Raw genomic sequence first — 71,789 nt, forward strand, 5'->3', positions numbered from 1 at the left:
AACCCCTTTCCTCTTCGGGAATCAGAGTGGGCAGGTTCTCCTTATACCGTGGATCGAGCAGTGTGTACACCCAGTAATCCGTCGTGGCCAGAATGCGTGCAACGCGAGGGTCACGAGAAAGGCATCCTAACATGAAGTCAGCCATGTGTGCCAGGGTACCTGTACGCAACACATGGCTGTCTTCACTAGGAAGATCACTTTCAGGATCCTCCTCCTCCTCCTCCTCAGGCCATACACGCTGAAAGGATGACAGGCAATCAGCCGGTGTACCGTCAGCAGCGGCCCAAGCTGTCTCTTCCCCCTCCTCCTCATCCTCCTCATGCTCCTCCTCCTCCTCCTGTACGCGCTGAGAAATAGACAGGAGGGTGCCCTGACTATCCAGCGGCATACTGTCTTCCCCCGCCCCCGTTTCCGAGCGCAAAGCAGCTGCCTTTATGGTTTGCAGGGAATTTCTCAAGATGCATAGCAGAGGAATGGTGACGCTAATGATTGTAGCATCGCCGCTCACCACCTGGGTAGACTCCTCAAAATTACCAAGGACATGGCAGATGTCTGCCAACCAGGCCCACTCTTCTGAAAGGAATTGATGAGGCTGACTCCCACTGCGCCGCCCATGTTGGAGTTGGTATTCGACTATAGCTCTACGTTGTTCATAGAGCCTGGCCAACATGTGGAGCGTAGAGTTCCACCGTGTGGGCACGTCGCACAGCAGTCGGTGCACTGGCAGCTTAAAGTGATGTTGCAGGGTGCGCAGGGTGGCAGCGTCCGTGTGGGACTTGCGAAAATGTGCGCAGAGCCGGCGCGCCTTTACGAGCAGGTCTGACAAGCGTGGGTAGCTTTTCAGAAAGCGCTGAACCACCAAATTAAAGACGTGGGCCAGGCATGGCACGTGCGTGAGGCTGCCGAGCTGCAGAGCCGCCACCAGGTTACGGCCGTTGTCACACACGACCATGCCCGGTTGGAGGCTCAGCGGCGCAAGCCAGCGGTCGGTCTGCTGTGTCAGACCCTGCAGCAGTTCGTGGGCCGTGTGCCTCTTATCGCCTAAGCTGAGTAGTTTCAGCACGGCCTGCTGACGCTTGCCCACCACTGTGCTGCCACACCGCGCGACACCGACTGCTGGCGACATGCTGCTGCTAACACATCTTGATTGCGAGACAGAGGAGGAGGAGGAGGAGGAGGGTGCTTTAGTGGAGGAAGCATACACCTCCGCAGATACCACCACCGAGCTGGGGCCCGCAATTCTGGGGGTGGGTAGGACATGAGCGGTCCCAGGCTCTGACTCTGTCCCAGCCTCCACTAAATTCACCCAATGTGCCGTCAGGGAGATGTAGTGGCCCTGCCCGCCTGTGCTTGTCCACGTGTCCGTAGTTAAGTGGACCGTGGCAGTAACCGCGTTGGTGAGGGCGCGTACAATGTTGCGGGAGACGTGGTCGTGCAGGGCTGGGACGGCACATCGGGAAAAGTAGTGGCGACTGGGAACTGAGTAGCGCGGGGCCGCCGCCTCCATGATACTTTTGAAGGACTCCGTTTCCACAACCCTATACGGCAGCATCTCAAGGCTGATGAATTTTGCTATGCGGACGGTTAACGTTTGAGCGTGCGGGTGCGTGGCGGCGTACTTGCGCTTGCGCTCCAACAGTTGCGCAAGCGACGGCTGGACGGTGCGCTGAACTACACTGCTGGATGGGGCCGAGGACAGCGGAGGTGAGGGTGTGGGTGCAGGCCAGGAGACGGTAGTGCCTGTGTCCTGAGAGGGGGGTTGCATCTCAGTGGCAGGTTGGGGCACAGGGGGAGAGGCAGGGGTGCAAACCGGAGGCGCTGAACGGCCTTCGTCCCACCTTGCGGGGTGCTTGGCCATCATATGTCTGCGCATGGTGGTGGTGGTGAGGCTGTTGGTGTTGGCTCCCCGGCTGAGCTTTGCGCGACAAAGGTTGCACACCACTGTTCGTCGGTCGTCAGGCGTCTCTGTGAAAAACTGCCAGACCTTAGAGCACCTCGGCCTCTGCAGGGTGGCATGGCGCGAGGGGGCGCTTTGGGAAACACTTGGTGGATTATTCGGTCTGGCCCTGCCTCTACCCCTGGCCACCGCACTGCCTCTTGCAACCTGCCCTGCTGATGCCCTTGACTCCCCCTCTGAAGACCTGTCCTCCTGAGTAAGCGTTGCACACCAGGTGGGGTCAGTCACCTCATCGTCCTGCTGCTCTTCCTCCGAATCCTCTGTGCGCTGCTCCCTCGGACTTACTGCCCTTACTACTACCTCACTGCAAGACAACTGTGTCTGATCATCATCGTCCTCCTCACCCACAGAAAGTTGTTGAGACAGTTGGCGGAAGTTCCCAGCCTCTTCCCCCGGACCCCGGGAACTTTCGAATGGTTGGGCATCAGTGACGATAAACTCCTCTGGTGGGAGAGGAACCGCTGCTGCCCAATCTAAGCAGGGGCCCGAGAACAGTTCCTGGGAGTGTTCCCGCTCCTGAGCAGGTGTTATTGTAGTGGAGTGAGGAGGCTGGGAGGAAGGAGGAGCAGCAGACAGAGGATTCGGATTGGCAGCAGTGGACGGCGCAGAACTGCGGGTAGACGATAGGTTGCTCGAAGCACTTTCTGCCATCCAGGACAGGACCTGCTCACACTGCTCATTTTCTAATAACCGTCTCCCGCGTGGACCCATTAATTGGGCGATGAATGTAGGGACACCAGAAACGTGCCTCTCTCCTAATCGCGCAGCAGTCGGCTGCGACACACCTGGATCAGGAGCTTGGCCTGTGCCCACACCCTGACTTGGCCCTCCGCGTCCTCGGCCGCATCCACGTCCTCTAGGCCTACCCCTACCCCTCAGCATGCTGTATTACCAGTGATTTGATTTCACAGGCAGCTAATAAATTGGCGCAAGACTGCAGGCCAAATATAATTTTTTCCCTTTTTTGAAAACGAAAGGCCCCACTGCCTCTAGTGAATGAATAATTTAAGTTTAATAACTGTGCTGTTTTCCTGCTAATGTGTCACAGAACGTGAGGGTAGCAGAGTTATTAACTGTGGCAGAGCAGGTATTTTTTTTCCCAATTAAGGAAAGCAAATGGCGAAGCCAGGAGTAAAACGTAGCTGGGTGCGTCTGATTTTTACAGGTTGCACACGCAGCCGACACGTGTCCACCGCCCTTAGGACGGACAGAGGCAGGACAAATACAATTATTTTCCGTTTTTTTGCACCCAAAGGCAGCACTGCGTATATTCTATGAACATGAGAAGTTTAATAACTGTGCTGTTTTCCTGCTAATGTGTCACAGAACGTGAGGGTAGCAGAGTTATTAACTGTGGCAGAGCAGGTATTTTTTTTCCCAATTAAGGAAAGCAAATGGCGAAGCCAGGAGTAAAACGTAGCTGGGTGCGTCTGATTTTTACAGGTTGCACACGCAGCCGACACGTGTCCACCGCCCTTAGGACGGACAGAGGCAGGACAAATAGAATTATTTTCCGTTTTTTTGCACCAAAAGGCAGCACTGCGTATATTCTATGAACATGAGAAGTTTAATAACTGTGCTGTTTTCCTGCTAATGTGTCACAGAACGTGAGGGTAGCAGAGTTATTAACTGTGGCAGAGCAGGTATTTTTTTTCCCAATTAAGGAAAGCAAATGGCGAAGCCAGGAGTAAAACGTAGCTGGGTGCGTCTGATTTTTACAGGTTGCACACGCAGCCGACACGTGTCCACCGCCCTTAGGACGGACAGAGGCAGGACAAATAGAATTATTTTCACTTGTTTTACAAGCAAAAGCCAGCACTGCGTATATTCTATGAATAATAACTGTGTTGTGGCCCTGCCTATACAATTCTTTCCCTGCAGTATCAATGGAGGGTGCAATGGTCTGCAGAGGCGATTTTGAGAAGCAAAAAAAAATGCAGCACAGCTAACAGCAGCCTGGACAGTACTGCACACGGATAAATATGGCCCTAGAAAGGACCGTTGAGGTTCTTGAAGGCTACACTCACTCCTAACACTCTCCCTGCCTATGCAGCACTTCTGTCCCTAATGCCAGGTGCAACGCTCTGCAGAGCCGATTTTGAGAAAAAAAAAATTGCCACTGCTAACAGCAGCCAACACACAGCTATCAGTGGCCCTAATAAGGACCTTTGGGGGGTCTTGAAGCCTACACTAACTACCAATTCTTTCCCTACAGCAGCTCCGGTACAAACAGCACTGTCCCTCATCTAACTCACACGGCATCTGAGGCGAACCGCGGGAGGGGCCGACTTTTATGTTCGGGTGACACCTGATCTTCCCAGCCACTCACAGCAGGGGGGTGGTATAGGGCTTGAATGTCACAGGGGGAAGTTGTAATGCCTTCCCTGTCTTTCAATTGGCCAGAAAAGCGCGCTAACGTCTCAGGGAAGGAAGTGAAAGTAACCAGAACACCGCATGGTGTTCGTTACGAATAACGAACATCCCGAACACCCTAATATTCGCACGAATATCAAGCTCGGAAGAACACGTTCGCTCATCTCTAGTAATAACATTGTATGTCTCATGTCACTCACCTGTTCCTCCTTGTGAACCAGCATCTTGATCTTCTACAAAATGCAGAAGGAGAAAAATAAGGACAGTAAGAAGTGATGATCCCTCAATAATGACGAGTATCAGCAGCCGATCTATGTGGACATTGTACTTACCCGTTCTTAGTATCTTTCTTGTCCTCACTGTCCAACACAAGATAGAAAGTATCCCATGATTAGAGAAAAGAGCTCAAGTTCTGATTGATGGCAGCATAAACTTAAAACCCAACTGATAATGGAGGTGCAGGTGTGAGAGGGCCCCAGTGTCAGTGACCCAAGACAGAAGATCAAGTTGACCATAAAGATGGGACAGGCAGCACACGGTACAGTTTGGTATAAAGTTTATCTTGGTTGCAGTGGCATCACAAGATAGGTAACATTTCAGGCTCTTGGCCCTTTATCAAACTAGATGTCTAGAGCAGTAATTCCAAACTTCAAACCTCAACAGCCTCAAACAGGCCATGCTTTCAGGATTTCCTTAGTATTCCACCTGTGATGTTAGTGCCTCAAAGGCCCTTTTACTCGTCCCTGTGTATCCTCGCTCCCGTGCTGTTACACAGGAGCGAGTATTGCTGGATCGCCGACAGCGTCCGGTAGGGAAGCAAGGCAGCTGGAGGAGAGTTCTTACGCCGCTCTTCCCCGCATCTCACCATAATTAGCGGCCGTCCCCTGTAAAAAGGTCCTTAGTCAGGATGAGTCTCAGTCTTGGAATGCAAACAAGAATGTTCCATTCTGTAAAATAAAGCAGTGGTAGACAGACGGCAACACCTGGATGATATAGAACCAGCTCATTGTATGGTGTATATACTCTGTATACTCTGGCTAGCAGTGAATATGGGGTGTAGAGCGCCTCCTTATGGGTGGGTCTTGTATACTCACTTATTTGGTGGCACAAGAGCATCAGAACAAGGACCGGAATCAAAAAAACAAAGAGAGGCGTCTCCTGGTGGCACGGCTGTTATCCCACTATTCTCAATTGGCCATCTCTGTACCCCACAGTTGCCCCAAGTTCGGCTGTGTCCCCAATGCCAAGAGCCACAATAATAGCCACAATATCAGACCCTGTGATTGAAGCTTTCTCTATAGGACCCTGCCCATAAGAGCTGACAATCTTCAGAAGAGAGGACCCTGAATATAAGCGCTGACCATTTACAATAGGAAGGACCCTGCCCATAAAAGCTGACAGCCTTGTTATGTGTCCATGAAGCCAGTAAGAACATGAGGGCATCATCTGTCCTCCCATATCTGGATTCACCCCCCAAAGTCTCTCCTGCTGGTACATTAGAATACTGGTGCACTCTCCCTGTACTGGGGCCCTGGGAATATGCCACGTAGCTGGGGGCCCCTAATGTCCCCTGCCTGCCTCTATAGTGACCATGGACAGTACAATCTGCCGGCGCCCCCCAGTGGCAGGTCTGTCCTGCAGCCCGTTATATGTCAGGTCAGACTTCCTATTCCTCTATCTGTAGCAATCAGACATCTGTGATGTGTCATCTATAGTGTCTATGTAATCATCTCCGTCCTCCACTCACCGTGTCCAGGCATCCTCTTCATCCTCATCTTTGTCTTCATCACTATTAGAGGGACACAGAACATCTCAGACATAAATCCAGAAATATTTTATTCTTTTATGGATTTTCAGCAAATTAAAGCACTAAAGAAGATAAAGTATCTAGCACGAGATCTGTTAGTGGCACATTAAATTAATGATAAGCTATATATACAAAATACAGGGGCCAGACTTCTTTTATTGGGACCTGTATAAATCCAGATGCAGTGAGCGCCTCCTAGTGGTGATGGCTGGCAGCTAGCACTTTATCATGCATGTAGAGCCATGTGAGAAGGTGCAGAGGATTTGGAGCTGTGTGTCAAGAAACCGACCTCTGAATACTACAACAATTCTACATCAAATTAAATTACAGATACACTTTCCTCTCCCAGACCACCATCATTAACCCCTTCACTATCCTAGACCGCAAAACAATAAACTATAGAATTAAACAGTATTATATAATATAAAGTGTTAAAGGGGTGGTCATATGATAGGCTATAAAAGTCTCTATTCAGACCACACTGATCCCGAGATGCGGGGTCCTGTGTCCCCCTTTCCTCCTCTATGCGAGCTCACTGCACCCCTGCAGTGAGGAGATTGAATGGAGGAGTGATCACACATGTGCATTGTTGCTTCATTCATCTTCAATGAGACTGCCGTAGATAGCCAGGTGACTATTTCTGTCAGCCCCATTGAAATGAACGAAGCAGTGGCAGTGCATGCTTAGCAACCCCTCCGTTCAATCTGGTGTCCTTACGGGTCTTAGTAACGAGCCCGTAGTGACAACATAGTTTAGGGGGCTCAAAGATTATGATGGCTTCCCTTTAAGGGTGCGCTCACACGTAGCTGATTTGGTGCAGAATTTGTTGTGGATTTTGCTGCACATTTTATGGGTACAATTGAATTCAAATTGGAGTGAAATCCGCTGCAGATCTGCATGAAAATCTGCAACAAAATTTACATAAAATCAGCTACGTGTGAACGCACCCTAAAACTTAGTGTTTGCCCCTGCTAGTTCAATATACTTACATTATTTTGTCCAGTCCGGATGCCATAGAAATCCTATTAAATTTGTTTCAGCTGTAAGGGCGCCCACCCACTGGCGTTTGCGATTTTTGTGCGTGAAAAACGGAGCGTTTTCCGCTGCTTTTTTGCGGCATTTTCGCGGCTTTTTCGCGGCTTTTCCGTTAATTTCCATTGACATTCATGGGTGCATTAAGAGAAAAATAAGGACACATATGCAACTGACAGTTCCTATGTTAAAAATTGCAACGGACTGAAAAAAAAAACGCAAGTGGACAGGAACACATTCAATTCTAATTGCTCTTCAGAAAAAACGCAAAACGCAAAGGAAAAAAAATCGCCAGTGGGTGGGCGCCCTAACAGTAAAATCCATCTCCAGTTACAATTATTGATTCTTTATTCACAGTGAAATGTGCAGAAAATAACCCAGTAATAAGACGTCTCACTCACATAAATACATGGCCTTAAAGGCCCCCGCCAGTCTTAGCTAGATAAACCAACCCCCTGGGGTGCGGCTTCGGCCATGTGAACCCTCTGTTGGAGAAATAGAAGAGACATAAAGGATAAATATTAGCTATAAAGTTCAGTCATTTCCAGAACAACTTTCTTCCTTATCAGGTCACATCTAGTCTTGTAGTGGTGACCCCATAATGCTGCACAAATGCTCTATTATTCCACTACTGGGGGTGCAACTATACAGGGGGGACATTCCCATGATCCTCCACACCCGGCCCCTTACTAGACAGGGAAATGTTAGAGAGAAGGAAGACAATTGTCTACATATCTTCCTCAGTAGAGGTTTTTGGGGAGCGGGCTGTCATGTGACTGTTAATCCCCTTTACCCTCTCACTTCTATTAAAGGGTGACTCCAGCAAGAAACACGGACAATCAAGTGACTTTTTTTTTATATGATTCATAAGGAGATGGTCACCAGCAAATCTCTCACTACTGGTCAAAAGCACTGATGGGACCATGAAGTCTATGATAGGGAGCGCTGCTCTGGAGGTTCACACTGATACTTTAGAGAATAACATTCTTCTCTGTTCTCTCATAAACTCGCAGAAGGGCAGCGCTCCGAGATCTGGTTCTATAAGTGGCGCGATCCCTGCACTCTACAAGAGCCTTAGGCCTCTTTCACACAAACGTCACTTTACCACTCCAAGAGCTGCTCTAAAAAATTATTATTATTGAAAACAATGGGAAACACAGGTTTTCAGCAGCTGGATGTAAAGAATGTCCCTATCTGCTGATAGATAAAGATATATTAAGAATGGTGAGGGGGGTAGGTTATAGATCCTGCATTATGGCCATGTGCAGCAGGCTTCAAACAACAGAACCCGCGTTTTAAAGTGGTATGTGATTCTACAGACCTCCGTATGTATACTGCCTACACAGCCTCCTTATGGATGACCTACGGTCCACAACATAAGAAGTTGGTAATTACATTTCAACATAATATGAATATATATAGACATTATTAAAGGGGTAGTCTGGGACTTTGGGTGTTTTTTCTATTGATGATCTATCCACAGGACAGGTCATCAATAGATAGTAAATGGGGGTCCACTCCTCGGATCCCTGACGATCAGCTGATTCCCGATGCTGCTGTCAATGTGATCAGCACTGGAAGCAGATAGTGCTGACAACATTGCAGGCAATTTATTGGGAGCTTGGCCTGCAATACCAACCTAGGCCACTGCACTATGGACAGTGTGATCTGCTTCCCATGTCTGTACTAACAGCAGGCCTGAAAATCAGCTAATCAATGGGGATCCCAAGTGGTGGGATAGAGGATCATCAATACAAAAAATGCACAAAGTCCCGGACATCTCCTTTAAAGCCAGATTTAAAGGGCTTCTCTGAGATTTTTTCTAAGGCTGCCTGTCCACGGCGAGTTAGCATTGCGTTCCCAAGTGGCGATAATCCGGCCGTGGGGAACGCAGTGAAAGCTCTCCATAGCGTTGCTACGGAGAGTACAGCCGCCCTGTCCACGAGTGGAGAATCATTGCGATTCTCCGTTCGCGGCCGGCAAATCGCAGCATGCTGCGATTCTCCACAGCCCTCCGCAGTCAGCCTATCTGTCAGATAGGCTGACCGGCGGAGATCCGTCTGCCAGCTCCTGCGGCGGATCTACGCCCGTGGACAGGCAGCCTAAATTTGTCAGAGAGCAGATAAAGAAAGTAAGTAGAAATTAAAACAAAATAGAAAAACTCCACATTTCTCACCTTTACAACGTACCGCTGCCACTCTGTTCCCAGATGCTCCTGCAGCAGTCACATGGCATTCATCATTCCCGTTACTGCAGGAAATTCTGGTACTGCAGCCGCAGGACATTTAAGAGGTTTGCAACTACCGAGCCGAGCGCACTAAAGTGAGGGAGACCACGGGGTTTGTAGAAGGGTTCTCACGGGTGGCTTTGTGGTCCCCCCCGACAGTGGCGCTAAGGGTGCTCTGCTCGGGGGTTGTGCAGTGGCCCAAAGAACATACCGTGGTACGCTTAACAGGAATACCTGTTTTGTCACGGGTGACGCCAGTACTCCAACCGGGACCCCCGGGATGGAATGCCGATGAAATAATGCAGACGAGTCCGGTAGCTTGTGGTAGTAATCTGGGAGTACACAGATTTACTAAGCTGATATTTGTAACAGTTAAATACACAATTTTCAATGCAGTACTTGGTAATGGTACAAGTAGATACAGCAGTATGCAGTGAATTGAACATGATGAGGAATACAGTAATATTGACTTGAATAGAAAACTGACTTTAACACTCTCTCCTTTCCTTTCTCTGTAACTGATGTGCAAGACAATTTCTCCACTAGTTGCTCTAGCTTAAGGGATGATTACGATTTACAAAGTGTAGATGAAGCAGAGTGTAAGGTGGTCGTTTGACTAATCCTGGCTTTGAGTTCACCGGGTAGTTTTAGACTCACTGTTTTAGCGGAAGACCGACCTCGGAAAGATCATTCTCCTCTCTGCTGTGGATCACCAAGGGAGTGGGATGAGACCTCGCTCAACCTTGGGAAGAACGTGTGATCACTGCTTTCTTTCTTGCACAAGCACCTCCTCCTCTAACACGACCTCTCTCCTTCAACACCTGACTACAACCTCCCCTAACTGCTCACTCTCTTCTCCTTTTAACTACTTTTATCCTTCCCGCACTTTCTCTACTCCTCCCACTCTGCATAGGGACCCGTGTTGCCGTTTTTCCGCCCTTGTACTCTGCACCAGTGAATTTGAAGCTGACTATCAGCCAATATAACACCAGCTGATATCAGGGCAAAGCTTTAGGCTTAGGGGAGAAAAAGAGTCTGTTCTATGGACAGCACATTTTATGTCCAAGAACGGCACATAGACAGGTGTGACAGGACAGGTGATGCTGTGAGTGTCCTATTGGGACATTCGCTCCGCTTGCAGGCAGTTGTGTTGTTAGAGTAGGGACCCACGAGATAATGAGGACCCTTGTCGCGGGCTCATGGGCTGAAGTACATTGCCCAAAATACAAACCAATACCTCATAGGTACTGTAGCAATTCCATCTGTTTATGCATGCAGGTACTGTGTTTTCCCAAAAGTATGTCCTACCCCGATAGTAAGACCTACCGGGTTTTCGGGGGAGCACTTTGTGCACTTTTTTTGCAGAGTACTGTGACTGAGGCCGTTTGTGTAAGACGCAGTGGTTCTCTTCAGAGGTGCATGATAGTTTACTCCCTCCTGTTTGAAGTGTGTCTGTTGGAGGACTTGCTATTTTTTTTTATGCCCTAAAGGTCCAGAGGCCCCCTTTTTAAAGGGAAGGTACTGTCAGATTGTGTTCCTGTAGTTTTATTGGTTTGCAGGAGCAAATGTCCACAGGTGTGAGATAATTGAGCTGGCTGGGTGTGGAGTTCTCCAGCCAGCCAATCACTACTGGTCTGCTGTACATAAATACTAGCCCCTTTGGCTAAAGGTTCTGGTTTCCTCATTCCCCTGCCAGTACTCTTGTGGTTGTTGCATTCATGCATGTTGTTCTGTAGGTGTGAACAGCTACGTTTCCTGTGTGCCTGTGCAGGTGGCCGAACATGGGGTGTGAACAGTCCTGTTCCGTGTGGTATGCATTCCCTTGTGTGTTGGTGTGAACTGTATCCTGTTCTGCTTGGATCGTTTTCCATCTAGAGCAAGCCAGGCCCTTGGGTTCTGGCGTCGGGCCACCCCTATTGGGATGATTGCCCCGCTTGCAGGCAGTACTGATTAGGTAGTTGTCTTGTGAGAGTAGGGAGCCACGAGACAATGTAGCAGGCTAAGTATATTAGCCAGAATATGAACCAATACCTTGTAGTGTAGTAATTCCAGCTGTTTATGAGTGCAGGTATGTTAGGTGAATGTTTTGGGTGCTTGGCAGTCATTGTGTCATGTCTGCTCGCAAGTCCCATACGAAGGTCACTAGTTCACGTATGAAGGAAACATGACAATGGTCAGGCCGGTACACACGTCTGTATTACGGACGCAGACATATAGTTGTAATATATCCGTCTGTAGCTGGACTTAGGGTCAGTAGCCCCTGCTGTCCAGATGCAGCTAGTTTAACCTGTGGTGAACGGACTATTACACATGCTACAGTCCCTATTTATACCTACCCTTGCTGTCTAACTATGGAGTTAGTGTCATAAAATAGAGGGTAGCCCTGATTTTGTGAAAACAACCCTATAATGGCTACAGTGGTCTTGGTTTCATAAAATTATGGAGCACCCCACATTAATTCCCCCCAATTAGGCAACCAGGCTGACTAGCAATGGTGGCTGATGTAAAACCCACGCCATTTTTTTTTGTACTGTAATTTCTGGCAGATTTGCATTCAGACAAATCTAAAGAAGAATTTAGTAACAAACAGCCAATCTGCATTCAAGAAATGTCCTTTATTAAGTTTAAAAAAAGTTTTATCCAATTGTACAGAAGATAAAAACATAATACCTCATGAAGACCAGAACCCAGTTATGTCTCATATGACAACATAGAAGTTTATTACTGACCCCAGAAACTGTTGACTTGAATTCCCTTTGGATCAGGCTCTTCAGAGGGGAAACAATTAATGATGCTATACATTAAGAACATAATCACATACAGTAAGTGACCTTTCAGAGAGTTTTGCATATATCAATGCTAATACTTTCATGTGGATAGAGAATTAATACTTAATTATGCAAACCCTGCAGAGCTTAAAAATGACATTTTTTGTTCAAATTATGTTGCACTTAGAAATATATTGTACTTCTATTATTGTATATTAAAATATAATCCGGTATTCTTGACAAATTTGAACATAGCAAAGATAGCGGTGTAAACAAGCAGTGTGATACAATAGATCTCTCCAGGCATATGTGTGGTTGGGGCAGCGAGACAAATACAGTAGAAGGCTCATACAGTTCCCTAAAAGAAAAGAAAATGAACACATTGGACAGCAGGACCCGTTATGTGTACAATTCCATTGAAAAACAATCTTTTCAGGTGGAAGAAAAAAATAAAATAATGTGGTTGCATAAATATACACACCCTGAGGCCGCTCTCGCATTGGATGCTTTTTACTGAGATTAGCGTGGCATTCCGAACGCCGTGTTAACTGCGGTAAAATACTCCCATTGATTTTAATGGGGCTTCACAGACCATGACAATCTAGCAAATGTTGCGCCCTACGGACGTGCAACCTCAATAACATAAATCAAAGGCACAACTGTGTAAAGGAAACATAACACTATGGGGAATACTCTCCCTATAGTCCCCTAACCCAGGAGGGGGCCCTGCCTACTCGGCGGACCGATCGCTCTGACAAGTGCGAGCCCGCACGTGTGCCTGGGCCACTAACAAGTCCCTATCAGGGAGCCCTAGCACAAAATAGAAGCGAAACAGAACAAAACAAAACAGAAAAGAACTTAGCTTGCAGGGAGAGCTTCTGCCAGGCTGTGTTGCTCCGTCGCTGTCCAAAATGCAACTGAAGTGATTGACCAGCACAGGAGATAGTGCTGGCCCTGTTTAAATAGGAGCCAGGCTACTCAGCACCAGGTGCTGACTGACCTTCCTCCTGCAGCTACCACACCCCTCAGCTCCCGGAGAAGCAAGGGCACACCCAAAACCTGGTCTGGTCTGCAGGCAAGGTGCAGGCCTCAGCACGGCTGCAACAGCAAATTTCTGCTATGCTTAAGACCTTTTACCATGACAAGCAAGCAAATCTCTGCAATGCTCGAGATCATCTACCATAACAAGCCAACATATCTCTGCTATGCTCGAGACCTTTACCATAGCAAGCTAGCAAATTTCTGCTAAGCCCAAGACTTTTTACCATGTTGAGCAAGCAAATTTCTGCTATGCTTCAGACCTTTATCATGACGAGCTAGCAAATCTCTGCAAAGCTCTACATCTTTTACCATAACAAGATACTATATCTTTGCTACGCTCGAGACCTTTACTGTGATGTTAGCAAATCTCTGCTATGTTCGAGACCTTTACCATTACAGTAAATCACCGCTACGCTTGAATCCTCTACCATGACAAGCTAGCAAATTTCTACTATGCTGAAGACCTTTTACCATGACAAGCTAGCAAATTTCTGCATTGTTTGAGACCTTTCCCGTGATAAGCAAGCAAATCTCTGCAAAGCTTGAGATTTTTCACCATAACACACTAGCATATCTCTGCTATGCTCAAGACCTTAACCATGACGAGCTAGCAAACCTCTGCTTTACTCAAGATCTTTAACATTACAGGACAGTAAATCTCTGCTATGCTTGAATCCTCTACTATGAGAGGCTAGCAAGTTTCTACTATGCTCGAGACCTTTAACCATGACAAGCTAGCAAATCTCTGCAATGCTTGAGACCTTTAACCATGACAAGCTAGAAAATCTCTGCTACGCTCAAGACCTTTACCATGACAAGCTAGCAAATTTCTGCTATGCTCAAGACCTTTACCATGACGAGCTAGCAAATATCTGCAACGCTCAAGATCTTTTACCATAACAAGCTAGCATATCTCTGCCATCCTCGAGACCTTTACCATTATGAGATAGCAAATCTCTGCAATGTTTGAGACCTTTACCGTGAGAAGATAACAAGTTTCTGCTATGCTCAAGACCTTTACCATGGCAAGCAGCAAATCTCTGCTATGCTCGAAAGCTTTACCGTGACAAAATAGTAAATTTCTGCTATGCTTGAATCCTCTACCATGACAAGCTAGCAAGTTTCTACTATGCTCAGCACCTTTTACCATGACAAGATAATAAATCTCTGCTATGTTCGCGACCTTTACCGTAATAAGCAAGCAAATTTCTGCAACGCTTCAGACCTTCCCTTGACAAGCAAACAAATGTCTGAAACCCTCAAGACCCTTTACTGCTCAAGACATAATTATAATGTTTCCTAACAACCACAAATGGATTCTCAGGATGGAATCTCAAGGATATACCTCATCATGAAATCCACCTGTATGCATATGACGGAATCCTAATAACTGGTAACGGTGGCGCTCATTTACGCTTAAGACCTTTAACCATGATGAGCCAGGAAATCTTTGTTTGGTTTCAGACCTTTACAATGAAGATAGAGCAAATCTCTACTACGTTCAAAACCTTTACTGCGATGAGCTAGCAAGTTTCTGCTATGCTCAAAATCTTTTATCCTAATGAGCTAGCAAATCTCTGCAATGATCGAGACCTTTACAATGATGAGCTAGCAAATCTCTGCTATGCTTGAGACCTTTTACATGGTGAGTTAGCAAATCTCTAGAATGCTCGAGACTTTTACTTGGGTGAGCACTGCTCAAGAAATAGTTATAAAGTTTCCTAACAACCACAAATGGATTCTCAGGATGGAAACTCAAGGAAATACCTCATCCTGAAATCCACCTGTACCGTGACGAGCTAATAAATTTTTGCAACGCTCGAGATCTTTTTTTCCTGATGAGCTAGCATATCTGTTAAGTTGTGCATCTGGGACCTGGGGTTCTACAGGTTTCCATGAGCATATCTTCACAAGTGGGGGTTAATTGAGCTGGCTGGGTGTGGTATTCTCCAGCCAATCCCCCTGGTCTGTTGCACATAAATACCAGCTTCTCTTGCCAGAGAATGCTGGTCATTTTACTCATTTTATCATGTTTATGCATTCTGTGTTAATCCCACTCTGTGCTTGGTTTTATGCATGTCTAGTCTGTAGTGTGTGTCTCACCTTCCCTGAGGACTTTCTGGACACCTGTAGTCCTTGTCTGCATCTTATGCAGACCCTCTCTTCCCTTCCCTTTTCCCAGAAACAGCGTAGTAAAGTCAGCTTGGCTTTTTCTGTAATCCCAACCATGCCTGGCCACCTTGTACAGCCGAGCTCAAATAGAGATAGATGCATGTTTCAGAGTTGGGACACGCATCTATCTAACCAAGGCCCAATGCACATTGGCTTATTTGCATTGTGGAATCCGGAGCTGGTGTCCGCCTCCGGATTCAGCAGCAAATATTGCCCATAGCATGCTGTAGAAAATCGCATTTTCCTGCATACCAGCGGAAATCAATAGTGATTTTCCGCTCGCGGGGTGAAAATCGCAGCATGCTCTATTTCGGCACGGTTTTCGTGCGGACGGCTTCTTTTGAAGTCAATGAAAGCTGTTCGATCTGCGGCAGGCCTGCAGCTGTCATGGGCTGTGTAATCGGAGTCATCGTCTAGCAACGGCGAGTGGTCATCTGTACTGCACATGTGTCGGCCGGCCGGCCCGGCCAGCACATCAGCATTACAGATTGAAGATACTACTGACAGGTACGTAGAGGGTCCGCAGGGTCGCCGGCCGGGCACTAGGTTGAAATCCGACCTGGTTGTGCGCATTCGGCCTAAACTTTTCCAATCCAGTGTCGGACTTTGTCCGACATTGAGAATTCCCTGCAAAGTCCCCATGTTCGTCAAGGTCCGACACAAGTTTCTTACTCTATACAGAAGAGAGTTCTGCTCTTCTGCATTTGTATATTACAGTATACAGGAGAGAGGTCTGATGTCGGACCTCTCTTGCGTATACTATAATATACATCAAATGTTGATCCGGGATTATTCTGACTGCCATGATGGAGTCGGGAAGGAATTTTTCCGCCCAAAATGGGGTAAATTGGCTTCTGCCTCATTGGGTTTTTTTGCCTTCCTCCCACCTCCACCCAAAATAAATAAGAGCTGGGGAGTGTGCGGGTGGTGGGGAAATTGGATTGGAAAGGGTTAATAGTGTGTCCTCTGGCTATGCCGTAAAGGTCTGAGATAGGAATTACACATGGGTGAGTGCGATATCGGGCTGTGAAACTTGGCCTGATATCGTGCTCGAGAATGTGCAATTTCCTGGAGGGTGTGAGGTGTTTTTGTCTCAAAAACACCTCTCATCACTTCAGGGAAACCTCGCATTGTACTCACGTAAACTCGCACGCCTTGCAATGTTTTTGCCAACCCCATTGAAAACAATGGGTGAGGCGTTCTGAGGGAACGCCCAAACATAGGACATGCTGTGATTTTTTTTTTCCCACACCACGATGAGATGCAGGAAAAAGCGCTCATGTATATCACCCCATTTAAAAGAATGGGGTTCATATTTGTGCGAGATTTGTGCATCGCACAACGCAGAAATCTTGCGCGATTTTCTCAGCCATGTGAAAGCGGCCTTATGGTACATCTAGATAGACAATTTGCCTGTCTAAACAATTGGTGATGTCAAATATAACGTGAAACGCTGAGCGAGGAGTCAGCGAAAAGTCAGTGGGGAGCAGGTAGTCAGAAATCCGACGATGATTTTTAATGTTGGTTGAAAGTCAGCAATAATGAAAAGTAAACGAATAGTAAATGAATTTTTTTGCATTTTGGCGTAATGATTATTGCACATTTTCATTTGTTTGAATGTATTTTGAGCGATAATCGTCCCGTGTATATTGGCTCGTTTCTGGGTGGGACCTTCATGTAAATGTGGCAAGTGTTAAATCGAGCCCTGGTGCGGTACAATCCTAACTTATCCTGCCGTTCTAGTATTGATATCTGATATCGCATTACATAAATGTGAACGTTGAAAACTTTATCTGTAATGTCTGTTTTGGTCAGCAGATGGCAGTAGAAGTGAGCTAAATGAACGTCGGCCTAATGTGTGTTTTTTGTCACCAGATGTTGCTTTAAAGTCTTCTGTACTTGCCTTTAGCTGGGAAGCTGTATTACAGCGCAGTATATGTGGGCAATAATAGGCGGTTAAGAACATTCGTCGTTGGAAGTCGAGTTCTTTCAAACGTTACATCAGACCAGATTTAGGCTGGTCTCACACGACCGGATTTCTATTGCAGAATCCGCGATTGTCTCCTGTGCAGTATTCTGCACACAATAAAAAAATAGAACATTCGCATATCTGCTCAGATGTGCGGATAGCGATTACGGATAGGCCGCCGATACCCGTGTAATCACCTAGAAAAGGCGCGGGAAAAGCATAAATTTAAAAAATAAAATTCTGTACTGTGCATGACCAACGGCGAGTGTGCAGAACAGAGTTAATAAGGTACGTGGAGTCGTTAGCTGCCGTCAGAGCCGGATTCCACTGCAGGCTCCCGCATGTGGAGGCCGTGTGAGACCGGCCTTACTAAGATTGTAAAGGTTTTTTGCTGAGTGTGTTTGGTAGTGTTTTGTAACATTTTTCTATCATGTTACCCAGAGATCATGTGTCTGGCTCCTTGGCCATTCATTAATTTTTTAAGCAGCTCGATGGGCTATCTATAGACTTGGTGGCTCTCATTTTGGTTTCAAATCCGTGGACGTCATCTGGCATGAGAGCTATAAGCAAAATTTGCCCTGACTCAATTGTGCTGCTACTTGGGAGTAATCACCTTTCTTCTACTCATTTGGCTCAGTTAGGGCGCCTACCCACTAGCGATATATTTTCTTGCGATGCGAGAGCGAGTGAAAACGCATGATTATGAAACCAATGATTTTCAATGGTTTCATACTCATTTGCAATTTTTTACTCAAGCCTCGCAGCGCTAAGAAAAATCTGCGATATCGCCCATCGTTCTCAATGGGGCCGGCGGCAGCAGCGCCAGCCCCATTGAAAACATAGGGAGTACATCAGAGGACTTCTGCCACAGCTGGAAGGGCGCTGTGACCAATCAGAGGCAGCGCCCAGCCATCATTGAATGACAGCTGAGCGCTGCCTATGATTGGTCACAGCGCTCAGCCAATCACAGGCAGCGCTCAGCCATTCTTTGAATTTAATGACGGCTGGGCACTGCCTCTGATTGGTCAAAGCGCTCAGCCAATCAGAGGCAGCGCTTTCTGGGGGCGAGGATTTTTCAATCCCCAGCCGACAGAAGACGACTGCCAGGCCAGAGAGAAGAGCCGGACTGCTCTTCTAGGTGAGTAAAAAAAAAATTATTTTACTTTTTTTACAGCTAGGCCTAATTGTCAGGGAAGGGCTTATATTTCAAGCCCTTTCCTGAAAATCATTGCTGCGGGGGTTGCCTGCAACCCATTGCTTTTAATAGGGGCCGCAGCAGTGCCGGCCCCATTGAAAACAATGAGCGATATCGCAGATTTTTCTCAGCGCTGCGCGGTTTGAGTGAAAAATCGCAAATGAGTATAAAACCATTGCGAATCATTGGTTTTATAATCATGCCTTTTCACACGCTCTCGAATTGCAAGAAAACATATCGCTAGTGGGTGGGCGCCCTTAATTACAATGATGAGGAGCTAGTATCGCTGGCTCATAGTGGGGCAGCTGCAGGAGATTTCTCCCATCGCGTTCCCAGCCCCTCTCCATTGACATAACATAGCGGCCGTTCAGTACTAAACGGCTGCTATTTACACTGAGCGATAAGCGATCAGCTGATCGACCATCATTTATGCAGCATGGACCTTTACCAACAGGGAAGAAATGGTTGAGGGAGTAAGGGTGGCTGGGACGTTAGGAGGCAGTGATCATGCTATACTTGAATTTTGGATAAAAAGGGGAGGAAGACCTGAGAAAACTCCGACCTCAAGGTTGTATTTTATCAGCGCACAGTTCAAAAGCCTGCATCTCAACTGGTATGGGGTTGCATTAGTGCCTATGGCATGGGGGGCTTACACATATTGAAAGGCACTATCGATGCTGAGCAGTATATACAGTAGCGGTTATAGAACAACATATACTCCCACCCAGACAACGTCACTTTCAGGGAAGGCCTTGCATAGTTCAGCATCCATCACAACAGCATAGCTTCATAGAAGAAGAGTCCGGGTGCTGAACTGGCCGTCTGCAGTCCGGACCTTTCCCCAAAAGAAAACATTTGGCGCATTATGAATCGAAAAATCTGGCAAAGACGACTGAGGACTGTGGCGCAGCTAGAATCCTACATGGGACAACATTTCTCTCCCCAAACTCCAGCAGTTGGTCTCCTCACCTCCCAGACATTTACAAACTGTTGCAAGAAAAAGAGGTGATGCTGCACAATGGTAGACATGGCCCTGGCCAATCATGGTTGGCTTGTTCGCTAATCGTTCGGTTTAAACATCAGTCATTCGCATTGACTGGTACAGCGAACTGAACGATCTTGTAGAAAAAAAAAATATGTGTGTGTAAACTGAACGCCAGGGCGAACTGTGCCAGGTGAGGTCAGGTTAGGACTACGTAAGCCGGGTTCAAGAGAAGTGTAGGCAGTGTGAAGTGCTGACAGTGCAGATAATAAAGGACTCGGACCCTGATAAGGATAAAAGGCAATAAAGTGATATCACTATATGGAACACATGCCGAAACAGACAAGAAAGCACTCTCAACAAAGTCCCTTTCAAAAGAGTAAACTTTATTAATTCAAGTTAAAACACACACAAAAAAAAACTTTGTTAAAATGACAGAAGTCTAATGGTTAGCGTGACATCCTGTGAGATCTTTATCAAACGCCCTCAAGCGCTTAAGGTGCATTTACACCACAAAGATGGCTTTGGAGCGATCATTTTGCATAAACTACTAATTGGTACTAATGCCTATTAGTACCAATTAGTAGCATGTGAGCTGCCGGGAGCTGTATTTAGAGAACAGACCACCCGCTGTTTCCTGATTACATTCTCTTTGTTCTGCCAGGAGGCTGACAGCTGATACAATGTAATCAGTGCTATGCAGGCAGAACACAGCATGCGGTCCTGCTTATCAGCTGTTCTGCCAAAGGATGGTTTTCATGCAGAGCTAAAATTCATTGTTCGGCAGAAAAGTGAAACATTTACACCCGACGATTATCGCTCAAAAGATGGCTTTTGAGCGAATATCGTGTCTAAATGGGCCTTTACTATTTCCTAATGAAGTATTGCTGTATCACATACTGCAGTGCTGATGGGTTATTGTAGACCCTCATATCTATAAAGTGCCAGCAAGTGAATCCCAACAGCAGATAAGGGAATAATGTTAGGAGCTGCATTAAGGAGACTTTGCCTATTAAAATAGTTAAAAGCCCTTTCCTTAACATGTTTCACCAATTCATGACAGGGAAATGGGGCTACATAAGTACTGCAATGTATTATCAGTGTGATCAAAGGATCTCAGGTTTAAGTCCCCTGCAGGGACATAAAAATGAAAAAAAAAAATGGTTAAAAAAAATAAATAAATAAATAAATAAACTCCGCATGTTTGGTGTCGTTGCATCCACCTATACCATAAACTGAACATACTTTTTATTCTACATTGCAAACGGTATAAAGGGAAAGGCAAAAAAAACATTAAAAATGCTTTTTTTGGGGGGGGTAAAAACTTTGGCTCATCGCGCAAAAAGCAAGTCCCCACAGAGCTTGACTGCAGCGATGCGAGAAAAAAAATATTTGCTAAAAAATGGTTTTTATTGTGCAACTGTGGAAAAACCTAAATAAGTAATTAATCTTGGTAGTGTTGTAATTGTACCAACCTACAGAAAAAAATGAGCACGTCATTTTGGCCACTCTCACACATGCCGCTTTTTATTGCGATTAGCGTGGCCACCCAAGCGCCACGCCAATCGCGGCACAACGCTCCCATTGATTTCAATGGAGCCTCGCAGACCTTCACTCAAATGCCGTGTTTCTAACATTGCAATTTTTGAGCGCTGTTTTATTTTTGTGCGTTTTCGCGTTTAACGCACCTCATCACCCATCACAATGGTGGGGTGTGTTAAAAAGCACTGGCAAACGCTGTGACATGCGATCAAAAACGCCGCTCATAATTGCGGTAAAATGCACATTTGCGCACCCCTCGTTGCCTTTTATGGGTACCATTCATGCACATATGCAAAGAAAAGTAGAAAAAGTAGAATTTACCGCATCGTTTTTTGCGCAATCGAAATGCGAATCTAAAATACAGAACTGTGAATGAACCCATTGAAATCAATGGAAATGCAAACCAGAAAACAGCTCATCTGCAGCAGCTCGCACGGAAGGACTGGCTGGAAACCACAACTGAGGGCTCTTTTACACGACCAGATGTGTTTTTATGCTCGGCCTGATCCTAATTAGCGTTTTCTCATCCATTTACACTGGCAGCGTATCAGTGAAAAAATACGCTACAGTACGGTAATCCCTCGGTCGGCAGAAATCCTCGGAATGACTATTAATAAGCGCCAGCTGTCTTCTTTTCGCAGCGTTGGACGCAGCTGAACTCCCCTTGTTTTTCAGCTCCCATACAAGTCTATAGGAGCTTTCAGCGTATCTCGTCAACAGATAGGTCCAGACCAATCTTTTCACGCGCCGTATAAAATTCGCCGCTGTTTTCGGTCGCCGATGTCCTATCTTTCCTGTCATGATTTTTTTCGTGCCTAAAAATCGCTCATCTGAATGAATACATTGGAATCCAAGGCTTCAGATGTCGCGATCTTTGAACTCGGCTAAATTAGCGCGACCATACGGTTCCTTCATGTCTATCTGGATTGTTTAATAGCGACTGGAAGCTTTTTACCCAACGCTGGACTTTCTCCATTTTCCTGTGCATTGAAATCAACACGTTCCATTCTCTGCGGATTGCGCACGCAAATTTTGTATGCGTAAATACATTCGTGTGAATCTAGCCTAATGCAGTAATAAAAAAAAACATAAAGCGATGGCAGAGATGATGTTTCTTCTCCCCTCCAAAAAACGTAGAAAAGTTATGAAATACATTACATGTACGCGAAAAACGGTAGCGATAAAAACTACAGCTCGCCACACAAGAAAACAAACCCTCATACAGCCGTATGGGCAGAAACATAAAAACGCTTTTGGAATGTGAAGATAAAAAAAAACTATAATTCGTTGCGCCCTTAGGTAAAAAAAAGGCCGTGTCCGCAAAGGGTTAAAGGGGTCAGTTATTGTATTATGGGTTATTTGCAGGACCTGTTATGGGGGCACTGAGGGTTACTCTCTGTATTTGGACTATTTCTATTCTGTCAGGTTCATTTAAAAATAATTCTGGTTCTCTGTTTTACATTTTGATCCATTAGAAAAGTCAAAACTAAGAAAATAAGTGAAAACACCTAAACAGACGCTTATCATCTATCTGCATCACGTGACTTCTACCTCTATGGACACGCTCAGTCACCGTGGCAACCAGTTGGTTCCGCCCTCTTAAAGCGGATTGGCCCGCTCCTCCACAGCGCCGCTTCCCACTCTGTTCCGACACTGAGCTCAACATCTGATTGGTTACATCCTAGAAACGCGCCACCTGAGCTCAGCTTGATTGAGTTGTAGAACAGCGAATCACCGTGGCGAATGGGAGGAGTTACCACGAGAGGGGCGGGGCTGAGTTTGACAGCGAAGTATGCATGCGGTAGAAAGGCGAGTGCGCTGAGTAGAGTGCGGCGGGGCAGGTGAGTGCAGCAGCCGATACTATGTTACTGCTACTATTGCAGCGTGCTACATTTACTCTACTGGCAGTGCATGCTGGGAGTTGTAGTTTCACAGCCTCAGGAGAGCCACAGGTTGCATGAAGGATAATGCACTCAGGTTGGGCAGTCATGGGTCAGGATTGGGTCACCATAATGAAGGATTATTTACACTGTTCTTGTGCTTTGCAGGCTCTCCTTCCTCTACAGTGATGGACGTCATCCTGTACCTGGCCGGGTCACTCCTCCTTTTACTCTTGTGGGTCAGAGCCAAGGGCTTTGAGTACGTCCTCGTCCACCACCGCTGGGTGTTTGTGTGCCTCTTCTTGCTCCCTCTCTCCGTTATATTTGATGTGTATTATTACGTCCGAGCCTGGCTGGTGTTTAAGATGTGCAGCGCGCCGAAGCAGCACGACCGCCGCGTGAAGGCGATCCAAGAGCAGGTAAGATGCCACTAAGACTTCCTACATCCTACAGATGTTGTAGCGCGTTCCCGGCGTACCAAAAGAGGTTTACATAGAAGTTTGATGAAGTCGGTCCGAGAATCAAAAAAGTTGCATGCAGCCATACGGCCCCAAGTATCGGCCGCCACGGGGTCATCGTGTGACTGCCTGCAACTTTTGTGATTTACCCCCCCCCCAGAAATCACAGCACTACTGCCTCGCGATTCCTTTGGCGCCTGTTGACGGCGGAAGTTATAATTCCACCCCGTGTGAAGGCACCGTCACGTAAGGGGGGATATTTTTGCATTCTACACCATAAGCCGCAGTAAATTCTGCACCAAGGTCCACATGACTCCAAACAGATTTTGATGCCTAATGAAAATGGCTTAAATCGCCCTGCAATTCTGCACCTAAATCTGCGGTTAGCCCTGTGGATTTAGCTGCGCAATTCCCCAAAATTAAGTTTCCTCTGTGTCCTGGCAGACATATTCTGCCCTTGTGAAGGGTCCCTATGGATGTTTTCACGCAGGTGGAATTAGCCCTCCAAGGGGGCGGATTTGCTGCAAAATATCCGTGCAGACCTTTAGCACGGAAATTCAGCTGCATTTACAGTAGCAGCAAAGTGGATGAGACTTTGAGACTCTCGTCTAAAAGCTGTGGGAGTAATCCGCAGAAAACCCGTGCAGAATTTGATTTGCAGTATAGAATTCAATTCCGCAGCATCTCATTTTTTATTTTTTTTTGCCATTTTCGCTGCTGAATTCCCCTTTTTTCAGTAAAAGGGTGAATTCTGCACAGAAATACATGAAAAACCTGTTTTAAAATCTGCCCCACATGGTGCGGGTGTGGATGCGGGCTTACTGCTGCTGATCTACAGCGGAATGCCCGCTGTAGACATTCCACTGCAAATCGGTTCCTATGTGGACCCGGCCTTAAAGGGGGATTCCAGCATTTTTATTTTTACAATTCATGACCAAAAGGATCCCCCTGTCGGATCTCTGAGGATCAGCCGATTCCCGGGGCCGCTCTCTTTGCGGTCAGTGCAGGAAGCGGAAAGCGCTGACCAGAGCTGCATCTACAATACCAACCGGGGCGACTGCACTGTCATCAGCGCTATTCAGTGGTCGCGGAAATCAACTGATCGGCAGAGACTGCGTATTTACACATGAAGGTAGGAGAAATCTATGGGACCTTCCTGCGTACGAGAAAAACATAGTGAATAATGTGTACGCAACCCCTCCCTGTCCAAATATGCTGTGGATATGCACAATTGTGGTTTGAAAGTGCATGACTGAGTCAGAACGGCAAGCTCCATTCAAGCTTTTGCTATCTTGCAGCTTGGGGAATGGGGTTCTCCAATGTGGACCAAGTCAGACCCCACTGATCTGGCATCTATCACCTATCCAGTGAATAAGTGATTTGGGTCAGAAAAATCTCTTTTAGACCTCTTGTCCACCGCCGGCTCGGATTCCACATTAAGGAGCCTGCAGGAGAATCTGACCCTGCCAATAGCGGCGTCCTCGCGTACCTCACATTTTCTGTACTGCGGATTGTCCGCATGGATCGCCATCGGACATGCGCACAACAGATTTGTTTTTTTAAATCTCCTGCTTTTCCCGGGAAATCTGCAACCCATCTGCAATGTCCATTGCTTAAGGGCCGCGGATCGGACGGCTTTCATTGAAGTCATCAGATTGGCTTCAATAGAAGCCGTCCGCAGGAATCCCCGCTAGAATGGAGCATGCTGCGATTTGTTTTCCGCATGCTCAATGCAGAAAACAAATCCTCATGTGTGCATGGAGGTGCAGACGTCAATGGTTCCCTAAGGGCGACTTGAACTGCGGATCTTCCGCGCAGAAGCTTGGAGCATCCGCACCTCCATGCACAAATACGAATGTGATTTGCGTATTCCGTATGTGTAAAAAAAAAAACCCCGTTTTCTGCTGCTTTTTACCGCGGATGGGCTCTATTGCTCTCTATGGAAGTGAGCAATCCGCAATGCATCTGCGCAGGAAAAAAATTTGCATCTGTGATCGCCGGCAAGCATTTAAAAAAATGCCTAAACTAATACTAATTACTGGTTTCTTCAGAACTTGCCCCACCTGCCATGGTGAGTTGGCTCTAGTATACTATATATTCTAATATCAGTTTTTCCCCAGGTTCGCCGCTGGAAGGCTGAAGGAGGTAAAAACTTCATGTGCACCGGAAGACCCGGCTGGTTAACGGTATCCCTGCGTGTCGGGAAGTACAAGAACACGCACAAGAACATAATGATCAATCTGATGGACATCTTGGAGGTGGACACGAAGAGACAGGTATTGTTTCCCACCCGGAGGTTTGGTCATTCTTGTCTGAAGGCATCGGGCAGAGTACAGTTACAGGATCAGTAATTCCTATACGGTATTATGGGATATTTCTCATGTTCGGTTCCTTAGGTTGTACGCGTGGAGCCGCTGGTGAATATGGGTCAGGTGACGGCTCTTCTTAATTCTATCGGCTGGACTCTTCCAGTATTGCCGGAGCTTGATGATCTGACAGTCGGTAAGTGGCAATGTGTAAAGACATAAAACTGGGCAATAGAGATATCTGTCAACTCTTAAAGGGGTTTTTGGTACATAAAAAAATTCTAATGAGCAGGGAATGTTGTGAAGTGAGAAATAAAAGCAATACTTGCCTCCTTAAATGGCCTTTGGTCCAGTTTAGAGACCCCAGTTTCTTGGAGACTGGGTGACCAATAAAGCACAATTCTAGTAACATAGTATGTAAGGCCTAAAAAAGACCTATGACCATCCAACCCTTCCCCCACCCCCCCACTACCCCTCCCCACACACACACACACACCTCCCCCAATGTTGATCCAGAGGAAGGCAAAAACATTTTTCCCCATTTTTAAGGGTAAGAGTTCCTTCTAGATTCCAATCTGACATTCGGATTAATCCACGGATCAACAGCCCTTCTGAAGTAGCTTTTTGAGATTGTGTATTTTGTTTTCTGACGACGTTCACCATGCGGGTAAATAATGCGTTACTTTAAATCGATCAGACTTTTATTGACGCAGCGAAACCAAATATGGTTTTGGGGTTTTAGTTAGTTTTTTTTATCATACATATATGAAAAAAAGGTTGTTTTTAAATTACTTTTTATTTTTTAATAATAAAACTTTTTTAAACTTTTTTTTTTTTTAACATTGTTTTTAGACCTCATAGGGCTCAAGGAATTGTGATGTTTGATCACTTCTGCAGAACTAACAGCAGCATTTAAAGGGTTAGCAGATGTGATCAGCTCTCTCTCTCTCCCCCCCCCCCCCCCCCCCACTCACCCACGGGGCCCCCCGAATCTTTTCGCCCGAGTACGGAAGTACTCGAAAATCGCGGTACTCGGGCGAAAAAGGGGCGTGGCCGAGTAGGTTCGCTCATCTCTAGACCTGACCCATCCATTTGTTGCATGATGAACCCAAGGTTTCTGGAGTCAGTTTGGCTTCTGTTCATTAAGGGTTGTGAAGAAAGGATTGGTATCCCTATTAAACTCCAATGTGCTCCAATAACTGTATCTGCCGCTGCAGGTGGTCTGATCATGGGAACAGGAATTGAATCCTCATCCCATAACTTTGGACTTTTCCAACACATCTGCACGGCCTATGAACTTGTCCTTGCTGATGGAAGCCTTGTGCGGTGTACACCGGTAAGACAGAATACGTTTTTAGTGTTCATTTTGGTGTGTTTTGCGCTTTATTTTTTTTCACTTTTGTGATCACTATTTTGTAGTAATTGTCTAAAAAATTCTCCTCTCAGACAGAAAATTCCGACCTCTTCTATGCCGTCCCCTGGTCTTGTGGAACGTTGGGCTTCTTGGTTGCTGCAGAAATAAAGATTGTCCCAGCTAAGAAGTATGTGAAGCTGAACTACACCCCTGTGAGAGGCCTGGAGAAAATCTGCGAGAGGTTTTCAAGAGAGTCCAAGAAAAAAGACAATTATTTTGTGGAAGGTTTGGTCTACTCCGCTGATGAGGCTGTGATAATGACTGGAGTCCTGACTGATGAGGCTCAGCCGGGCCAAGTACGTAACTCTGTAATTTCCCAAATTGGTTCTTCTGTATCTCGTCACACTTGATCTGTAAAGGGAACCCGTAACCGGGTTCATGCTGTGCAAACCATGGGCAGCATGGGACAGGTATGTACACTGCGGTCATGTATGTCTTCTGAAACACTGTAATCTTTCAGAGTGAACATGCACTAAAGTTTGACTCAGAAGGGCGCTCTGAGTCACAGGGACGGGGCCGGCCTTTCCCTGCCTGCATTGTCTAGAGTGATAGCGCTCTCTCCGTTTGTGTATAGGGGAAGAGTTGTCACTCTAGGCACGCTGGGTCGAAGAGAGGCTGGCACAAAACTGCCCCATCCGCGTGACTCGGAGTGCCCTTTCGAGTCAAACGTCAATATATGATTACTTTAAAAGTCTCCGGTGTTTTAGAATAACACATAGATGAGCACCGTGTACATATCTCTCCCGGGGTTCATGCTGCCTGTGGTTTAGGCAGCGTGAACCTGGTGACAGGTTCTCTTTAAAGGCTATGGACAACTTGGAGCCTTTTTTTCTACTTGAATGCATGCATTTTTGCAGTAGTGTTTTATTAAAAATGTTGCATTGTTTGGCTTCTGCAGCCTCTATGTATCACAGTATACAGCAAGCTGCAGAATGGCGTTCGCAGTAAAATCTGGCAGCAAGCGTGACTGAGGGCTCGGTCTGCATCTTTTCTCTCTTCTCTCTCTTCTTTTAAACAAACTTATAAGCTTATTTATGATAAAAATCAAGCTTAAGCTTTGATTTGGTTCTAATTCAGCTTAGAGGTTTGTTCAGGAGACGAGCTGGAGAATGAGCCGTCAGATAAGGTCACTGACAGATTTCACTGTGAACATCATTCTGCAGCTTGCTTGTATACTATGCTACACACAAGCTGCAGAAGGCAAACAATGTAACAGTTTTTTTAAAAATAAAACACTACATCAGACATGGTTTTTAGACCAAAATACATGCATTTAAGTAAAAAACCATGATGTCTTTACTAACATAATTGTACTCTGGTGTATTCAAAGGTAAATAGAATTGGAAATTATTGGAAACCCTGGTTTTTCCGTCATGTGGAATCCTATTTAAAGAATAACCGAAGTGGAACAGAGTACATTCCCTTACGCCATTACTACCACAGACATACAAAGAGTATCTTCTGGGAGCTGCAGGTAAGATTTAATGTAAAAACTATAGTGGCACGCAATGATTGTATAGACTCCGTAAATAAGACTAGTCGTAGTGTGGATGCTTATCTATAGAAGCATTTCCTCTTACTGGAAGTTGGAGCACCTTGGAGAAAGTAGCGACCTGCACTATTCCCATGTAGTCATTTTGATACCTTGTTTCATCTGGAATACTGTGTCCAGTTCTGGGCACCCTACTTTAAAAAAGACACATGGACAAACTGGAGCAAGTTTAGAGAACAGCTACCAAGATTGTGAGCGGTCTGCAAATCATGTCCTATGAGGAACGGTTAAAGGATCTGGGAATGTTTAGCTTGCAAAAAAGAAGGCTGAGAAGAGACTTAAGCCTTTCCAATCCACTGTCTGATGTCTGAAGACATTCTGATTAAAGGCTGTACAGCTTTGATGTCGAAAGACGTCCGGCAGGGTATTTTTACTGTATATTACTGGCTGCTCTGTTGTCGGGGGGGGGGGGGGCGGCGGCCTCTCCAGCATATCCCATACCGCAGTATTGGCTCTAGCCAGCAGATGGCGCCATTGTATAATGGCAGAAAGAGAAAAACCCCTAGGAAACTCTGAATCCAAAATTTAATTGCAACGGGTTAATAGCTGTCTACAAATATGTGAAGGGCTGTCACAGTGCAGAGGGGTCAGTCCTATTCTCATCTGTACAAGGAAAGACCAGAAGCAATGGGATGAAACTGAAAGGGAGGAGACACAAATTAGATATTAGACAGTGAGGGGGATCAATGAGTGGAACAGGTTACCACAGGAGGGGGTGAGTTCTCCTTCAATGGAAGTCTTAACACAGAGGCTGGACAGACATTTGTCTGAGATACTTTAGTGAATCCAGCTCTGATCAGGGGTTGGACCCGATAACCCTGGAGGTCCCTTCCAACTCTACCAGTCTATGATTCTATATATCTGTCTGGGATGATTTAGTGATCCTGCACTGAGCAGGGGGTTGGACCCGATGACCCCGGAAGTCTTTTCCAACTCTACCATTCTATGATTCTATGTATTTGTCAGGGATGACTTAGTAAATCCTGCACTGAGCAGAGGGTTGGACCCGATAACCCTGGAGGTCCCTTCCAACTCTACCATTCTATGATTCCCCACATTGTGTTTCATGCATATCAACTGTTATGAACCAATGCATAATTTCTCTAATACTGAATATTCAGTTCTGGGTGGACTTGAGCCTTAATATACTTATTTATCTGATTACATATTAAAAAATGCTCCCCTGAAAACACATTTTTCCACCCTTGCACTTCTTACTGGCCTGCCGCAATCTAGAGGTCTCTTCTGTATATTACAGCCACTTCCATGCAGTGTAGCCCTGTGTCTGATGCTTATCAGGCATCATCTTGATGTTACTTTTACTTTCAAACAACCCCATAGTGCATCAGCACAGCATTAGATGGAGGTTGTACCATCTTTGCCAGCTGGGTGGACAATTTAAATATCATTTAAGTGCTACATTCACCTAAATAAGATACAGACTGTAGGTATACAGGGAGGAGGATGAACTATAATCTTCATATAACTGCGCCAGGGACCTTTAATCACCAGCTGTGATGTGATTGGAGTTACTGTCCTCCTGAGAACAGCATATGTAGTACAGGCCATATATGAAGTTCTAGTAGTTACCCCCCCCCCCCTCTTCAGAGAACATTAAGGTTAGAAAATTCTAAGGAGGGTTCACCATGAGATCACATGACCCAACTGGAGGGAATTTTTCGGAATAACGAAACTAGGTGAGACTAGCTGACTTATGTATACTGGGGTGGTTACATAATAAATGAATGAAAAACTGAATTCCGGGGACTGCTTCTTTAAGCTCATTTGCAGCCGTTGATGGCTTTCTCCCTTTTGTTCTAGGACATTATTCCATTCGGCAATCACCCGCTGTTTCGTTACGTGTTTGGCTGGATGGTGCCTCCAAAAATCTCACTATTAAAGCTCACCCAAGGAGAAACCATCCGAAAGCTGTATGAGCAGCATCATGTGGTGCAGGACATGCTCGTTCCAATGAAATGTCTGCAGAGAGCCATCGATGTCTTTCACAAGGAGATTAATGTATGTATCTGGTTTCTCGAAAGTAAATGACCCCTTTAACCCCTTCATGACATGGCCTATTTGGGGCTTAAGGACGCAATGATTTTTGTCGGATTTTCTTCTCCATTTATCAAAAGTCATAAGTTTTTTTATTTTTCCGTCGATGCGGCTGTATAAGGGCTTGTTTTTTGCGTGGCGAACTGTCGTTTTTATCGGTGCCACTTTTGGGTACATTTGACTATATTGTAAACCTTTTTTTTTTTATGATAGCAGGGAGAGAAAACGCATCAATTCTGCCATAGATTTATTTATTTATTTATTTTTTTTTTTTTTTTACAGCGTTAATCATGCAGCATAAATTACACAATACATTTTTTCTGCGGGCCGGTACGGTTACAACGATACCAAAGTTCTTACATTTTTTTAAAGATTTTTTTCCAATTTTTTGCAATAAAAACACTTTTTTTTCGAAATCTTTTTTTTTTTTTTTCTAAATTGCTGCATTCAAAGTCCTGTAACCTTTTTTTTTTTTTTTTATGTACGGAGCTCTATGAGGGCTTATTTTTTGCGAGACGAGCTGTAGTTTTTATTGGTACCATTTTGGAGTACATACGGCTTTTTTGATCACTTTTATTGCGTTTTTAAGGAGGCACAATGCTAAAAATTAGCATTTTGCCTCAGTTTTTTTGCGTTTTTCTTTACACAACTTCTGTCCCCCTGGGGGACTTTGACCACAGTACTGCCCATTGCTGTGATAAGGCATGGCAGGGCTACTGCCAAATTGTGTTTGCTCGGGTGAACGATTTATCAACGATTTCTCGCTTTGTGTAAAACCACCGTTAGCGCCACTGTTCTCCAGGCTTCAGAGCTGCAATCTACCAGCTACTTTTTGGTAGGGCAATATGTGTGCAGAGCTTGCTCCGATGATTTCCTTTATGTGAGGGGTCCTCTTTACTGTACAGTGCCTGCTATAGTCTGCAGTAGCAAAGCACTGCTGTTAGAGATATGTCTGACTGTTGCTAGTGATTGCTAGCAGAACCATGAATGCAGCTCTGGAGTGTATTACGGGTTGTGATTTTGGATGAATGAACAGTAAATTATTGAATTGCGTTTTTTGACATTTTATGTAGATTATATTGATGTATAAGCCGTAAAGTGGTCGGATCCAAGGTTATAATTTTAATAAGTTTATGGTTTTCGCAGGTCTACCCACTTTGGCTTTGTCCTTTCATTCTGCCAAGTCATCCTGGCATGGTCCATCCCAAGGGTAATGAAGCAGAGCTCTATGTAGATATTGGGGCATATGGGGAACCGAAGACAAAACATTTTGATGCCAAAGCTTCTATGCGCCAATTGGAAAAATTTGTCAGAGACGTCCATGGGTAAGTCATAATATTAGCATCCATTGAGCTTTCTGTCATAGGTTTCCGTTTGAATACCCGAAAATGGTATTCAAATAGAACCCTTAGTAGAACCATTGACTTGAGTGAGGCAAACGGAGACCATGAGTGCCAACTTTGGTCTTCGTTTGTTTCCATTTTTTGGGGAGGACACAATAATGTAGTTGACTACAATATTGTATCCTCCAAAAAGACGGAAACGGGGTGAAACAAAGACTAAGGGCTGCACCTTGTGGTCTTGGTTTGCCTCATTAAAGCCAATGGTTCCAGTATGGATTCAGTTTGAATACCTTTTCCCTGTGCCAGAAAACTTAACAGAGTGCTTATAGGGGTTGTCTCGCGAAACCAAGTGGGTCTATACACTTCTGTATGGCCATATTAATGCACTTTGTAATATACATCGTGCATTAAATATGAGCCATACAGAAGTTATTCACTTACCTGCTCCGTTGCTAGCGTCCTCGTCTCCATGGTTCCGTCTAAATTCGCTGGCAGCTTGATTTTTTTTAGACGCGCTTGCGCAGTCCGGTCTTCTCCTTTCAGCACGAGCCGCTTCAGTGTGCTCCCCGCTACAGCTCTTCTGCGCATGCGCAGACGAGCTGTCACTGCTCGGGAGCGCGCTGGAGCGGCCATTCTGTACCATCCTCTGTTAGAGGAAGGTGCAGAGCCGCCCAGCTGTCGGGGGGCTGTGATGGGGGGGGGGGGGGGGGCTGTCGCTGTGATGGGGGGGCTGTCGCTGTGCTGGGGGGGCTGTCGCTGTGCCGGTTACCTGCTGCCTGGCGGTGGGTGACTGTGTGCCGTGGTCGGCCGCGTTCAATCCAGGGGTCCGGTCGGCGGCTGCGGGGCGTCTGGTTGTCAGGGAGACACAGCTGGTAGCGTCTCGGGAGCGCGCACGTCGGGCTACAGCAAGCGATGGGAAAAGAGCTGGCGGCCATCTTGGGAAAATTTTTATAAGTTGCTGAAACGCTGGAACTGTAAGTACAAACCAGCTAGAAAAGTCATTTACAGGGGGGCTTAGTAATGTATGCTTAATAAGGGGGACTGGGCAAAAAAAAAAATTCAGTGCTTCCTCGAGACAACCCCTTTAAAGGGTTTTCATAGTTAAAACTTTTATGTTAAAAAGGCTCCCACATGTCAAAAACATAAAAAAATGTCATGCTCGCCTCTCCCCACAAGTCCCCCACTGGCGGCTACTGGTCACCTTGCTGACGTAATATTTACAGGTTGCAGTCTCCTATGTATGGGACTTTACAGGCTGCTGCAGGAAATTGCAGAGCTCAGCGATCGATCAGTGAGCTCTGCCGTTGGCTGCAGAAGCCTGTCACGTCCCATATAAAGGCAGCTGCAGCCTGTAAGCATTACATCGGTGAGGAAACTCAGAGCTACTGGCGGCAGACTTTCGGGGAGATTTATTATAAACCCAGCAAGAAGAACAACTGCGCCACAGATTTTAGATGAGGATGCAAGTAAAAATTGCTTTATATCATTTGGCAAGCTAATGTAGGAAAGGATATAATCTAATGAAGATCATTGTTAATACCAAGTAAACCATGCGGGGGCAATAGGAAAAGCTCCTAGTAACCCACCGAGCGATGCTTCGTAGATGAGTTCCTGTCTAATCTCTGAAGCCTCGCTCAGTGGATCACTAGAGGCTTTCCCTATTGGACAATACAAAAAAGAAAAAATGCCCGCTAACCAACCAATCTCGCCAGAGGACAGAAGCAACGGACACGCTTGACCAGGCACAGCAAGGACGCAAAAGGCCATAACTAAGGACTCGAAACGTGTCCAGAGCATTTTTCTTGTGAGTTAGCTGGATATTTGATCTACACGATTTCATTATTTTTTTAGATTAAACGATAATTTTAAAGTTTTTAGTGTTTTTACAAATTTTTTTCACATTGGATGAGCTGGACCTTTTCCTTTTTTTTTAGTTTTCCTATTGTCCCCACACAGTTTACCTGGTACCAACAATGCTCTTCATTATACTATATCCTTTCCTACATTAGCTTGATAAAGGACATTCTAGTCCAAAACGTGACCACTGTTCTTTCATGTGTAAAACCCCTACTTGCATCCTAATCTAAAGTCTGTGGTGCGGTTCTTGTGGGAATTCTTGGTAATTTTGAGGCTGTAGAGATGAGTGAGTATACTCACTAAGGCACATTACTCGAGCGAGTAGTGCCTTAGCCGAGTATCTCCCCGCTCGTCTCTAAAGATTCGGGGGCTGGCGGGGGGCGGGGAGCGGCGGGGGAGAGCGGGGAGGAACGGAGGGGAGATCTCTCTCTCCCTCTCTCACCCCCCCGCTCCCCGCCGCAACTCACCTGTCACCCGCGCCGGCCCCCGAATCTTTAAAGACAAGCGGGGAGATACTCAGCTAAGGCACTACTCGCTCGAATAATGTGCCTTAGCGAGTATACTTGCTCATCTCCATTTATACGCACACAGCAGTTGCCTTGTATTTTTCAAGGGACTGTTGCAGCCATTGACTAATTAAGCTCTTTATTATGTCTTTGACATGGGGGGCGCTATCTTCACATAAAAGTTCTACAACCCCTTTAACATAGTGTGAGCTCAGCTTTAGTATGACACCAGTATGTAGTCCACTGTATAATGCAGCTGTCAGTAAAGGGAAGTGCCCGGGCTGTGAAATAACTTAGCTCTGAAGTTCTGTAGACGACATTTAGTAATTAATTTCTTGTAATTGATGAAATAGCCGTTTCCTAATATTAGGTGGACAGTAACAAAATAGCAGCTAAAAAGTAACTCTACATTCACAAACTCAGGTGACCTCTCGGTTCAAGTCATAACAGCGAGCAAAGTCTCACATATTGTAGATAAGAGGTCAAAGATCACACTCCAGCAGATAACTCATATTCACTCCAGCAGATAACTCATATTTACAACGAGTATTTAGAAACTTTCCTCATAATATACTTAGCCATTTTTTCCCCTTGGGTCATAATTTTGCCACTTCCATCCAGCAGTATGTGTGCTGTAGCTTAATGTTTCCATTGTTTTCATACCAGACACTTAGTTTATTTAAGTTTTAATGCTTATCCCTTTCCAATCCAGTGCCGGGCCTCGTTTAACACTCAGATTTCCCTGCATTGCTCTGATGTCAAGCACGGTCCAACGCGTTTCTAACACTATGCAGGACAGCGCTCCGATGACGGCCCTGTCTTGCATACTATAATACACGTATGCAGAGCAGCCTCCGACATCAGAGAGCTGTCCTGCATAGTGTTAGAAACGTGCTATACACATTGTATGCAGTTACAGAGGTATCCGTATCTATCTTTAGAGAAATTAGAAATTAATAGTTTTATTATATAAATGTATATCGATATACATATATTTACAGGATTATTATTAATGATCTCTCCGATGTGAAACACTCAGAACGTGTCTTTAATTTTCTAAAAATTACTAATAAAATCTCCATGACAGCTTATTTTTATGTGTTTTTACACAATGTATCTACTCTGTGAATAAGTGATAAATGTTAGATGAATGGGAACCCCACAATCACTATTATAATGGTTCCTGAGTCCTGCGTTTCTCCTCACATCCATGTCCAGGGTGAGGAGGTGCTTGAGCATTTACGCTACCGCTCTGTACGATTCTCTCAAAAATATGGAAATCATTGAGCACCCTTAATATCTGCCATACATAAGCTAAAACCTCTATAAGCTGCCATGTGGACTTGATCACCTTTATGATTGTTCCTTTTCTCCATTCAGTTTTCAGATGCTTTATGCAGATTGCTACATGAGCCGGGAAGAATTCTGGGAGATGTTTGATGGATCCTTGTATCAAAAGTTGCGTCAGAAGCTAGGTTGTAAGAACGCTTTTCCAGAGGTGTATGATAAAATTTGCAAAGCTGCCCGACACTGAGCGCAATACGTATTTGTTATAGAACATTACTTTTTTTTTTTTTTTTTTTTTTTTAACTTAAAAACCCCCAAAAAACAGGATACAAGTCCCAACAGTCAGATTAAGGACTTGGCAATTTATGACAACCCTTTAACAACTGTGCCTCGCCACTCCACCTGTGCATCCATTGCCGTATTTTTTAAGTCTAACATTACAGATTGAAGTGGCATCCTCTCTACTGCTGTCTGTGGCACTACCTCCATGTGTCACCATCTGTTCTCAAAGGCCACTTTCAAAATCTGTGCTGGCAGACAGGTACAGAACTCCCACAGAAAACAAACTCATTCATATGAGCAATTTTTCACTCGAATTGATGGTCCAAGTGTAAAAAATTTCTGCAAGTCCTATTTTCATGTGAGTCTTGCACAAGAATGGGACCTGTAATGGTCAGAGTGCCCGTGTGCTGGGCAATGCAAGTTGCACCTGAGAATGTCAGGCGCAATTCCAATTGGCAATGTAAGTAAAGCCTTAAAGCCCTGTTTAACCGAAGAAGAACTGGCCCAGTGCTGGAGACGTTTAATTGTAGATCTATCTGTTGCAGAGACCTAATTAGTGCTGTTACATGAGCATTTTCTCTGCAGAATGCATACGCAGCCACGCTGATTGCAGCCGGTACTTGGAATTGTTAGTTCAATCACTGTGACAAATCCAGGTGCCAGCTGTGATCAGCATTTCCCCGCCTGTGTTTTGTGAGGGAGAAACCCTGCCCTGTAGTAGCGCTCGAGTGACTTTACATTGTTCTGTTAAAGAAATCTTAAGGCGATGACGAAAGCCCTATGCATCCATTACGACTACTTCCTGTCCAGCACAACTGCTTCCATGATGCCACTGTTGTCCATCCAAGATTACTGAGCCAAGTTGTGTAGGTGAATGTGAACCTTGGTGATGAAGCCTGAACGTCTCCGGAAATCTGAAGTTATTTTGCTGATATAAGCCCAAAGATGGCCACATTTGTATATCTGGATGAAAGTGCCAACCAGCAGGATGCTTTAATTACTGAATGACTTTGTGTAATTCCTTATGTTGTGACAATATGAGTGTAGTCACCCGTGAGCAAGGACTTTTATTAAAGTGCAAATGAGCAGTTTGTTGTATAATCTACAGTACATGCTTATTTCTTGGTCAATGCTATGTTAGTAGCACATGGAAAATCTGTGGAGAGATCTATGGTATGTGCTATTCAGTGAATGTTATTAGTCTGTCACTGGAATATTGACAAGGGGGCACAGTGTGTGGGTATTACATGTCCAATGAGGTGCAGTGTTGGCGTATAAATGGCAAACAGGCTTTGCACCAAGTTAATATGTGTTTTAGACCCTTTGATGAACGGATGTTCCTTTGTAGAAATGGGTGATGTGGCCTAAATGTGATACTGTGTGCCAGAAAATGGCAATTTTTGACAAACTACGCCAACTCTTAGGTGGTAGAACAGTAAACTAGACCGTTTTGAAATTCAACAGATTGATCATTTAACAGTCACTTTGACAAATCTGGTGTATTTTAAGACTGCCTAGTCTAAAGGCCCATTTAGATACGATTATTGCTCCAGCGCCATCTTTTGAGTGATAATCATTGTGTATAAATGTGCCCATCTTTCACTTTTCTGCCAAACAATGAATTTCAGTTCTGCATGAAACCCATTGTTCAGCAGAACAGCTGATAAGACGGGCCGCACGCTGTGTTCTGCCCAGGAAGCGCTGATTACATTGTCTCAGCTGTCAGCCCTGTGGCAGAACAAATGGAATTTATTCAGAGAACAGTGGGTGGTCTGTTCTATGAATACAGCTCCCAGTGACTCACACACTACTAATTGGTACTAATAGGCATTAGTACCAAGTAGTAGTTTATGCAAAATGATCGCTCAAAAGCCATCTTTTGAATGATCATCTTTGTGTCTAAATGCACCCTAAGGGGCACATTTATCTAACTCTGGTGTTAAGAGTCTTAAGCTTCTTTATATTTTGCACATTTTGAGCTGCTCTGCACCACTTTTGGAAATCTGTGGTAGCTCAGTTTGCGGTATTTTTGCAATAAAATGAACGCCATTTTCTGCCATAAACTAAAGTGACTTTGAAGTGCTGCGGCTGGCCAAGCCCTGCCCTCTTTTTACAAACTTTGTGAGGGCAGCATAAAAAGCATAAAAGTAATGTTTTTTTGCACAAGCCAGAATTGGTGTAAATGTGTTTTAGGAATTCCCATCCACGTTTGCATTGTCTAGCTGTAATAGACAGCATTAGTTATGCGGTGGACACTATAGGGCTATATCTACACGGGGCAGATTTGTTGCAGGTTTTTCATGTTGACTATTTGCATGGAACATCTACGGCATTTACAGTAATAGAAAAGTGAATAACGATTTTAAAAAAACTTCTTAGGCTGTGGAAATTGACATGATGTATGGAATTAAAATCTGCAACATGTCAATTAAATGACTTTTTTTTTTTTTTTTTTTGGTGCAAATTACATCTTTTCGAAGGAAACTACATTTGCATGTCCGCGTTTTACCCATGGACACACGGCGTTTTTCACGCATCGCTTCTGTGAAATGCCGATCCTCACGCGCGTTTCATGCACAATAGAGGATCGCAAGCGTTTCCTGTTGATTTCAATGGGAAACCTCACAAGGCATGCAATGTCTTTAAGGCCCTATTGAAAATAGTGGGCGACGTGTTCTGAGGGATGTGAAAAAAATAGGACATATAGCAGTTTTTTTTTTTTTCTTTAACCTTCACAGCATCGATGTGAGGAAAACCATCACTCGTGCATACAACTACATTCAAAAGAATGTAGTTCATGTTTGCGCGTTTTGTAATTCACAAAACACGTGCGAGTTGTACGCTTGTGTGCATGCAGCCTCAGGGCTTAGTCACACGGGCGAATAGGCACCCATACATGGGCGCCGATGCGCCCGTGTGACTGAGCTCCTATACAGGAAGAAGACAGCCATACTTCAGGACGGACGACTCCCCGTAGCGCAGAAGAAAGAACACATGACCGGCAATGAAGCCGGTCACATGTTCTTTCCTCCGGCGCTGCAGAGAGACGTCCGTCCTGAAGTGCGGCCGTCTCCTTCCTGCAGCAACATAGGCGCCGATGCGCCCATGTGACTAAGCCCTCGGGGGGAAATCTGCACCAACCAGTGTGGTTTTTGATACAGACTTTGCAATACGGATCTCCTGCTGACATTACGCAGCAAATCCACCCCATGTGGACATACCCTGAGGCTAGGTGCACATACTGACCATATTAGAAAAGTTACCGGTGACCTTCCAACTGTTGCAAATAAATACAACCGGTTGCATTAATGCCACAATTTTGTCATGACTCGTGGGCGAACAAAAAGGGGCCATGGCCTTGCTTTGGAGTCTCTAACTCTGGGCAATCAGAAGTGTTGAAAGGGATGGTGCTTCAAAAGCACAGACTTATATCAAATGCTGAGGGGCAAAAGATGAAGTAGTCACCTGTGAGCTCGTGATCACACTCGGGCATGAGCTGACCACAAGCTGGTGATGTACCCAAGTCCTTTGCTTGTCTTTTTGTTCCTAACTTTGGGCAATGATAGAACATGTATTGTTTTGAGATTGCAAACAATTACTGAAAATGTGCTTATTTTAGCTCTCTAATGGCTTACAGTTTTACAAAACTCAGGACAGATCCATAATTCTGCGCAAAACCAACAGCCAAGACCCCGCGCTTGACATTTCATAACATTTTTTGGAATTTACAAAATGCTGCAAAATAAGAATGCTTTCAAAGATAAAAGTGTTAATAGTTTTTATGGTCAATTTACAAACTGAATGCACAAAAGAGAAATCTACAGCAAACCAATATTTGGTGTGACTGCCCTCTGCCTTCAAAATGGCATCAGTTCTTCTAGGGACACTTGCACACAGGTTTTTAAAAGAACTCAGCAGGGAGGTTGTTCCAAACATCTTGGAGAACTAAGCACAGATCTTCTGTGGATGTCGGCTCGCTCAAATCCTTCTGTCTCTTCATGTAATCTCAGACAGACTGGATGATGTTGAGCTCAGGGCTCTGTGGGGCCATATCAGCACTTTCAGGACTCCTTGTTCTTCTTTACAGTGAATGTAGCTGTTAATGATATTGGCTGGATGTTGGGGGTTGTTGTACTTTTGAAAAAAATTTTTACTTTGCAGCATTTTTTTTCCACACCTGCTTAAAACTTTTGCACCGTTCTGTACACAAACAGTACAAAAGAAATCGTTCATTTATAGTTAAAAAAATCTTTAGGTAGAAGCTGCTGTGGTTGCAGTCAAAGATTATGTGGTAACATATCATTTCTTAGAAATCATCTTTTCCCCTTTCTATTAATTCCCGATTTCATAAAGCTTGATGCCCAGCAAATCCTATTAATGACTAGAGATGAGCGAGCATACTTGCTAAGGACAATTACTCAATCGAGCATTGTCCTTAGCAAGTATCTCCCCGCTCGGAAGAAAAGGTTCGGCTGCCGGCGCGGGTGAGAGGTGAGTTGCGGCGGTGAGCAGGTGGGGAGTGGGGGAGAGAGAGATCTCCCCTCCATTCCTCCCCGCTCTTCCCCTCTGCTCCCCGCCCGCCGCCGAATCTTTTCTTTCGAGCGGGCAGGTACTCGCTAAGGGCAATGCTCGATCGAGTAATTGCCCTTAGCGAGTATGCTCGCTCATCTCTATTAATGACCAATATTAAAATTAGACAGTATTATTTCTATGTAAGAGATTACATTTTTGCATAGAAATGACACATTGTAATGTTATGGCCACAGTTTGTTCCACAACACACACATAATACAATAACTTCACATGATAAAATGCTGCCTGCGCTTCTGACACTTTTTTTTAATTGGCTTTAGCGTCAATGAGCCTCATGCTGAACGAGGTGGAGCCGTAGAGACTTCTGCAGAGGATACGGTTTGAGTAGGCAAGGAGGTGTGTGACTTCTGGACTCGTTCCCTAGAAAAACAGAGAGCAGAGTTTTGAACGTGGTCAGCAGTGGGGAGTGACGGGGATCAGTCTGGGTGCCAAGTTTGGACCCCGGAAATTATAATATGACATATGAACATTACACCTCTCACATTGCAGAGACTACTTGCTTGTGCCATGCTGCTGTGATCACAAGACTTTATTAACTAACAAGTTTCATCGACAGAGATACAGATAACTTATAACTCCCTGGTTGGATAAGACGTCCAAATTATCTTAAGATACCTTTACACAGAATGATTATCACCTGACTTCTCGCTGGAAACAGTGAATGTGGGGGATAATTGTAATGTGGCCGCAGAAAGGGCACAGAGCGACAGATCGGGCCGTGTTGGGCTCCGCCTCCCTTCACTTGAATAACTATTGCTTCTGTGTCCATGGGACGGCTGTCGGGTGCATATGTACACGGTTGTCCTGTGTAAAGGTACTTTTAGCCATTTCTGTCTCACTATCTCTCAGCAGGGAGAAAAATTACGTCAGTCCTTTACTAAGTCTCCCACTCTGCCCCATATTGAAATGAATGAAGTGTGCAGCCTGTGAGTAAATCTCATGGCAGATAATTTATACTATATTCCTGCCAATTTCGTGACTTTGGTGGGTAGAACCATGTACTTACTGTAGAACTTTGTCTCTTTCAAAATTTGACAAATAGCGACCTGTTTTTGAAAGAAATGATGTTCTGAAGCAGGTTGCCGTTTTGCCACGTGCGGGTTTGTCAATATTATATCGACCTACGCCAACTGGGTTCTACAAAAGGAAAAGTATTTATGGTTATAAGAAGTAAATACAAGTTCTTTTATGAAAACTATTTTTGAAAGTGTTTTTAAAGACAAATCTTTTTGGACCTACTAGTACAAAGCTCCGGCTCTGTTCATGGTTTTCTGAAGCAACACCAACAGTAAATGTGCCCATTTAATATAGTGAACCACCAGAATTCTGGCACAAGTTGTGCCTTCATATTAGTACAAATCAATTTAGACAAATTTGCTATTGATTTGTGCCAAAAGAATAGATGTTAAAGGGAGCCTGTCCTGAACATCGAACCCCATAAACTAAATTATGGGTCTCAAATGTCAGGAAACAGGGACTTGGGAGCAGCGTTCCTGTGAAGTTAGCAGGCACACACACGGCATGCGTGTTTTCAACCAGCTCTGCGCACACTTTCCAACTGATCTCTATGGTAGAGCATGTGCCCAGAGCGGGCTGAAAAGAGTCACATTGCATGCAAGCGCCAACTTCCTGCTGGATCGGGGCGCCCAGTGAGTATGAAACGCCACTTCTTAGATTCCCCGTTTTACTGACCTTTGAGCTCCATAATGCAGTTCAAGGGGCTCAAAAGTCATGATTGGTTGCCTTTAAGCCTCACTTTTCAAAAGGAGGCAGGATATGAGTAACGTGAGGATTTAGATAGATTTATCAATGGAGACATCTAAAAATAAAAAATAAATTTTTTCAGCAATCTCACTCCAGTAGAAGTAAAACGTTTAGGAACATCTCTAGACATGCAAGAATATGATTAATTTGGCACATTTTGCACTGGAGATGTAAAAAAAAAAAAGCATGCCAGGAAAGTGGCATCAAGAATTCCTCGTATGATAACTTTCTCCCCAATATATTATAGCAATAACCTCTTCCTGATATGTGCCATCGTATGTCGGGTGTTTATGTGGAGTGGGCACAGCAGCCAAGTTCACTACTTCCATGGCAGATGTTGGCTGTCTTTGTAAGCAGACCACAATGCCTGGGATCAGAAATAACTCTGATTCTGGTTATTATCCCTCCACATGCCACTGTCAATACTGAAAGAGGCATTGAAGTGGCCCAAAAGAGAGAGGGGCTTTCTCCATCTCTCGAATGCCCAACCTTCCCATGATGCGATTGCAGGGAGCCATATGGTTACCATGGCGTATCACTACGGTGGGTGGCGTCTTTATTTTTTTACATTTTTTTAAACGTTTCCCAATACTTTATATGGAAACATAAATGGTACCGTTGTAATATATACCACTCATCCCACAACAAACAAGTCCTATCATGCAGCTATGACATTACACTTACAGAACTTCCAAAAAGAATCCTGCATGACTTCATGTCAAATCTCTTAGCAGACGTCAGGAAGGGAGCCGCTGATCTCCGTACAGAAGTAAAGAGCGGCTTTGTTTCGTATGAGCCGGGTCCTAGAGAAATCTATGATAAATCACAAGAAGTAAAATAACCGGCAGTACAAGATTTACATCTCCGAAATGTATATAGAATGTACGACACGTACCCATAATCCACGGCCACACTCACAGCCAGCCTCCTCTCATATACAGTGTAAGGCCACCCTCACACGCTGCGTTAATCGCAGTATGACTCTCCCATCGAAATCAGTGGGGCTCACAGACTTGCGTTCGATCAAGGCACTGGGCTGCGCTTTCCAGCACCGCGATTTTCGAGTGCTGTCTGGGCTATATTTTTTTCCATTTAGTGAACCTTATCACCCATCACGATGCAGGGGTGCGCTAAAACATGGTGCAGCTCAAAGCCAAAGTAAAATGGCGGTGCTTTGCCGCGTTTATGTTTGAGAGTGGCCTAAGTGTATGAGATACAGGGGCAGCTACACTTCAATTCCTTTTCGGCGTGTGATATACATATACTCCCCTGCGACATGTGATGCACGTGTATGCAGCGGGCTAATGAATTGAGCCCACTTGATATGCAGCAGGGCGCTGGCTGGGTTATACAGCTGAAATGTACCTGCAACGGGCAGGATCGGAGATAACTCTGATCCCAGGCAGTTAGCTATGTATATGCAACCCTAAGAGGTTAGACAAAGTGAGGGGGCTCCGTCACGTTGGAAAACTACAACTAGTCCCACAAAAAAGCAAGCTCTAAGGCTAGCTCCACACGGGCGAGAAAGTCGCGTGATTTTCACCTGCTGCGATAGTCAATATAAAAGCAGCATATGACACCAATGATTTACAATGGTTTCATTCCCATCTGCGATGTTTTCACTGATGCGATGTTGAGGGGATGAAAAATCATGGCATGCTCTATCTGGGATGTGCTTTTTTTTTTAATCTCCCATGTATTCCTATGGAGGCTTCTCTCCATCGCAGCGCCACAAATGCGTGTTGCGATTTTAACATTACAAAGTCCCATTGACTTATGCAATAAAAAATCATGCAAATTTGTCACGCGATGTTTATCGTGAGCGGCAGCAATGCGATGCGAGATTATTAGCCCAAAAAAGCATCGCTGACGCTCACAAATCGCAGTGAGTAAAGATGTGTTTTTGCCGTGAAAACTGGGGGAAAAAATACTTGTTCCTTTAAAGTAGTAGTCTAAGAAATGAAAAGATGGCCACCAGCCAATAAGAAACCTATCCTAGAATGAAACTTGAAAGGGGGTGGAGCCTTATACCACACTGTTTGTACCTGCCAGGATTGAACAATCTGGTATTAGACTCCGCCCCCCTCTCAGGTTGGAGAAGTCATCCACATCACAGAGGCAAATAGGGGTGGGGTTATGGAATGAACTCCGGGCAGCCGAGATGGTCTGGCCCACCCAGCAGACTGTTCAACCGCCATAGGCATGCAGCACAGGAAATTTTAAAAGGCGGTGGATGACGGTATGCTCTGTCCAGGAACTATAAGCAGGTACGTTTCGGAATTAGCTTTACATCAGTGTTCTGTAGATGTAGGCGGGTTTAGGTTCTCAGAACTGCTGACATGTTCCCTTTAATGTTGAAAATACATCCGCTATTAAGGGGTTAAAAGTAGATAAAGGTACATACTAGCAAATTTTTACAATGCTAAAAAATCCTTCACGTTCTGCCATTTTCCTACTTCTTCCATCTGTGATACTTATATTGGACGGGACCCGTACCTAAGGGGGCCACAACATACCATCTCCGCTGGGACTCTCAGATACTGAGGAATCACCCCAAACTTTCCGTGTTTCTTTTTCTGCTCATTTTCCAATTCTTCAATAAACGAGTTGACTTTATATTGTCCCGGCTCTGACTGGTAATTGTTCTGTGTATTACATAAAGTCTGGTTGAGTTGACTCATGACATGCAGAACATAGATATAATGTATACGTTATATAGTTTCACATTCTTCGTTTCCTATTACATTTTGATCTCATTTATGAAATTCTACAGAAATGATACTATTTCGCCCACTAATATTAAAGGAGTATTCCCAGCTTAGCTTTTCATAGCCGAGATAAGAAACTGCAGCCATGGTTATTGGCCACCCGGACAGAGGCCAAGGAAAAAGCTGAGCTCTTGGCTGAGCGCTGCTTCCGTAGCTCCCATTCGCTTCAGTGAGAGCTGCAGAAACTGCTCAGCTGCTTCGGACGGGTGGTTGTCACAGAGCGCCGGGTTCACCAACCTTGGCCATGAAAAGTCGAGATGGGAATCCTCCTTTAACCTGCTCTCTCTTTTATGGACAGAAATAGGATGTTTTTAACCATTAGACCAATTTCACATGGGCGAGTGTGATATCAGGCCGTGAAACTCTCCCCAATATCCTGCTTGCCAGCGTGCAATGTCCCTGCAAAGGCGAGGCGTTTTTGTGTTCCGCTGCACATAACTTCGGATAAGTAGTGATTAGAGATGAGCGAGTATACTCGCTAAGGCACATTACTCGAGCGAGTAGTGCCTTAGCCGAGTATCTCCCTGCTCGTCTCTAAAGATTCAGGGGCCGGCGTGGGTGACAGGTGAGTTGCGGCGGGGGCGAGAGAGGGAGAGAGAGATCTCCCCTCCGTTCCTCCCTGCTCTCCCCCGCCGCTCCCCGTCGGCCCCCGAATCTTTAGAGACGAGTGGGGAGATACTCGGCTAAGGCACTACTCGCTCGAGTAATGTGCCTTAGTGAGTATACTCGCTCATCTCTAGTAGTGATCCTTCACCACAGCTAGAAGCCGCAGCAGAGGATTGCAGAGTGTTTCCCATAGTTTTCAATAGGTAAACCTCACATTGCGCTTGCGTGCACCTTGCTTGTTGTGCAATGCTGTGCTGGCTCCTTAAAAAAACAATGGGCATTGCAAAGTGAGCCGTTCCAAGGGAGCGCCCAAACATAGGGCGTGTCACAATTTTTCTCCTGCACCATAATGTGATGCAGAAAAAAAAATGCTCATGTGTATGGCCCTATGTGGTTCATGTTTGTGCAAAATGTGTGCATCTCGCAACGCACAAATCTCACACAATTTTTTTGGACTGTGTGAAAACGACCTTGTGGTTATTATTACAACCCCCATGCTGTTTGTCACCAAGATTTGCTACGGTGCCCATACACATTAAATAAACATTGGTCAAACCCACTACTTTCGGTGAGACCGACCAACCATCTCATGTGTATGGAGGTGTCCTGACTCTTCCCTGACAGAAGATTCTGAGCATGTTGGATTTCCACATCCCCAATCCTTTGTTTTCAGGGGAGGTAATCCTTTGGCAAAGCTGTCTGGTAGCAGCTTATTCCCTTACTCATAAACCCTTAGCCTAGCGTGTGCAGGAGATAAGCCGCTGCCACAGGTATCTGTCGGTGACTTATTCCCGAATCCTCATTAAGAACACATGCATGCTTGGTAAGGCTGAGGTTGCGTGTGTATGAGAGGTTGGGGGAAGAGCTGTTGGATGAACGATTGTTCTTCCAACATCTATCTAATGTGTATGGGAACCTTAAGGGTGTATTCACACAGGCGAGATTTCCTCACGAGTTCTGTCCGTGTTTGAGATGGACAGAATTTGCAATGAAAAGAGCCCAGTTATTTGAATGTGTGTTTTCACAAGAGTAATTTTTCTTTTGATGGTCCGAATTTGAAAAATTGCAGCTTGTCCTATTTTTAGTCAGTTCTTGTTCCAGCATCGCCCATTATTTGCTACGGCAGCAGAAGAAAAAATGTATCACACTTGTAGGCCATGGAATTTGTATGCAAGTGCAATGCGTTTATTATCATCTTAAGTATCAGTAACCCATATGATATTTTTTCGGTCATGAAAAACGCATGTGCATAGTTCGTTTTTAACACCAAAATGGTGTTAAAGTGCAGAAAAAAAAAAAAAGAGTGGAATATAGATCAGATTCTCACGTACATCGAACTCACCCGTGTGAATACAACCTCAGAGTACTGTCCAGTATCATGCAGGCGGGGTTTAACACTGCACATCTGCCACTGTTTGCATCATTACACTACAGTTTACATAGTAACATAGTAACATAGTATGTAAGGCTGAATGAAGACAATGTCCATCTAGTCCAGCCTGTCTATCCTCCTGTGTTGATCCAGAGGAAGGCAAAAAAAAACCATGGCCAGAAGCCAATTAGCCCTTTGGGGCTTTTGACATTATTGTGCTGACCCACAGGACATACAGAATGTATTGGTAAACCAAAAAGCTTCCCCTTTCTAGCTTTCTATATGTGATCCTACTTACAGGTGTAGCAAAGTATCCATATGGGATGGGCTCTGATCGCGATCCAGTGAACAAGTCATAAGGTCCTCTTTTACCCACAAAATGTTTTAAGATTTCGTCTGTGGGGGACTTGATGTTGTAGGTTCCTGGTCCCGGGTCACATCCCTGGAAGATGAAACTCACATGAAGAGACAGGCAAATTAGAAACGGTCCCTCTGCTGACACAGGCACTCACAACGCTGGCTGCTGTGGAACATTTACGCGTTTCGCTATACATGATGCCTTTGGAGCTTGCAGACTTTGAAGCCCTTTCTTCTATTAAGGCATAAGGGTTCCCGCCTTTTCCATAAGTTCCAACTCCTGGGTTACTGTTCTGCAATGAGGACACAGAAGCAGCCATATTGGTTACATATATAATACTACACTGCTGTACAGAGAATTAAGTTTAAAGACATTAAGCATAAAAGGACCATTAAAGTTGTCCCCCCTGTTTACACAAAGGGTCACTTAACATGAAATATAGACTGGTTTCCTTTCATCCAGTTATGTAATCCGATGTTAACTGATGTTGGATTGTGTGGGGTTAGTAGGAAACGGACTTGGAAACTGAGCATGATCCGTTAATGGTGGGTGCCGGATGTAAAATACAGCCAATACTAGGACACGGCGACCGGGATCAGAGATAACTCCAATCCCAGTGGTTAGCCATTTAGATGCCACGGGTAAGCCGACCACAGCATTTAAATGGCTGGACAGTGGGAGGGGGCTCCCTCTGTTCCCTGATCCCCCTGCAACAAACTGGGTCTCAAAATATGCAACAAAATCAATGTTTTTCTTTTTTCTTTCTTTCTTTTTTAACTTCAACTAAATTTAGCTAAACTAGTTCCAATAACAAAAACTATCCGAATTTAATGTTTTGTAATCGTACTGAGCCATAGAATTCCCGCTGAAAACAAAACGATAAGATTGGGCGAGTGTTGTGCGTTTTCAGTCACACAAATATAAACCCCATTCTTTTGATGCTTTCCCGCATGGCACCACGATGTGATGCTATGTGGGAAACAAATCGCGGCATGTTCTATCTGGCTGCGTGATCTCGCATCATAGCCCCATTGTTTTCAATGGAGCCGGCGGCGGCAGCACTGGCCCCATTGAAAGCAATAAGGGTGTAAGGAGAATTTATGTGTATACCAAGGGAAAGACAATCAGATCTCGTGTAGAAGTCTGGGCTCAGGAGAAATATAAATCACACCAGCCGGTTGCCGTATCAAATGATTTCTAATGTATTCAAAGATGCATGTGGTTTATATACCATAAATGACATCACAGGAAAAGTACACACCTCCAAGATTACTAAGAATACATGACAGGCTACAACTAAAATGATTAACATAAATTACAGCTTTAGGCCTCGGTTACATGGGCGTTTTTCCCCGCGATTTGCGGATCGCATGACGGATGCGCATCCACAAACGGCGTGACCGGGGCCGAAAAATCGCCCGAAAAATCTGCTCCTAGCCACATTTCATTAGAAACGGACCAGAGCAGTGCAGCACTGTCCAGCGCATTGAATTCAATGGAGCCGGCAATACAGCCGTTCCCGAAAATTCATCGTGCGGTTGCCAGCAGCCCATTGCTTTCAATGGAGCCGGCTGTATTGCCGGCTCCATTGAATTCAATGGGCAAACATCATTCTTCTCTGCCACAGCTGTTACAGCTGTGGCAGAGAAGAATGATTTGTCTTCTATATGTTCTCAATGCGGTCGGCGCTGCTGCCGTCGGCCCCATTGAGCGCATATAGAGAAGAGAACAGGAATCGCAGATCGCAGATAGGTGCAATCTGCGATTTCTGTTCTATTATTTAACGGACGAGCGCATAAGAAGCGCTCATGTGTCCGATACCATTGCAAAGCAATGGTTCTATAACATCGCAGATCTCACGGAAAAATCGCCCGTGTGACCGAGGCCTTAAGGTGTTACTATAACATACAATGAAACCGTTATGAATTCAGTGAAAAGGAATGCAAGGGGGGAGCGTGGCTGTGATAGCTGAAGTGATGCAAGGCTGTTTTCCCATGAATCCCTTGGTATTTCACATGGTGGGGAGCGCATTATGAGGGCGGCCCCATATCACGCTCAATTGTGTGAAGTTAGCCTTAGGGTGATAGTCATGACATATACACATTGCCGTCGACTGCACTGAGCGACAATGTGATATACAGATATACAGATTTCACAGCAGCACATGTAGTACACCACTCCTGTGGTAAGACCTATTGTGGATGCAACAGCCACAGGGATCTGAAATCGCTTGCCTATTGGTGTCACATGGTTTTCAACAGAAGTAAAAACCAAGCGACTGTCAGGCCGTCTCAATGTTTCAGCAACTCCTGTTTACTGTGAATAGAGGCGGGCGGCTACAACAATCCCCGGCCACTCTGCCTCCATTCACTTAAACGTCTCTCACTCTTGTGTAAAGCACAGGAGCAATAGTCGGGCAGCAGTCCATTGGAAGGCTGTTGGGCGCCTATGTGCCGACAGTCATCCTGTCTGAAGGGACTTTAAAGTTAACATGTCATTATTTCCCCCAAACGCAAACACTGTAAAAACCTCCCCAAAAATGGTGCATTTTTTCCATTTCACACTATCTAAAAACTTTTAAAACTTTTTCAGTACTTTTGGCAAAAACCAAACAAAACATATCAGCACTAACTATCAAGCATGGTGGTGGAGGGGTGGCGAATTGGGCTTGTTTTGCAGTCACAGGACTCGGGCACCTTGCAGATAACCATGAACCCCTTTGTATACCAAAGTATTCTGGATAGAGATGAGCGAACGTACTCGTTTAGGGCGATTTCGCAATCGAGCAGCGCTTTTTTCGAGTAACTGACTACTCGGGCAAAAAGATTCGGGGGGCGCCAGGGGTGAGCGGGGGGGGGGGGGTTGCAGAGGGAAGTGTGGGGGGGGGGGGGGAGAGAGAGAGCTCCCCCCTGTTCCCCACTGCTGCCCCCCGCTCCACCCTGCCCCCCCTCCCGGCGCCACCCGAATCTTTTCGCCCGAGTAGTCAGTTACTCTGAAAAAGCGGTGCTCGATTGCGAAATCGCCCTAAACGAGTACGTTCGCTCATCTCTAATTCTGGAGTCAAATTTGAGGCCATCTATCCAAAAGTTAAAGCTTGGCTGAAACTGCGTAATGCGACCAGACAATGATCCCAAGCACACCCGCTAATCTACATCAGAACAGCTGGAAAAGAAAAGAATGAAGGTGTTGCAAAGGCCCAAAGTCCAGACCTCAACCCAATTGATATGCCGTGGTGGGACCTGTGTATAAACGAATACCCACAATCCTCAATGAACTGAAGCAACATTGTAAAGACAAGTGGGCCAAAGTGTCTCCAGAACGATGTGAGATACTGATAAAGTCATATAGAAAACAACTGCTTCAAACTATTGCTGCAAGCTATTGAATCATGGGGTGCACTTACTTTCTCACACATGGGTTCTGCATTTTGGCCTAGTTTTCATTAATTAAATAATGAAGCGGTGTAATTTGTCGCATGTTGTTCATCTGAAGTTGTATTGTATGACTTTCAAAGGATCAGATGTGTTTCTTATTATGCCCTAATCCGTAAAACCATAGTATTCAAATAGGGTATACTTGTTTTTTCTCTCGACTGTATATACTATATAGAAAGCCCTGAGCAGTAAACAAACGTAGCAGCTAGAGATGAGCGAGCACGTTCGGTTAAGGCAGATACTCGAGCGAGCATTAACCGAGCGTGCTCGCTCATCTCTAGTAGCAGCCATCTTGTCCATTGGGAAGATTACAATACAAAATAGTCTGGAATACATTGCAGATGCCTTACCGTTTTATCTTCCTTGAACCGTACGTCTCTGGCGCTGCACACCCCCCGTACGCTACATGGTTTCTCCTCCATTAATTCCACAAATGACTTTATATTGTATCGTCCTGGTCCCATGTTCTGTTTCTGTGGTAACAGAGTAGCATCCAAGATGTCAAACAATAAGTTAAAAGGGGTTGGCCGGGACTTTTACGATTGATGACCTATCCTCAAGAGAAGTCATCAACAGTTGATTGATGTCTGTTGCTTGTTGTCACTGCCAATCAGCTGATAGCCAGGTCAGGTGTCAGTGCAGAGAGCGCTGTCAACATTGCAGAGGCTTGGTTAGGTACTACGGACACAACTCTCATTTAATTCAATGGGATCTGTGTCTCTAGTACTATATCAGGTTGCCGCAATATGAACAATGCTAATTGCTTCCTGCACTGTCCGCATGACAGTGGGTCCAGCAATCAGATGATCGGCAGGGATCCAGAATGGCGGATCCCCTCTGATTAACTATTGATGACCAATCCTGAGGATAGGTCATCAATAGTAAAAATTACAAAAGTCCCGGACAGTCCCCTTTAATGCTGACTAGAATGTTATAACTACATGTAATATTCATGTCTCACCAGCAGGCGGTTCCTCTCCCAGGTGTCTCTGTACAGAAGATGAGGTATTTCTGTCAATCTTTCTGTTTCTTCTGCTCTGTTCCATCCGGGTGTAGACGCATTTCTCTGAAGAACAGAAGGACTGAAATCGCCAGGGGCTGCTTCGTACGTCCCGGGACCCAAACGTCTTTGCTGCATTAGATTCAACACTCAGGTTACAACAAGGTGATAAAACGGCCCCGGCATGTCATTTTTACAGGTTTTGTTGTACCCATGGGGGCCCCGTAGCAAAACTGTGAAAGTTACGGGATAATCTACTTGACTGCACAGCAATTGTACAAACGGTGATGTCATAGAGAGATAATTTACACATGATATCATAGCAAAGGAATAAGTCAAGGGGCTTTATTCTGCAGCGCTGCATTAGAAGCCCGGCGCAGGTGATCAGTTATCGGAAGACAGCCAGGTACTTGCTCTAAGAGTGGAGACCGGAGAGACCTTCGATTCCCGCTATTTAACCCTTGACACAATGCGGTCATCGGACCCCCGGACCTCACCTTTTTTCCTTTACTACATAAAAAGAAACATATGTGGTATCGCTGTGTTTGTAATAACCCAGAGAAAAAAAGTTAGTACCTTATTTAACCTGCACAGTGCACATCGTGAAAAAAAAAAATACAAAAAACATGGGTAAATTAGCAAATTTTGCCCAACCCGCCTTGCAAAAAACTGAATAAAAAGTGATCAAAACACTGCATGGATCAAGAAATGGTACCAATAAAAAGTACAACTAACCCCACCGCCCCAGAAAAAACCCCACACATAACACCCTTGACAACAAAAAAAAGACACATTTTAGGGGTCTTTGAATACAGTGATAAACAAAAAAAGTGTTTTTTTAATGTACATAAATAGCAAAACATAAAAAACTGCATAAACTTGGTATTGCAGAACTCGTGCTGACCCAGAGAAAAATATCATCACGTTATTTATTTTGCGCACTGAATGCCGTAAAAATGAAATCCAAAAAACACATGGCAGAATTTATTTTTTTTATGCAATCCCCCTAAGAAAAATTAATAAAAGTTATACAGTACATTATATGTACCCAAAAATGATGCCATCAGAAAATACAAAGTGTCTCCCTAAAAAACAAGCCCTCATATGGCTGCGTCGATGGAAAGATTAAAAAGTTATGGCTCCGGGAATGCAATGATGAAAAAAAAATGAAAAATGAGCTGGTCAGTAAGACGCTATCAGGCTTCGTCAGTAAGGGGTTAACTGGGGCCACTTATTGTCTCTGATCTCTCTTGGCATAGTTACTCACTAGTTCGGAGGTTGCCCTCTTGGAGTATGACACTTGTGTGTAGGTGCCAGGCTTCTTGGATCTGGGATATACTGCTGACACGTCAAATCTGCAAGATAAAGTACAGGATGCAAACGTGGCTGTGGATGTAAAAGCTCGCATCTAAGGGCTCTTTCACACAAGCGTAGATCGGCTCGCCGTTTTCACATTAACATCCAAGGTCGGTAAAATGAGTACCCGGGGGGGGGGGGGGGGGTAATAAATAAATTACCTGAAAGCTCTACGTTGGTGCTGTACAAATAACAACCCATTTAGGATTTGGGGAGCATTTTGACTGTCTTACACGAATCACTAGTCCTGTATTACAGCGATGGTTAACCCAGAAGCTACAAAATTGACACTATGTTATATAATAAAGTCTACATGCATGGAACCATTGAGAGTCTTCTGATGGTGCCCGGTCCCCCTGCTCTCCACTTCCATCCAGGTACAGTGGGGTGCCAATTACCGTCTGGATGTTATCGCTGCCGTACGAAGTGGACAGCAGGGGGGACTGGGTGAGATATAGCTGATCGCATGTCACACGGGATCGGCTAGTAATTGGCTGCAGTAGTTATAACCAAGCCCAATCTAATAGTATAAGTTTCTGGGGGGAATAATGTAGGGGATGGGCCCTGTTGGAGTGGCGGGGATTGGATGAGATGGGGCTTTTCTCATGTTTCTATATGGTGCCCAGCAGAATTCATTTCCTTTGCCTGGACTAGAATGGGATACTTGCCTTTTTTTTAAAAAAAAACAAAAAAAAAAATCCCTTCATGACCTGTGCACTGATGCCTCTCCTTACTGTGTAGCCCATAGAACACTGCCAAATCAATAAAACAGAGGCCGTACATGCCTCTTGTACAGCTGTGTTTGGGCATCAAGGGTGAAACCAAAGTGGCAAGCTGTTTGCCTAAGCCATTGAGGCCAACAGCGCCCCCTCCAGTAGTGACCTTTGATGTGCCCTATGCAGCTGCACAAGTTGCAGATGCCCTGAACCCGACCCCGTTTGTGAGTACACCACTCACATACACCCTACCAAACCTATCTATTGCATATGTCTCCTGCCCCAATTCTGCCCCCCACTACTCTATCATCTTTCTGACTCCAGTGCTCTATGGGGGTCACATAGAGTCACACAACCAGATCACCCCTGGCTCTGCCTAAAATAATACGGTCATATGGATAAGTCCCATGACAATATTATTTCTGCCTGGACTCCCTTTTGAGGGCAGTTAAGGAAACTCTCCCATTTTGGGACAACATTTTGTCTGGGGACTGGAGGGGGTATATGACCTATAGTTTATCTTCTCTTCTGTCCCCCTGTTCTGCCAGTTTGAGGGCCCAGTTTTCACGAGGCCAAGGTGTTCACTGTCACTTTCTAACTATCTAATACACACTATGCACTGCTCTGTGATTGGCTGTGCTGATCGTTTGAGTAGCTCTGACCAATCAGAGAGCAGGTATAATGCAATGGTAGTCTAACACTATTAGGTAGTCTAAAGATCACATCAGCCATCTCAGATGGTCGGGACCTGGAATTGGTGGAATGAAGGGTCGGCAGAGAAGATCAACCCCAAAACAGGAGGGTCACTTTAAGCCAGCAATAAATGCAAAACTTTAAAGGGGTTTTCCAGGTAAATACTATTGTAGGCCTACCCTTCAATAGTTGATCGACTGGGGTCCACCGCTTGGGATCCCAGCTGATCGAGCACCTACTTTTCACTGTCACAACACTCAGGGGTACAGAGTAGAAGCGGTTAGCTCTGATCCCGTGTAGCTAACAACACTCACTCATTAAAATTAATGACAGCTGCGCCTGCAATTACCAGCACCAGCCACTACACAGGAGTCAGAGCTAACTGCTTCTGTTTTGTACCCCCGTGAGTTGTGGTGCTAACAACAGATGTCCGATCTGCTGATTGGCTGGGGCTCTGCATGGCGGACTCCAGACTATCAACTGTTGATGACCTATCCTGAGGATGGATCATCAATAGTATTTGCCTGGAAAATCCCTTAAAAGTGACTATGACCACAATGTAACCTGCGCTCTATGCAAATGACAAAGAGATAAGATGTCTAACATTTGCTTCCCTGTGCTGACCGAAAAAATAAGTAAATAGCAGTTAGGCCGTACGCTCCTGAACACCTGTCCCCACTGGAGAATCATTACGACTATGTTGAAACTCAGTATAAGGCCTCTTTCACACAGCCGTAGGCGTTTTTACCTGTGCCCGCTGGTGCCGTAAAAATGCTCGAATGGGGGCACAAATCTAAGGTTTGGCATGGACCTCGGCGCATATATGCCTCCTCTCTCCTTCCCTCCGTCTGTTTGCAATGGGTGGAGGGGCGGAGCAAAGAACCACTCCTCCCCTGCAGCCAGCAATGGGAGGGGTGGAGCCTCCCATTGCAAACAGCTGGAGGGAAGGAAGGGAGGAGGAGAGAAGAGGGAGGGAGATTAGTAGTCACGCTGCTGAAGTCCCTCCCACCTCCCTTCTACGGCCGCTGTCATTGGCTCCCATAGGAGCCCATGCAGCGGCCGATGTATTCTGGCAAGAAAGATAGTTCCAGGACTATCTTTTCGGCCCAGCGTGAAAGCGCCTGATGCTATATTTGCCCGGCCATTGGAATCCAATGCATCAGATCATAGCGTATATCAGCCGTCCATGAAAACGGCGGCTGATATATGCTTGTGTAAAAGAGCCCTAAGGCTGCATGCCCACTAATGGGTTAGATTCCGCATGCAGGATCCTGCTGTGGAATCCGGCCCTGGCAGGCAGCGGCATCCGTGAGTACCTGCTTTACTTGATCCTCATCTGTACTGCGGATGGCTCGCCATTGGACTTGTGTAGTACAGATTTTTTTTTTTTAAACTCCTGCTTATCCTGCGGAATTTGCGGCCCGTCCGCAATGTCAACTGCAGACGAGCCGCGGGTCAGACGGCTTTCATTGACTTCAATGGAAGCTGTCCGTACGGACAGCGCAGGAAAATGCAGCATGCTGTGGTTTCTCATCTACGAATGGAAACCGCAATTGGTTTCCGCTTGTGTGCATGAAGAATCACTTCAGTAGAGCATACGATGGGCGGTATTTGCTGCGGAATCCGAAGACTGTCGTTTGCTTCAAATTCGCCCGTGTGCATTCAGCCTAAGGCCTCATTCACACGAGCGTTGCGTCTTCATGCTGGCCACATTGCGGCCGAAAAACCGGTGAACTGGAAAAAGCTGTGACCCATTTCCCCGACCATTCACACGTGTGGCTGCGGTGTATTAGCCGCAGCCTCAGCCTGGAAACCCTTCGGTGGGCATAAATTCTCGGAATGACTTCTAACGGCTCAATAGAGCCAGCTGTGAGCTTTTCCCTGCGCTGGACACAGCTAAACTCCCTCCCCCTCCTTTTTCGGCAGCTCCCATAGAAGCCTATGCGAGCCGCCGGCGTATATCGGCCGAAAGATAGAGCAAGACCTATCTTTTCCAGCTGCGTATAAATTCAATCTTTTCTGATGTGTCGTTTTTATTTCGTTAAAAATCGTTCCTCTGAGTGAATGCCTTGGAATCCAATGCTTCCGATGGTCGCAAATAGATTAGATGCGTAAAAACACGTGCGTGAATGAGGCCTAAGGGCGCATGGAATAAATCACATTGATTTTAATGGGTTTGTTCACATGCGCCAATATTCCTGCGCATTTCGGTCCTACAAACCCCCCCCCCCCCCCAAAAAAAAAACAAAACCCTGCATGCTCTATATTTCTGTGCCCTAAAGGTTCCCATAGAAGTCAGTGCAGGGTGCACGCAATACACCAGGACATATGTGAAACGCTGCGTAATTGCGCAGTAAAGAGAACACATCTGGAACTCATTAGACTAATTAGCCATTTCAATCAGTACGTATTTCTTTGCCACACGCAACTGAACATGACTTCCAAGCGCTACAAGTACCGTAAAATTCACCGATGTGCGCGCAAAAAAAAAACTGTTCATTCCAGAACTTCCGTCGGCGTGAAGGCGCCCTCAGTGAATATTTCCATCTCTGCTTGGCAGATTAGTTTTTATTGCTTTATAGAACAGTCAGCTCCTTGGAGCAGCACAGGTCACACTGCTCCACCGACACAGATGGACGCATAAGAGAAGGAGAGAAGAAAGGCACCATAATAAACCGAGCACACTGCAGTGCAGGAGGGGCGCACACAGGGACTCCTCGCTAACTGGGAGAGACCTCAGTACGCCCCGGCCTCCCCTCCGGGAGGGTGTTGTACCTGACGCTCTGGCAACCAAAAGGAGACCCTGTAAACCTCTTCCCAGCCATTCTGTGCTCTGGTCGCTATAGCAACCGAGACGCTTGTCATACCGCGGAGCTCTACCTGCCACGTGACAACAGCCTGCAGCCAATCACCGGCGTGACCATGTGACGTAACAGGTTTGTGAAACGCATGCGCCTTCTCACCCGAGATGTTTTCTTAAAGAGCCCGCAGCGTTCTCCCACGTGGAGCCCTTGTAGTTATTTGCACTAAGTTCATCAAATGCGTCCCTGTGATATAATAAAACACTAAACAGCTGATTACACGAAGCCCAGCACAGCGGGGATGAACAGAGGACACGGGGAATGGCTTCTTTATTGCAGGCACTCAGATTTATTGCAGGCACTCAGATTTGCCTCCTTATTTTAACCTCTTAGTAACCAAGCTTTTTTCATTTTTTTTACTGCCCCCTTTTAAAAAAAATCGTAGCTCCTTTTATTTCTCCATCGACGTATCTGTATGAGGGCTTGTTTTTTGCCGGACGAGTTGTATTATTCAGTATAATGAAAACAAAGGTTTGGTCCGGTGTTAGCCAGTAGAGCAAAATGTGATTGTTCCCAGCAAGAGAGATTGAGTAATCTTATAGATATGATACCTTTTAATGGCTAACAAAAATACATGATGTTATAGCGAGCTTGCGAACCTCTCAGGCTCTTCGTCAGGCTTTTTAGCCCGAGAGGTTCGCAAGCTCGCTGTAACATGTATTTTTGTTAGCCATTAAAAGGTATCATATCTACAAGATTACTTGGTTTCTCTTGCTGGGAACAATCACATTTTTTAGTATTACTATTTAATGTACCCTTTAATGTACTGAAAAACGTTTAAAAAATTCTGAGCGGAGAGAAATGGAAAAAAAAAATGCATCTTTTAGTGCATCTTGCTTCTACGGCACGAAAACTGCAACAAAAATGACACGATAACTTTATTCTACGGGTCAGTACGATTACTACGATACCAAACATAATTTTTTTTTTTTTTTGCTGTACTAGTATTTTTTTTTTAAAGATTTTTTAAAATTATTTTCTGCCAACATCTGCGCTCATGGGAATGGCTTAATAGGCATACTGCCATGACAGCCCTGGGGCCTTTCAGAAGGTCCCCAGCTGCCATGACATTCGCACGGCTCCCTGCAATCTCATCGTGGGGGGCCGTACGGGACCCCTGAACACCGGGGGATTTAAATGCCACTGTCAATATTGACAGCGGCATTTAAAAGATTAACAGCCTGATGAGTCGCGCTGCTTATCGGTACTCTTGCTGTCGGGTGTCGGCTATAAGACACAGCCGGCACCCGGGATGTATGAAGAGAGATTGCCCTGCGATCTCTCTTCATACATAGAATGCCAATACAGGCCGTCAAAAGGTGTATCGACGGCCGGTCGTTAAGGGAAAGAATGCAATTTTTTATGACGTTCACTGTGTGATAGAAATTATATGTGGACTTTATTCTAAAAGGGGTACCAGAACCAAACAGGATAGGGCATAACTTGCTGATTGGTGGTCTCACTGCTGAGACCCCCGCTAATCCTGAGAAAGGGGGCACTGTGACCCACTTCCTCCTCACTGCAGACTTAGCGCACCCCTCCACAGTGAGGAGGAGACTGATTGGAGCACTGGTTGTGCTAGCATGCTAACGCTCCATTCACTTTCAGTGGGACTGAGGAGATAACCAAGCAGAAAGCACTCAGATATTTCCGTCAGCCCCATTGAAATGAATAGAGTGCTGACCGCGCATGCTCGGGCAACACGCCATTCATTCAAACGGCAGTGCGGGGGAATTGGGGGACATGAGGACTACATTCTTAAGGTCATCAGGGGTCTCAGCGGTGAGACCCCCACACTCAGCAAGTTATCTCCTATCCACAGGATAAATAGTGTGATAACATTATTCTCTGAGTCACACGATTCCGGCGACACCAAGTTTATACAGTTTTTTTATGTTTTGCTATTATTGTACATTTAAAACATTTTTTTTTAAAGGTCTGCTTTTGTGTCACCACATTCCAAGAGCCGTATTAATTTTATTATTCCATTGCTGGCGCTCTAGGAGGCCTTGTTTTTTTGCAGGATGAACCCCAGTCTTCATTTATCTAACTTTTTGGAACATGTAAAATTTTGATTGCTTTTATTCCATTTTCTCTAGTGGCGAGATTAACAAAATCTGTAATTCTGCCATGTTTTTAATTTTTTTTTTGTCACTGCATTCTCTGAGCAGTATAAATAATGTATTAAAGTAATTCTACAGGCCAGTACGATTACGCCAATACCAAATTGTAATATTTTTTTCTTTTTCACGACTTTTTCACACTTGAAAAATTAAAAAAAGGAATAAAAGTCTAAAATCCCCCTCCTTTTCGCAATATCTATAATTAAAAAATCCAAATCATAAAAGAAAAATACATATTTGGTATCGCCGCGTCTGTAAATGTCTAATCTATCAAAATAGGGCATTATTTTCCCCGCACGGTGAACGTAGTCCGAAAAAAAAAAATAAAGAACGACACAAATGCACTTTTTCAGTCACCCTGTCTCCCAAAAACAATGCAATAAAAAGCGAACAAAAAGTCGTATGTATTCCGAATTAGCACTAACATAAACTACAGGACATCCTGCAAAAAATGAGCCCTTGCTCAAGTACGTTGACGGAAAAATAAATAAGTGATTGCGCGCAGAAGATGCAGCAGAAAATAATTTTTTAAAAGTAGTACAGAAAAAAAAAAAAAACTATAAAACTTTGGTGTCGTAGTAATCGTACTGACCCATAGAATAAAGTTATCGTGTCGTTTTTGTTGCCGTTTGTGCGCCGTAGAAACAAAACGCACTGAAAGATGGCGGAATGTCATTTTTTCTTTCATTTTACTCCACTTAGAATTTTGTAAAAGTTTTTCAGTACATTATATGGTACTTTAAATGGCACCATTGCAAAATACAACTCGTCCCGCAAAAAACAAGCCCTCATACAGTGACGTCGATGGATAAATAAAGGAGTTACGATTTTTTAAACGGGGGAAGGAAAGGGGTTAAATAATGTACTAACTTCCTTCTCTGGGTCATTACAACGAGGGATACCACATGTGTAATTTTATTTTTAATTTTTTACAAAGTAAAGGGAGACAAGTGTTTTTATTTTTTTCTATTTTATTTTTTAATAATTTTTTAACTTTTTTTTTATCCCTTTAGGGGACTTCCACAGAGACCCATCAGGACCCCCTGATCACATTCCGGGGGTCCGATGGTGACAGCCCTTTACATGCTGCAGTCACATAGACTGCAGCATGTAAAGGGTTAACACAGCAGAGATCGGAGGTTTTCTCTAATCTCTGCTGTAAGAGCTGGTGCCTGGCTGTCCTCTGACAGCCAAGCACCAGCTCTCCCTGCCACAGAGACCATCGGCTTGCTTCTGACAAGCCGATGGTCTCTATGGCAACCTGTAAACAAACCAGTGCAGGAGTTTAAATTCAGAAATGGGAGATTGCTGGCAGATCGGCAATATCTTCCTGCTTCTGTTGTGTTCTCTGTGGGACTGTGCAGGCAGAGCACAATGCCGCCTGTGCGGCGCGAGCACGCCGGAGCGGCCCCATTCAACAGAACAGAAGAGCAGACTGCGCAAGCGTGTCTAATCGAGGGAGAAGAAGGCTTCGGTCGGCGCCATGGAGACGGGGACACCAAAACCGGAGGGGGTAAGTGTATAACTTCTGTATGGCCAATATTTAATGCACGATGTATATTACAAAGTGCATTAATATGGCCATACAGAAGTGCTTAACCCCACTTGCTATCGCGGGACAACCCCTTTAAGGACCAGACACTTTTTAGGGATTTTACCCATGTGGCGATTTAACAAAGACCCGATCGTCTGTGTGAAACTCGCCTCAGCGTAGGGGTCAGTATTTTTTTTTAGCCTGTTGGAAGAATGTTTTGAATGTGCTATACAGTGTAGTCCATGGCCCTATTCATCACTTAACATATACATGATGCTCCTTGTTATGCTTACCACCGAAATCAGAGACTAGAAAGTGTTCCATTCTTCCCAATAATGGCACACACTTATGGAACCTTCTCATTGCACAAGTTAAAAATGAAACCCTGATCAGCATAGTTCAAACACAGTGAGACCAGAGATGAAATGCAGACTCCGGTAAATGCCATATTCATGAGCGTAATATTGGGCCAAGTGTCTTAGCCTGATATCACGCGCATCTGTACGTACGTAGCCTTAGGCCTCTTTCACATGGGAACCCACGCACACAAAAATCAGGCGCGTAAAAAACTTGCGTCTTTTAGAACCAAAGGTTGCCTATGGGAGCGTTCAAATGAAGGGATTTTAGGCGCGCAAATAACGTGTAAACGTTCCCATACAAAACTATTAGTTCCAATAACCGCAAGTTTTTTACACGCGTAGGTCTTCGTGTGAAAGAGTCCTTAGGCTTTATTCACACAAGCGTCTTTACCTCGTTTTCACGCCGACTGAAAATCGCGACCATCTGCGACATTTATTCGCATGAGTGATTTTGTGTCGTGTAAAAACGTTGTGCCGGAAAAATAGCACATACGCGACCGAAACCGGCAAGTGAAATTATGCGTTGCTGGGAAAGATTGGTCTTGCCCTCTCCTTTGACTAATATATGCTGGCGTCTCTCATAGATTCTATGGGAGCTGGAAAAAAGGGAGGGCGTTTAGCTGCATCCAACGCAGGGAGAAGCTTACTTACGTATCAGAAGGCATTACGAAGATTTAAGCTGAGCGAGGGATTTCCTGGCTGCGGCATATTTTTTCGCTAAAATGCTGGACCCGGCTGCGTGAATGGACGAGAAAATGCTAATTAAGCTCGGAACTGGATCACGTCTTTTCTTCATTCATGTGATTTAGCGGCACGTGCGGGCGACCGTCAAAACGCATTCGTTCGTGTGAAGGAACCCTTAGGGCTAATTCACACAAGCGCATATACGCCGCGTTTTTACACACAACCGTATATACGCGACCATCTGAGGCATTGGTTTCCAATGTATTCGTTCACACGAGCGGTTATAGGGCACGTAAAAATGGTGACCCGCTCAAAATAGAACATACGCGACCGAAATATGCGCCAACGCATATACAGTGGCCAAAAATATAGTTCTGAAAGTATGAACAGACGAAATTACGCTAACTAGCTCTGGCTGTGATTGCTGAAAAACGTCCTTCGCGGCAATTATACGCCGTAGACGTGTGAACGTAAATACGCCTACGCTCGTGTGAATAAGCCCTAAGGGTGCTTTTACACGAACACTGAAACCTTGTTAAACTTAACAGCCATTTAAATCACAGCGGGGTGATTCCCCCACCCATGTGAACTAGCGATGTCTGGAAATTACGCACAGTATTTGTGCAGGCATGCGCAAAAAATATACTGGTGCTCTGCGCAAAAAAGTTGCGCTCATTTTACTGTACAGCAGTCAAACACGCCCTTATTTAAATGGCTATTTAACCTGATGAGGTCCAGAAGTGTTCTTGTTCCTGCGTCATTCGCCAGCGGCACGTGAATTGCGCGGATAATCCGCAGTATTCCGCATTCATTCGAAATTAAATTGTAACATGTTCTATTTTTGCCCAGATTCCACGCGGGCGGCTTCCGTTGAAGGTCAATGGAAGCTGTCCGACCCGCGGCTCATCCGCAATTGACATTGCGGACAGGCTGCGGGTACCCGCGTTATCGCCTAGTGAGTTTTGGAGAAAAAATCTGTACTGCGCATGTCCAATACAGATTTTACACGCAGACGCCTGCGGGCACAGGGCCGGATTCCGCTGTGGGCTACCGTATGCGGAATCTGACCCGGTCGTGTGCAGCGCTTTAGGCTGGGTTCACACTGGTCAGATTCTAGGCGTAAAGCTCACGGTTTGGCCGCAACGAAAAAAACCGCAAGATTTCCGCCGTGAAGCCGCTGCTTCAAAACCCGTGGCACTTAGCCACGGGTTTAGAAGCCGCCTGGCTGCAAGCTTTTCCACTGCGGCCGGCGCTCCCATAGAGGAGAGCGCGGCCGCAGCGGAAGAAAAAAAAATGAACATGTTGTAGCCGTCTTTGCCTCGGCGGATTCGCTGTCCCGTGTGGACGAGATTTCTGAGAAGTCTCGTCCACATGGCAGGCTCATACCGGGATTAGCCGCCGCAGGTGGATTTGCCGCGGTGGAACTCCGGACGGAATTTCTGCGGCAAATCTGCCGAGTGTGAACCCAGCCTTGCAGTGTTTTTACGCATCAGCGTATTGCGTGCGCATTTGTCGCCCACCCCCCGCACACACACACTGACCTCTAGTGCACAAATGCGCATTAAAATAGAGCACGCAGAAAAAAATACGCGCTTGTGAATGAACCTCATGAAGAGCGCGATCTATTCTCTCCGTCACATTTTACGTACGCAAATACGCACACAAATACATCTGTGTGAGGGCTTAAACAGACGAACAATGCGCAAATACGTCAAAATCCATTTTCCCCCTCACTGTTTAAATTTTGCGCTAAAAAAAAAAAGCCTAGATCCTGCCCTTTCTCTTCTCGCACGCAGTATTATCGTGAATCATGCTCGTGAAAACCAAACCATTAACATCAAGGTTTTCATTCGTTGCGGCATCTTTTGCGCACGTGATTTTCACGCCCGCACAACCTGCCGCGCTCACGGTGGTGTTTAAGCCCTGACTTTATTCAGTTGCTACGGGGAACGGCTCCATTTCTTCACCAACACTCAAATTTTATTCAAGAGGCCTAAAATGAAAGTGGAAATGGCCATCAACTAGCACATCGTGTATCTGGGCAGTGGAAACACCCAGCGGCCTCAGCCGCTCCTGCTGCGCCATAAGTTTACCTCACGGCGTTTACGCGCCTTTTTGCGGAGCGCTGACCTTATAAATTGATCTGGTTTATGTCAGGTAATGGCGGCGGTTATAAGCCGCGGGGCACATTGTTACTTTCCTCAGCCGACTGTGAGGTGAACTGTAGAGGACAACGAGTCACATCTGCTGAGGGAACAGTATAACACGTAAAGGCAACATTACTGATGTCGCCACACCAGTGTATCCCTCCCTGCAGGACTGTAACCATTATCACCCCCCCCCCCCCCCCCACTACCTCAGAGCCCGCCGCCTGACCCCCCTCCCCTTCTACTACATCCCCACGGCCGTTGGTGACAAGTATCTCCACAGGACACAAGTGACATGTCGGCCATCGCTGGTGCCTCCCCCGCTCCAGTCCGACCCCCTCGGACCCCAAAGTGTACCCGCTGCCGAAACCACGGCATCCTGGTCCCGGTGCGGGGGCACTCCGGGCACTGCGGGTGGAAGCTGTGTAACTGCCCCAAATGTGCCCTCATCACCGAGAGGCACAAAGTACTGGCGGCGCACAAACTGCTCCGCAAACCCGGGACCGAGGAGCCGACCCCCGAGGACGGGCGTGGGAGGGCGAGGACCCCGGAGGGGACCGGGGAACCGATGCGGAGCCCGTCACCAACGGAGCCTACGGGTATATGCACGGCGGGGGGGAGACTAGTGACGTCATGATGTCCGCTCACGGTGTGCGGTGACGTCATGGCAGACATTCATAGTAACGTTATCTCCTATCCTCTGCCGCATTCTGAGGGCCGTTATTTACTGGACGCTTGTCTTACAATATGGCCATGGGTTTGTATTTAACCCCCTAAGGACCAGACAGATTTTAGGCACTTGATCCATTTCGTGGTTTCTACTGCCCTACTTCTCTTTTGCTACCAAAATTTGTGGTCCCCCCCCCCCCCCCCCCGTGACGTATAGGGATATTTTTTTAATATAGTTTTTTTTACTCATTTTGTAACTATTTTTTTACCCTCTATGACCCCGATGACGTCATATAAGGCCTCTGGGGGTCATTCACATTGTGTTTCTTATTTGACGCTTTTCCCCTGTAGCCGCGGCTTCCATAGGGCCCTGAAACATCCCCAGTCACTGGCAGAGCTGGTTGGGGCCGCTCTGTGGCTCCGCCCTGGCAGGGGGGCCCAGCGTGTCGCAATGGCGTAATACGCGAATGCAAAATAGAACACATCACTGCCATCCTGCTGTATATATACACATGTAAGAGCCCACATGGTTTTTTTTCCCCCGTGAGCGGAAAATCGAAGTTGATTTCCAATCGTGGGCATCGAAAAAAGTGTTTCCCCTGCATGTCCTATGGGGAGTATTGGCTGTGGTGAACGCTCGCTCCGGATCCCGCAGTGCAAATACGGCCGTTTTCTCTATTTTCTTTTCCTGCGATGGCACGGAATCTGCGCAATTTCCATTGCAGACAGGCCACAGATCGGACAGTTTCCATTGATTTGAAAATGGAGAATGCTGTGATTTTTATTTTTTTTTGTCCTCCGCAAGAGGAAATCGCAATTGATTTTCGCTCGTGGGTAGGAAGCAGCGGATCTCCATAGGAAGTAACAGGCGGCATGTGCTGTGGATTCGCGGTACAGACGTCATCCGTGGTTTCCACAGCCAATGTCCACCCGTGAGCAGGAGCCCTCACAGAACAGTATGATGCATCTTCTGAGATTTACCACTAAGGGCTCCTTCCCACGGACGGATTTCCGCGGCGGAAATCCGCTTCGTTGCCCGCAGCTATTAGGTTCCATTGAACCTAATAGCACCATGCTGACGGTGTGGAATTCCACCGCGGAATTCCGCACCGTGAAATCTCCCGTTCTCACCCGCAGCATGCTCTATTTGCCGCGGGTGTACACGCGGACGGCTTCCATTGCAGTCAAGCTGTCCGTCACGCTATCTTCCGCTGTAGCACAGCGGAAGATAGCGTGAAACCGCTTCCCCGCCTACCACCAGGCGCGTCATGTGATGCTGTGGGCGTGTCATATGGCGCAGCCGCCGCGTCACGCACTCTGTTGCACGTGCGCGCAGAAGCGTCTTGCAGGACGTAGGATCCAGAGGTAAGGCCTCATGTCCACGGGGAAAATCAGATCCGCTGCAGATTCTACATGTAGAATCTGCAGCGGGTCCCTCCTCCGGACATGAGCGCTGAAAATGCAAATAAATGAGAATAAACTTACTTCCGATCCGCTCCGTTTCTTCTCTTCGCGGCGGCGTCATCTTCTCTCGTCGCGGCCGGATCTTCATTCTTCGGCTCGGCGGATGTGCACGATGACGTCGGTGACGTGCCCCGCGCATGCGCCGGGCCGAAGCAAAATGATCCGGCCGCGGCTGAGAGAAGATGGCGCCGCGGAGAAGAGAAGAACCGGAGCGGGTGAGTAAAATATGATTTTTGTGTCCCGCGGATCCGGACGGCTTCCATAGGCTTCAATAGAAGCCCGCGGGAGCCGTCCCCGCGGGAGACCCGCATGAAAATGGAGCATGGTCCAGATTTTTTCATGCTCCATTTTTTTTTAAATCACTTTTATTGACGATCCGCGGGTATTTATCTACCCGCGGGTGGTCAATGCATCCCTATGGGGTGCGGATCCGCGCGCGGGAGAAGAGTTAAAATCCGCTGCGGATTTTAATTCTTCTTTTTCCCGTGGACATGAGCCCTAAGTGGGTCTCTTGGGGGGCGCCGCGGCGGGCTCTGCCACGGAATTTCGCGGCGGAGCCTGTCACGGCCGTGTGAAGCCGGCCTTAGGCTCCCTGTCCACGCCCGAGGCCACGAGAGGGGGAGAGCTGACAGGTCTCAGCGATGAGCCTATCTAACAGATACTGTGTGGACAATCGCAGCAAATCGTGGCATGCCGCAATTTAAATCCGATTCTCCGCTCGTGGAAAGCTTCACACAGTGTGATCGCGGATCATCGCCCGTGGACAGGCAGCCTTAGGAGGTCATTGCTGAAGATCTAGACAGATACAATCACTTTCTACGCTTTTGGACTCCTTGGATAAGTTTCAGGATACACCCGAATTATCTTCCTCACTTCATAGCCGATAAGCTTCCATTATAACACCTCCATTTTCCAATTCCCCACCCCCGACCTTTTTGCCTTTGTCGCTTTTATGTTTGTATTTACATTAAAACTGCTGCTCAAGCTTAAAGCCCCATTTACACGGAGTGATGATCGCTTAAAAAGCGATCGTTTGAGCGATAATCGTTGCGTCTAAACGAGCGGCCATCATGCGCTGCTAACTGATCGTTAAATTCAATTCAACCTAAGGGCTCTTTCCCACGAGCGCATATCGGCCGGTCGTTTTCACGGCCGGCCGATATGCGCTGTGATCTGATGCATTGAATTCCAATGCATCAGATCACATGGGCGTATTTGCGCCCTCTGTTCTCCTCTCCCCCATGTTCTCCTCTCTCCCTGCTCGTTCTGTTGAATGGAAGGGGGTGGAGCTAAGCGCCAATCAGCCCCGCCTCCTCCTATTGATGGCTATGGATAAGGGACAGGTAGGAGCTAAGCACCCGCCCCCTTCCCGCCTCTTGTCCATAGCCATCTTTTGAGCAATAATCGTTGTGTCTAAACACGCTGGAATCGCGCACTATTCGTTCATCGGTGACTTCTAGCAAGCTAGAAGTCACCGATGACTGTTCTCAGCGCCGCACACTGATTTTTTCAGTGGGCGGCGCTGATAGCATTCTTTCAGCTAGTATCCTGCTGGGACTTCTCAGCAGGATACCAGCTGAGAGCTCCAAGAATAAAGCAGCTAATCAAAGCTTCTGCTGTTTCTCACAGCTATCAGCTCAGCGGGACACTGCTGATAACTGCCAGAACTAAGGGGCTGTTTGCATTTTCCCAGAGTTAGCAGCTGTGTCCCATACTGCCTGCATTTAACTCTTTAAGTAGCTAATTAGCTACTTAAGAGTTATGCAAATATGATCGCTAAAAAACTGTCACTCAAACTGTCGTTTGAGCGATTTTTGAGCGATCATCTTTAACTGTAAATGCACCTTACTACCACAAAGTGTGGACAACGGTGTGTGAACAGCGTCCATAATTATGTAAGTACGTACATATGCATATCTGACATAGCTCTGATTTGACAGAACCAGCGAGTGCTTATGGAGGTTTACAGGGTTTTGGAGTTTATGTACCCCATTGCAGATACCTAATTCTATTGTAACACTTTGTAACCTTGGCACCACATTCATTTTTCAGATTTTAAAAGGAAGAAGATGTCACCAACCGGTATTTCAGCTTTTGAACATGTGAAAAGAAGATCCCTACTGACAGGTTAGTTTTAAATGTACATAAGTTCAGTATAGGACTGCCTATTGGACTGTTGAGCTCAGATTGAGCAGAGATGTAAATTAATAAAATACATGTTAGGCCGCCTGCAGACGGGCGGAAATTCTGCAGCGGGAATTTCCGCCCCTGCAAGCTGCCATAGGATTGCGTTAACAAACGTAATCCTAGGCAGACGGCCGCGATTTGGCTGCGCGAAATCTCCCGCGGCAAACAAATCGCGGCATGCTCTATTTCGCACAGAAACATCACTCGCCGGCCCCGCTCTGTGCATGCGCCGGCAGCCGGCACATGAAAGAGCTGGGGCCGCGGGAGCAGGTGAGTGGCACGCTGCTCTCTGCAGACGCTCGGGTCGGGTCCCGGTGCGAGAATTCTTGCAGCCGGATCCGACCCGGCCGTCTGCAGACGGCCTTATACTGAATCTTTCCCCATCTATCAATACAGTTTGGACAACATGTTTAAGTTGACAGATTCCCTTTAACCTCTTAATGACACAACAAAGCCCTTTTTTCTTCTCAGTTTTGTTTTTTGCGCCTCACTGTTCGATGTAGACGTCTAGGGACTTGTTTTTTGCAGGGAGAGTTGTATTTTTTATTGGTGCCACGTAATGTACCATATAATGTATAGAAAAACTTTCACTAAATTCTAAATAGAGTGAAATGGAAAAAAAAACAAAATTCTGCCATCCTTGGGAGCGTCTTGATTCTATGGCGTACACACTGCTGCAAAAATGACAACTTTATTCTATGGGTAAGGGCTTATTTATACAAGCATATATCGGCCGGCGTTTTCACGGCTGGCCGATATACGCTTCCATCTAAGCAGATGCCCCCTTCCCTCCCCCTCACCATCTCTCTGCCTATCTCCTCCCCTCTGAGCTGTTTGCAATGGGAGTGGGCAGGGGCAGGGCTAAGCTTCCACCCCTCCCCGCCCCTTGTCCATAACTAGGAACGGGAGTGGGTGGGGCAGAGCGTAGCTCCCCCCCCTCCCATTGCAACCACCGGAGTGGAGGAGAGAGGTAGAGAGCCTGGGAGGGAAGGGGGGAACTGCTTAGATGGAAGCGTATATCGGCCGGCCGATATACGCTTGTGTAAGTAAGTCCTAAGTGCGATTACTACAATACCAATTTTATAGTTTTTTTTGCTGTACTATTATTTTTTTTTAATGAATTCTGCCGCCATCTTCTAACAGCCATAATTTTTTTATTTTTCTGTCAGCATAGTTGTGTGAGCGCTTGTTTTGTGGGACATGTAGCTTCTCTTTGTACCATTTTGGAGTACGCATATGACTTTTTAATCGCTTTTTATTACATTTTTACTTTGAGACAGAGTGACCAAAAGAACGCAATCCTGGCATTATTGTTTTCTCTAATGATGTTCACCGTGGGGCCTAAATAATGTGTTACTTTGATAGATTGTACTTTTATGGACACAGCGATAGTAAATATGTTTTAGGTTTTTTTTATTTAGATTTTTTTACTATAAATATAGAAAAAGTTTTTTAATTTAACTTTTAGGGCTCATGTCCACGGGCAAAAGAAGAATTAAAATCCGCAGCAGATTTTAACTCTTCTCCTGCACCCCATAGGGATGCATTGACCACCCGCGGGGTAGATAAATACCCGCGGATGGTCAATAAAAGTGATTTTAAAAAAAATGGAGCATGAAAAAATCTGGACCATGCTCCATTTTCATGCGGGTCTACCGCGGGGACGGCTCCCGCGGGCTTCTATTGAAGCCTATGGAAGCCGTCCGGATCCGCGGGAGACAAAAATCAGATTTTACTGACCCGCTCCGGTTCTTCTCTTCGCCGCCGCGTCATCTTCTCTCAGTCACGGCCGGATCATTTTGCTTCGGGACGGCGCATGCGCGGGGCACGTCACCGACGTCATCCTGCGCATCCACCGGGCCGAAGAAAGAAGATCCGGCCGCGACGCAGAGAAGATGACGCCGCATCGAAGGAAGTATCCGGAGCGTGCGAGAGGTAAGTTTATTCTGATTTATTCTTATTTTCAGCCCTCTTGTCCGCGGGGCAGGAGGGACCCGCTGCAGATTCTCCATGGAGAATCCGTAGCGGGCCTGATTTTCCCCGTGGACATGAGGCCTTAGTGACTTTTATTTATTGATTTTTACTAATTAAGTAAATAATTAATAATGTAATCCAAATGAATAGATGAAACAGTAACCTCACAGTTTTTTTGCAGGACCTTCCATGTATTCCCCAGGATATATGCCAACCATGGATTACTTTGAAAGAGAAACTACAAGGCTGTATCTTGGCTGCCCTTCTATGTATCAGTATCCTACTTTCCCTCTAGGCTTACCTTCATCAGGATTTAGGGGTGCATTAATTTCCCCTCCCCCTCCTTCTCCTACTACTTCTGTTATTCCATTTAGATGCTTGCAACCATGCTACTCCGTAAGTACAGGACAATGAAGAGCATCGTTGATTACTGCGTATGAAGTTATGTAACAGTTGTAGACTGAAACTTTGACTTGACACAAAATAGTCATGCCGCTGTCACCTAACTATTGGATCCCTTGTCCCATTTACTAACTGAAGGTGGAAAAAGGCACATGATTGCTTATATATTTACATTATGTTCTGACTACAGCCACCGGCTAAAGCCATCATTGAGGACTGGACTGATGTCACTTCCAAATGAAATTTGGATAATTAAAGGGGTTGTCTCGCGGCAGCAAGTGGGGTTATACACTTCTGTATGGCCATATTAATGCACTTTGTAATATACATCGTGCATTAAATATGAGCCATACAGAAGTTATTCACTTACCTGCTCCGTTGCTAGCGTCCCCGTCGCCATCGTTCCGTCTAATTTCGGTGTCTTCTTGCCTTTTTAGACGCGCTTGCGCAGATCCGTCTTCTCCCTTCTTCTCTCTTCGGTTCCGCTCGGCAGCATCGGCATTTTGGCTCCGCCCCCTTGTACGCATCATCGCGTAGCTCCACCCCATGATGTGTGCCGGTTCCAGCCTCCTGATTGGCTGGAATCGGCACGTGATGGGGGCGGAGCTACGGAATGATGCGTACAAGGGGGCGGAGCCAAAATGCCGATGCTGCCGAGCGGAGCCGAAGGGAGAAGAAGGGAGAAGACGGATCTGCGCAAGCGCGTCTAAAAAGGCAAGA

General features: G+C 45.8%; 3 protein-coding genes across 4 annotated transcripts in view; 2 read left to right on the plus strand and 1 right to left on the minus strand.

Annotated features, from left to right (window-relative positions):
- Positions 1-22,846: 22,846 nt before the first annotated feature.
- On the plus strand, positions 22,847-37,106 carry DHCR24 (24-dehydrocholesterol reductase). 2 transcript variants are annotated; one of them, XM_066597520.1, is made up of 10 exons: positions 22,847-22,906; positions 23,114-23,364; positions 25,524-25,679; positions 25,800-25,905; positions 26,927-27,045; positions 27,156-27,419; positions 28,454-28,597; positions 30,497-30,694; positions 31,877-32,055; positions 35,817-37,106. In XM_066597520.1, exons 2-10 carry the CDS (start codon positions 23,134-23,136, stop codon positions 35,968-35,970), a joined length of 1,551 nt encoding a protein of 516 aa, XP_066453617.1. In that variant the 5' UTR covers positions 22,847-22,906; positions 23,114-23,133; the 3' UTR covers positions 35,971-37,106. The 2 variants fall into 2 exon arrangements, with proteins under 2 accessions (XP_066453617.1, XP_066453616.1); XM_066597519.1 differs by lacking the exon at positions 22,847-22,906 and adding an exon at positions 22,920-23,042.
- Positions 37,107-39,011: 1,905 nt separating this feature from the next.
- Positions 39,012-57,527, minus strand: CIMAP2 (ciliary microtubule associated protein 2). The gene is made up of 10 exons (XM_066597521.1): positions 57,441-57,527; positions 53,168-53,255; positions 51,862-52,032; positions 51,251-51,373; positions 47,621-47,758; positions 47,407-47,550; positions 44,879-45,007; positions 43,047-43,175; positions 41,605-41,735; positions 39,012-40,958 (listed from the first exon to the last, which is right to left on the minus strand). Exons 1-10 carry the CDS (start codon positions 57,488-57,490, stop codon positions 40,871-40,873), a joined length of 1,191 nt encoding a protein of 396 aa, XP_066453618.1. The 5' UTR covers positions 57,491-57,527; the 3' UTR covers positions 39,012-40,870.
- A 7,141-nt stretch (positions 57,528-64,668) lies between these two features.
- The window catches only part of DMRTB1 (DMRT like family B with proline rich C-terminal 1), a 10,254-nt gene continuing 3,133 nt past the window's right edge, over positions 64,669-71,789 (plus strand). Inside the window, exon 1 of the mRNA XM_066595010.1 lies at positions 64,669-64,911. Within this exon, the coding sequence (XP_066451107.1) occupies positions 64,669-64,911 (243 nt within the window). The remainder of the gene's footprint in view (positions 64,912-71,789) is intronic.

The sequence above is a fragment of the Eleutherodactylus coqui genome, chromosome 3 (genome assembly GCF_035609145.1).
Source record: "Eleutherodactylus coqui strain aEleCoq1 chromosome 3, aEleCoq1.hap1, whole genome shotgun sequence".
In the NCBI taxonomy this organism is placed as follows: domain Eukaryota; kingdom Metazoa; phylum Chordata; class Amphibia; order Anura; family Eleutherodactylidae; genus Eleutherodactylus; species Eleutherodactylus coqui.

Excerpts from the sequence above, each read along its gene's own strand:
- DHCR24 (XM_066597519.1), top strand. Across the intron at positions 25,906-26,926 it reads GCTTGATGATCTGACAGTCG|GTGGTCTGATCATGGGAACA; the intron begins GTAAGTGGCAAT and ends CTGCCGCTGCAG. Across the intron at positions 28,598-30,496 it reads GTATCTTCTGGGAGCTGCAG|GACATTATTCCATTCGGCAA; the intron begins GTAAGATTTAAT and ends CTTTTGTTCTAG.
- CIMAP2 (XM_066597521.1), bottom strand. The coding sequence starts at position 57,490 with ATGGCTGGGAAGAGGTTTACAGGGTCTCCTTTTGGTTGCCAGAGCGTC. Across the intron at positions 45,008-47,406 it reads ATGGATACTTTGCTACACCT|AACAATTACCAGTCAGAGCC; the intron begins GTAAGTAGGATC and ends TGTAATACACAG. Across the intron at positions 41,736-43,046 it reads GGATTCTTTTTGGAAGTTCT|AACCCAGTTGGCGTAGGTCG; the intron begins GTAAGTGTAATG and ends TTCCTTTTGTAG.